The 55,253-nt window shown below is 47.8% G+C and overlaps 1 protein-coding gene and 1 pseudogene across 2 annotated transcripts; one reads left to right on the top strand and one right to left on the bottom strand.

The window, feature by feature from the left end:
* Positions 1–971: 971 nt before the first annotated feature.
* On the bottom strand, positions 972–1,114 carry LOC114809782 (annotated as a pseudogene).
* Positions 1,115–10,766: 9,652 nt separating this feature from the next.
* Positions 10,767–41,619, top strand: RRM1 (ribonucleotide reductase catalytic subunit M1). 2 transcript variants are annotated; one of them, XM_001505321.4, is made up of 19 exons: positions 10,767–10,935; positions 16,067–16,155; positions 18,094–18,271; positions 19,754–19,854; positions 20,522–20,581; positions 23,097–23,136; positions 23,969–24,131; positions 27,287–27,428; positions 28,922–29,005; positions 29,605–29,766; positions 31,488–31,567; positions 32,530–32,731; positions 33,789–33,938; positions 34,751–34,972; positions 35,341–35,417; positions 36,993–37,128; positions 37,950–38,045; positions 38,812–39,000; positions 40,908–41,619. In XM_001505321.4, the coding sequence occupies exons 1-19, from the start codon at positions 10,917–10,919 to the stop codon at positions 41,094–41,096; spliced, it is 2,379 nt and encodes a 792-aa protein (XP_001505371.1). In that variant the 5' UTR covers positions 10,767–10,916; the 3' UTR covers positions 41,097–41,619. The 2 variants fall into 2 exon arrangements, with proteins under 2 accessions (XP_001505371.1, XP_028913748.1); XM_029057915.2 differs by lacking the exon at positions 10,767–10,935 and adding an exon at positions 15,251–15,375.
* Positions 41,620–55,253: the final 13,634 nt, after the last annotated feature.

Genomic DNA, 55,253 nt, shown 5'->3' with positions numbered 1-55,253 from the left:
AATCAGATTGGACAGAGGTCCTGTCCCACATGGGGCTTACGGTCTAAATAGGAGGGCAAACAGGTACTGAATCCCCATTTTACACTTGAGGAAACTGAGGCACAGTGAATAATAATAATGATTGTAGTATTTGTTAACTACTTACTATACGTCAAGCACTCTACTAATTGCTGGGGTGGATACAAGCAAATTGGGTTGGACATAGCCCCGCTCTCACATAGGGCTCACAGTCTCAATCCCCATTTTACAAAGGAGGTAACGGAGCCACAGAGAAGTGAAGGGACTTACCCAAGGTCACACAGCAGATGAGTGGCAGAGCAGGGATTAGAACCCATTATCATCTGACTCCCAGGCCTGAGCTCTATCCACTATGCCAAGCTGCTTCTCAAATTCGCACAACAGGCAAGTGGCAGAAGTGGGATTAGAACCCAGGTCCTCTAACTTCCAGACCCATGCTCTTTCACTGTGTCAGGCTGCTCCTCAGCACTTAGGTACAAATTCATAATTTAATATCTGTCTCTCCCTTTAGATTGTAAGCTCCTTGGGGGCAGGGAATGTGACTACCAACTCTGGTAATATTGTACTCTCCCAAGTATTTATTCAGAACAAAGGAAGCAGCATGGCCTAGTGGAAAGAGCACAAGCCTGGTAATCAGAGGAGCTGGTTTCAAATCCTTACTCTATCACTTATTGCTCTGTGACCTTGAGCTAGTCAAAAGACTTCTCTGTTCCTCAGTTCCCCAATCTGCAAAATGGAGATTCAATCAATAACCGATCAACGATATTTATTGAGTGCTTATTATGTGCAGAGCACTGTACTGAGTGCTTAGGAGAGTGCAACACAACAGAATAAATAGACACAGTCCCTGCTCATAATGAGCTTACGGTCTAGAAAGGGGAGACTGACATTATTAGGCTCCTAATCAATAGGATGTTTTATAGAACGATCCACTCTCCTTCGACGACGATATCAATGGAGAGAGTGAATCCAGTTCCCCTCTACCACAAGCATTTGGGGAGAGGGCTGGCGTTAGCACACCTGGAGTGCAAGGGATGAGCCTCACCCTGGGAAAACCACCTATGTGATCACGTTGTCTCCCCTTCCAGGTAAGTAATAAATCCCTGTATTTCCTTCTACTTAGAATGTGAGCCCCATGTGAGACCTGATTATCTTGCATCTACCCCAGTGCTTAGTTCAGGGCTTGGCTTATACTAAGGGCTGAACAAATATCAGAATTATTATTATTATTTCTCTACACTCAGCAGACCCTCTCAGGATTGCAACTGGAGAGTTTCTAGAACTCTTAACAGCCTCAGCTATGGGAGGAAGAGTCAAGCAGAAGCATATCCATTCCGTTCCTAGCTTGGGCAGTACCTAGCGAGTCAAAACTCACCCATGCTGGGCACCAGCGGCACGGGAGACAGTCGAGGGCGGAGACTCAAGTTTACCACGTGGAAGATGACAATGGTAAACCACTTCTGTATTTTTGCCAAGAAAATTCTATGGATATCCCACTGGAACGATTGCAGTTGAGGTGGGGTGTTCAGGGAGAGACTTGTCCGTGGAGTCGCTTTGGGTCACAGACGATTCGACAGCATAAGACAAGATCACAGACGATTCGACAGCATAAGACAAGACGCACAGCAAGTGCTCAATAAATCCGACTGATTGATTGCAGAAATCCGCTTGAAACTAGAGTATTTCTCTGGCCCTGACCCCTTTGATCCAGAGCCTTAGAGTTTTCTTCCCAGGTCACGGCGAGAACAGACGTTGCTTCTGAGCCTTGGGACTCAGGGAGAGGTTGAGATGGACGGACGCTCGGCTCTTAAAATGAAAACACCAGCGTCTTCCCGGTGCCCACCGTCTCCCCATCACGGCTCTCAGTGCTCTGCTATTGGCAAGGCCCCGTGCACCTTGGGCCACCCCCGAAGACTTAGGCCACTGCTGTTCACGCCCTGGATGGCTTTCTGACTCCCTCGGGTATCCGCCACCCCCCACTGCAGCTCCCCGGGGCCCCCAGCGTCTTCGGCCGGGCCGCCACACTGCGACCCCAGGATCTTCCTCTGTTCTGACCTGCCTTTCACACCCCGGCGGGACAGAGCGAAGCAGCTGCAGCCTGGAACCACCCCCACAAAACCTCAGGAAGACTGCGGTGGCTACTGCTGTAGCGATCATTCATCATTCATTCATTCAGTTGTCTTTATTGAGCGCTTACCGTGTGCAGAGCACTGTACTAAGCGCTTGAAAAGTACAATTCGGCAACAGAGACAATCCCTACTCAACAACAGGCTCACAGTCTAGAAGGGGGAAGTCCATAAAGTGGGGGAGGGAGTCAGTGTGGCTGCAGTTGTAACTGGGGACTCTGAGCTTTAAGGTGGCCAAAATTCTGCTCCTCTAACCACAGTGCCCTACCGATCTTCATTTTTGTTTTTACGTTGTCTTGATGTTTTGCTCCATCTTCGAAGAACCAGTGTGGCCTACTGGAAAGAAGTCCGTGGACCCCGTTCTAATTCTGCACATGCCTGCGGTGCGATCTTGGGCAAGTCACTTTTCTCTGCCTCAGTTCACTCATCTGCAAAATGGGGATTCAGGACCCATTCCCCCTCCTACTGTGAGCCCCCTGTGGAACCTGGTTATCTTTATCTTCTCCAGTGTTCTATACAGTGGTGACGCATAGGAAGTACTTAACAAATGTCACAACTAGATTATTATCTCTCCTTATGTATGTCACCAGTCCCCTCTCCCTGATTTTATTCTTAGATTATGAGCCTCTTGAGGGATGGGTTTAATTCCCACCTGGGTATTCTTTTCCAGCTGTGCACATCGTGGTTCAGTGGAAAGAGCCTGGGCTTCGGAGTCAGAGGTCATGGGTTTGACTCCCGGCTCTGCCACTTGTCAGCTGTGTGACTGTGGGCAAGTCATTTAACTTCTCTGTGCCTCAGTTCCCTCATCTGTAAAATGGGGATTAACTGTGAGCCTCACGTGGGACAACCTGATTACCCTGTACCTACGCCAGCGCTTAGAACAGTGCTCTGCACATAGTAAGCACTTAACAAATACCAACATTATTATGAGAAGCAACGTGGCTCAGTGGAAAGAGCACGGGCTTTGGAGTCAGAGGTCATGGGTTCGAATCCCGGCTCTGTCACTTGTCAGCTGTGTGACTTTGGGCAAGCCACTTAACTTCTCTGTGCTCAGTTCCCTCATCTGAAAATGGGGTTTAAGACTGTGAGCTCCATATGGGACAACCTGATTACCTTGTAACCCCCCACCAGCGCTTAGAAGAGTGCTTGGCACATAGTAAGCACTTAACAAATACCATCATTATTATTAGAGAAGCAGCATGGCTCAGTGGAAAGAGCATGGGTTCAAATCCCAGATCCGCTGCTTGTCAGCTGTGTGACTTTGGGCAAGTCACTTCACTTCTCTGTGCCTCAGTTACCTCATCTGTAAAATGGGCATGAAAACTGTGAGTTCCACATGGGATGACCTGATCATCTTGTATCCTCCCCAGCACTTAGAACAGTGCTTTGCACAGAGTAAGCGCTTAACAAATGCCATCATTATTAAGTAAAGCACATAGGGTTCATAATTCGTTCATTCATTCAATCGCATTTATTGAGCGCTTACTGTGCACAAAGCACTCTACTAAGCTCTTGGAAGTACAATTCAGCAATAGAGACAATCCCTGCCCACAAAGGGTTCACAGTCTAGAAGCGGGGAGACAGACGGCAAAACAAGTAAACAGGCATCAATAGCACCGATATAAATAAATAGAATTATAGCTATATGCCCATCATTAATATAAATAAATAGAATTATAAATATGTATATAAATCTACACAAGTGCTGAATGGGGGTAGAGCAAAGGGAGCAAGTCAGGGCGACGGGGAGGGGAGAGGGAGAAGAGGAAAAGGGGGGCTTAGGGAGGGCCTTCCAGGCCAGAGGTAGGATGTGGGCCAGGGGTCGACAATGAGACAGGCGAGAACAAGGTCCAGTGAGAAGAATAGCACCAGAGAAGGAGAGTGTGAGGGCTGGGATGAAGGAGAGAAGGGAAGTGAGGGAAGAAGGGGCAAGGTGATGGAGAGCTTTGAAGCCAATAGTGAAGAGTTTTAGCTTGATATGGAAGTTGATAGGCATCCACTGGAGATTTTTGAGGAGGGGGTGACATGTCCAGAATGTTTCTGCAGAAAGATAATCTGGGCAGCAAAGTGAAATATAAACTGAAGTAGGGAGAGACAGGAGGTTGGGACATCAGAAGGGATGTTGATGCAGTAATCCAGTTAGGATAGGATGAGGGATTGCACTAACGTGACAGTGGTTTGGATGGAGAGGAAAGGGCCGATCCTGGTGATGTTGTGAAGGTGAGACTGGCAGGTTTTGGTGGCGGATTGGTTATGTGGGGTGAATGAGAGAACAGAGTCGAGGATGACATCAAGGTTGAGGGACTGTGAGACAGAAAGGATGGTAAAGCCGTCCACAGTGACGGGAAAGTCAGGGAGAGGACAGGGTTTGGCAGGGAAGATAAGGAGCTTAGTCTTGGACATGTTAAATTTTAGGTGGTGGGAGGACATCCAGGTGGAGATGTTCTGAAGGTAGGAGGAGATATGAGCCTGGAGGGCGGGAGAAAGAACAGGAGAGGAGATATAGATTTGGGTATCATCTGCGTAGAAATGATAGTTGAAGCCGTGGATGTGAATGGGTTCACCAAGGGAGTGAGTACAGATGGAAAATGGAAAGGGACCAAGAACTGACCCTTGAGGAATGCCTACAGTTAGGGGATGGGAGGGAGAGGAGGAGCCCACAAAGGAGACGGAGAATGAACGGCCAGAGACATAAGAAGAGAACCAGGAGAGGACGGAGTGAGCGAAGCCAAAGTTGGTTAACGTGTTGAGGAGAAGGGGATGGTTGACAGTGTCAAATGCAGCTGAGAGGTCAAGAAGGATTAGGATAGAGTGGGAGCCATTGGATTTGGCAAGAGGGAAGTCACTGGTGACCTTTGAGCGAGCAGTTTCGGTGGAGTGGAGGGGTCGGAAGCCAGGCTGGAGGGGGTCCAGGTTAGAGTTGGAGAAGAGGAATTCGAGGCAGAGAGTATAGATGACTCACTCTAGGTGTTTGGAAAGGAATCGTAGGAGGGAGATGGGGAGATAACTGGAAAGGGCTGTGGGGTCCAGGGAGGGTTTTTTTAGGATGGAGGAGAGTTGGGCATGTTTGAAGGCAGAGGGGAAGAAGCCGTTGGAGAATGAGCGGTTGAAGATGGAAGACAAGGAGGGGAAGAGGGAAGGGGCAAGTGTTTTTATCAGGTAGGATGGAATGGGGTCTGAAGCACATGTGGTGGGGGGTGGCACTTGAAAGGAGGGAGGAAATCTCCTTTGAAGATACTCCCGGGAAGGATGGGAAGGTAGAAGAGGGATTCGAGGGGGGGAGGGAAGATGGACAAGGGGAAGGGATGACTTTGGGGAGCTCAGACCTGATGGTGTTAATTTTCCTAATGAAGTAGGTGGCCAGACTGCTGGGGGTGAGAGATGGGCGGGGGGTGGGAAGAAGAGGGGGCCTGAGGAGGGAGTTTAATGTCTGGAACAGCTGACAAGGGTGATGGGCATGGGTGTCAATAAGGGAAGAGAAATAGTTTTGCCGGGCAGAGGAGAGGGCAGAGTTAAGACAAGAAAAGGTAAGCTTAAAGTGGACAAGATTAGCTTGGTGTTTAGATTTCCGCCAGCAGCGTTCAGAGGCTCGAGCATAAGAGCGAAGGAGGCGGACAGTGGAGGTGACGCAGGGCTGTGGGTCAGTGGTGCGAGAGTGGTGAAGGGATAGGGGAGCGAGTGAGTTGAATTTGGTAGAGAGGGTAGAGTTGGGAGCATCTATTTGGTCATCAAGAGTGGGGAGGGAGGCTAAATTGGGTGTGATGCGCTGAGAGAGATGGATGGGGTAGAAAGAGTGGGGGTCTCTGTGGGGGAGTAACACAGATTTAAGGGGAGGAGGCGTGTGAGAGAGTAGGCAAATGAGAAGGTTGATACAGATGAGGAAACTGAGGCCCAGATAAGTTAAGTGACTTGCCCAAGGTCACAGTGCGGACAAATGGCAGAGCTGGGATTAGAACTCAGGTCCTTCAATCAATTGTATTTACTGAGTGATTCTTGTGTGCAGAGCAATCCAGGTCCTTCAATCAATCGTTATTTATTGAGCAGTTACTATGTTCAGAGCACTGTACTAAGCACTTGGACGAGTAGAATACAACAGAATTAGCAGACAATTTCTCTGCTCATAAGTGTCCTAAGCACTTGGGAGAGTATAACTATATAAAAAAGTTGGTATGCACATACCTTGCCTGCAACGATTTTACAGTCTAGAAGATGAGTTTATATTCTAGTGAACCTCCTGACTCCCAGACCAGTGCTCAATCTGCTATTAATAATAATAATAATAATGGTATTTGTTAAGCGCTTATTATGTGCCAAGCACTGTTCTAAGCACTGGGGTAGATACAAGGTAATCAGGTTGACCCACGTGAGGCTCACAGTCTCAATTCCCATTTTACAGATGAGGTAACTGAGGCATAGAGAAGTGAAATGCTTTGCCCAAGATCACACGGCAGACAAGTGGCAGAGCCGGGATTAGAACCCACGTCCTCTAACATCCGAGCCCGGGCTCTTTCCACCAAGCCATGCTGCTTCTCACTAGGCCATGCTGCTTCCCAATTTAATATTATGTGGCTCAGTGGTGTATTAAAATGGGGATGAAGACTGTGAGCCCCACGTGGGACAGCCTGATCACCTTGTATCTCCCCAGTGCTTAGAACAGTGCTTTGCACATAGTAAGCACTTAACAAATACCAACATTATTATTATTATTTTACTAAGATTAATACACAGATGGGAACAAGACATGGTCCCTGATAGGGGTTCATAACCTAGGAGGACAGCACTCTGTACTGTGCCAAGTAATGTGCAGGCCAATGTGTGGAAACAGAGCCTTAACTGAAGTAACACCATTTTGAAGAATGTGGAAGAGAACTTTTAAAATGTCATTTCAAAAAGTTAACTTTTAAATTGTCAAATTATCAAATTTAACAATTGTTAAATTGTGAAAAATTTCCATGTGGTTTAGGGAATACTTTGTAGTTGCTGAATTTTACTGCTGACCACAGACAGTGTGTCAACAAACCCTGGCACCTAAGATAACCATATTTGAGAATCAAGATGCCTGTGTCAGTGATTGAAATGTGCATATGGGGTGGTGGGTGGGGGGAAATGGGGGCTATTGTTTGGGTATAAATGTAACCTAAAAAGTGTCTTGGGGGGGTCTTACACTAATTACCTCCAGAGATGTGGTGTTTGACCATTCTGCAGAACAAAATTTGGAAACTGTCTGAATCACGTAGGCACCTTTTAGACTGTGAGCCCGTTGTTGGGCAGGGATTGTCTCTATCTGTTGCCAAATTGTACATTCCAAGCGATTAGTACAGTGTTCTGCACATAGTAAGTGCTCAATAAATATGATTGAATGAATGAATGACCATGTGGAGCAACGAAGAGGCATAATTTTACATGCAACAGTTGATAGTAAGGGCTTAATAAATACCATTTACTAAGAGGTTAACATGGGGTGCTCCTCGATGGTGGGAGCAGAGGGAGGGACAGGAGGGACCTGGGGGCTTCTCCCAGGCCTGGTTTGCCATAGTTTCGCCAGTTTCCGGTCAGGTTTTTGGGCTTTCAGACTGGATTAGACTTTATTATTATTATTGTATTTGTTAAGCGCTTACAATGTGCAAAGCACTGTTCTACGTGCAGGGGGAGATACAAGGTCATCAGGTTGTCCCACGTGGGGCTCACCGTCTTCATCCCCATTTTCCAGATGAGGTCACTGAGGCACCGAGAAGTGAAGTGACTTGCCCACAGTCACATAGCTGACAAGGGGCGGAGTCAGGATTAGAACCCACGACCTCTGACTCCTAAACCCGGGCTCTTTCCACTGAGCCACCCTGTTTCTCTTGTTTTGTTGTCTGTCTCCCCCTTTTAGACTGTGAGCCCGTCATTGGGCAGGGATTGTCTCTATCTGCTGCTGAATTATCCATTCCGAGCGCTCAGTACAGTGCTCTGCCCACAGTAAATGCTCAATAAATAGGATTGAACGATTGAATGAATATTTCGCTGCTGGGGGGAAGCAGTGGGGACAGCCCTCCTCTCTCACAGTCCTCCGCCAGCATGCCTGAGGCAACGGGCCCCATTTTGGCATCTGAGCCTCGGGCCTGGACAGGATTGCAATAGGGGGGAAGGGCTGGGGCAGCAATTGCCCACGGTCACCACTGTTGCTGAATTGTACTTCCCAAGCGCTTAGTACAGTGCCCCGTACACAGTGAGCCCGTTGTTGGGCAGGGATTGTCTCTGCGGAGCCGAATTCTGCTGCTGAGCATTGACAGTCTGTCAACTAATAGTAATAATAATAATGTTGGTATCTGTTAAGTACTTATAAGGTGCAGAGCACTGTTCTAAGTGCTGGGGGAGATACAGGCCAATCAGCTTGTCCCACGTGAGGCTCACAGTCTTCATCCCCATTTGACAGATGAGGTCACTGAGGCCTAGAGAAGTGAAGTGACTTGCCCACAGTCACACAGCTATGAGGCAGAGCAGGGATTTGAACCCATGACTTCTGATTCCCAAGCCCGGGCTCTTTCCACTGAGCCACGCTGCTTCTATTAGCCCTGGCGCCCAAGATAATCAAGATGCCTCTGTCAGTCATTGAAATGTGCATGTGTGTGCGTTGGAGGCGGGGAGAGAGGGGCTCTTGTTTGGGTATAAATGTATCCTAAAAAGTGTCTTGGGGTCTTACACTAATCAAGTCTGTACTATTCAAATATATTCTTTATTACCCAAATTATTTTGTTAATGAGGTACACATTTCCTTGATTCTATTTACTTGTCAGCCGTGTGACTGTGGGCAAGTCACTTCACTTCTCTGTGCCTCAGTGACCTCATCTGGAAAATGGGGATAAAGACTGTGAGCCTCACGTGGGACAACCTGATGACACTGTATCTACCCCAGCACTTAGAACAGAGTTCTGCACATAGTAAGCGCTCAATAAATACTATTGAATGAATGCTCTGCACATAGTAAGCGCTTAATACCAACATTATTATTTATTTTGATGATGTTGTCTTGTTTTTGTTTTGTTCTGTTTTGCTTTGCGGAGTCTCCCCTGCTTAAATTGTGAGCTTGTCACTGGGCAGGACGCATCTCTATCTGTGGCTGAATTGTCCATTCCAAGCGCTCAGTACAGTGCTCTGTGCACAGTAAAGGCTCACTGAATACGACTGAATGAATGGATGAAGTCCCGAGGTGGGGTGTTTGACCATTCTGCAGAATAAAATTTGGAGACTGTGACCCCGTCAATGGGCACGGATTGTCTCTATCTGTTGCCGAATTGTCCATTCCAAGCGCTTAGTACAGAGCTCTGCCCATAGTAAACGCTCAATAAATACTACTGAATGAATGAATGAGAGGGTCTGAGTCAGAGAAGCAGCATAGCTCGGTGGAAAGAGCCGGGGCTTGGGAATCAGAGGTCATGGGTTCGAATCCCTGCTCTGCCACATAGCTGTGTGACTGTGGGCAAGTCACTTCACTTCTCTGGGCCTCATCTGTCAAATGGGGATGAAGACTGTTAGCCTCAAGTTGCACAACCTGATTATTACATTATTATTACCCTGTATCTCCCCCAGCGCTTAGCACAGTGCTCTGCACAGAGTAAGCGCTTCACAAGTACCAACATTATTATTATCATTATTATTATGTGCTCTGCCCATAGTAACAAACACCAACATTATTATTATTAGTAGTAGTAATAATAATGTTGGTATTTGTGAAGCGCTTACTCTGTGCAGAGCACTGTGCTAAGCGCTGGGGGAGATACAGGGTAATCAGGTTGTCCCACGTGAGGCTCATAGTCTTCATCCCCATTTTACAGATGAGGTAACTGAGGCATAGAGAAGTGAAGTGACTTGCCCACAGTCACACAGCTGACAAGTGGCAGAGCCGGTACTCGAATCCAAGATCTCTGACTCCCAAGCCCGGGCTCTTTCCACTGAACCACGCTGCTTCTCTAAGCAAGTAGGCGCTTAACAAATACCAACATTATGATTATTATGATGTGCTCCACCCATACTGAGTAAGCGCTTAACAAATACCAGCAGAGCGGGGTTTCCCTCGTCCAATCGGGTGGCAGAGAGGGGCGGGGGAAGGGGGGAGGTTCCCTTGTCCAATCGGGTGGCAGAGCGGGGTTTCCCTCGTCCAATCGGGTGGCAGAGCGGGGCGGGGGGGGTGGAAAGGTTCCCTCGTCCAATCGGGTGGCAGAGAGGGGCGGGGGGGGGGTGGAAAGGTTCCCTCGTCCAATCGGGTGGCAGAGAGGGGCGGAGGGGGTTCCCTCGTCCAATCGGATGGCAGAGCGGGGCGGAGGGAGGGGGAAGGTTCCCTCGTCCAATCGGGTGGCAGAGAGGGGCGGGGGGGGGGGTGGAAAGGTTCCCTCGTCCAATCGGGTGGCAGAGAGGGGCGGAGGGGGTTCCCTCGTCCAATCGGATGGCAGAGCGGGGCGGGGGGGGGAAAGGTTCCCTCGTCCAATCGGGTGGCAGGGCGGAGCGGAGGCGGGGGGTTCTCTCGCCCAATCGGGTTCCAGAGAGGGGCGGAAGGGGGGGGTTCCCTCGTCCAATCGGGCGGCCGAGCGGGGCGTGAGGGGAGAGAGAGTCTGGGCGCGGAAGCATCCCGGATGTGACGTCACGACGTCGGGCATTCTATTGTGCGTGTCCGTTGGCGGGAGCGGGAAGGCATTTTGGATCCTCTGGCTATCGCGGGCGGGGGACGGCGACGACGGAGAAAGGGAAAGGGAGAAAAGCAGAGACCGCCCGGCGCCCTCCGACCTTGCCGCCATGCATGTCATAAAGCGAGGTGAGGGGCCTTCTCTCCGCTGCCCGCTTGTCCAGTCCTAGCGCTTAGGGCGGTGCTTTGCACACGATAAGCGCTCAATAAATGCGACTGGGTTTAATTTAATTAATTTAATTAGTTATTCATTTAATTAAATTATTTTTATCCTGCTTATTCATCCCTTCTCCCCTGGGAGCCCGTTGTTGGGCGGGGCTGGTCCCTCTTTGTTGCCCAGTTGTCCATTCCCAGCGCTTAGGACAGTGTCCTGCACACAATAAGCGCTCAATAAATGCCACTGGATAATTAAATTATTTTTATCCTGTTTATTCATTCCTTCTCCACTGGGAGCCCGTTGTTGGGCGGGGCTGGTCCCTCTTTGTTGCTGAATTGTCCATTTCCAGCGCTTAGGACAATGTTCTGCACACAATAAGCGCTCAATAAATGCCACTGGATAACTAAATTATTTTTATCCTGTTTATTCATTCCTTCTCCACTGGGAGCCCGTTGTTGGGCGGGGCTGGTTCCTCTTTGTTGCTGAATTGTCCATTTCCAGCGCTTAGGACAATGTTCTGCACACAATAAGCGCTCAATAAATGCCACTGGATAACTAAATTATTTTTATCCTGTTTATTCATCTCTTCTCCACTGGGAGCCCGTTGTTGGGCGGGGCTGGTCCCTCTTTGTTGCCCAGTTGTCCATTCCTAGCGCTTAGGACAGTGCTCTGCACACAATAATCTCTCAATCAATACGACTGGATCAATACATTCCTACAATCCTATTTATTCATCCCTTCTCCTCCGGGAGCCCGTTGTTAGGCCGGGATGGTCCCTCTTTGTGGCCGAATTGTCCATTCCTAGCGCCTAGGACAGTGCTCTGCACACAGTAATCGCTCAATTCATTCATTCGGTCGTATTTATTGAGCGCTTACTATGTGCAGGGCACTGTCCTAAGCGCTTGCAATCAGTAGGACTGAACGAATGAATTCCTTCAATCCTATTTATTCATCCCTTCTCGACTGGGAGCCCGATGTTGGGCCGGGGTGGTCTCTCTCTGTTGCCCAATTGTACTTTCCAAGCGCTTAGTACAGTGCTCTGCACACAGTAGGCGCTCAATACGATTGAAAGCAGCGGGAGGCGCTTACTCCAGTGCCCTGCACTTAATAAGCTCGCTTTGATGTCTCTCCCTCCCCACCCCTTGGAGCCCTCTGCTGCCGAATTGTACTTTCCAAGCGCTTAGGACAGTGCTCCGCGCTCAGAAAGCGCTCAGTAAATATGGTGGAGGGAAGTAGACGGAAGCAGGAGATGAAGTACAATCAGTCGTCCAGCCTCTGCTATGTACTGAGCGCCCTCTGCTTTTGGCGCGCAGCGCGTAGCTCGGGCGGTTCCGGTGGCTGGATTGATCGATGGGGAGAAGGCGGAGGCGCGGGGGTCAATCGAGGGTATTTATTGAACGCTGACACTGTGCAGGGCACTGTGCTGAGCGCTTGGGAGGGAAAAGGACCAGGTCCACGACAGGCTTAGAGTCAAGAGGGTCGCTTTCCCAGCGGGGGAGGGACTCTGCCCCTGGCACCTTAAATTATAAATAATCGTGGCATTTGTTCGCGCTTAATGTGTGCCAAGCACTGTTTGAAACGCTGGGGTAGATAGAAGATCGTGAAGTTGGACCAGCCCCTGTTCCCACAGGAGGTTCTCAGGCTTAATCCCCGTTTTACAGATGAGGGCACTGAGTCACAGAGAAGTGAAGTGACCTGCCCAAGGTAACAGGGTCACAGTCAAATGGTGGAGCAGGGATTAGAACCCACAGCCTCCCGACTCCCCAGCTCCTGCTTTTGCCTCAAGGTCTTGCTGCTTCACACTTTAGCACTTAGTAGTGTGCCTGGCCCATAATAAGCGGTTAACAAATAATAATAACGTTGGTATTTGTTAGGCGCTTACTATGTGCAAGGCACTGTTCTAAGCGCTGGGGGAGATACAGGGTAATGAGGTGGTCCCACGTGGGGCTCACAGTCTTAATCCCCATTTTACAGATGAGGTCACTGAGGCCCAGAGAAGTGAAGTGACTTGCCTACAGTCACACAGCTGACAAGTGGCAGAGCCGGACTATTATTATTATTATAATTCTCTCCCCACTTGTCATCTCCCCCTCCGGGCCGGGAGCTGCGGGAAAATCATCCCAGGGGCCTGGAGATGGACCCCCTCCCCCCCCCCCCCCAGAAATTGCCCCGGGGAGAGGGGGGCCTCCCCTCTTTCTGACCTCATTAGGTCAGGATTCCAGTTGTAGGAAAACCGGGACAGTCTTTTAGGAAAGTTCCTGCCAGTTTTCACGGCCAAATCAGATCCCCTCCCCCAGCACCCAGTGTCCTCATATCTTTCTGTGCCCAAGAGGCTTCGATCCTCCCGCCTTCGCGGAGGGATCGATTAAAGGCATTTTCTGCCACGGTCGGATCGGTCAGTCACTAGGTGGTATCTGAGTGCTTACAGTGTGAAGAGCACTATTCTAAACGCGGGGGAGAGGGAGATTCAAACCCTGCCCACAGCAGACCCCAATTTGGAGCTCCTTCACTTGGCTTCCCTTCAGCCCAGCTGTTGTGTAACCAGCTCTCCTCACCCACTGCAGCTTGGTCTGTTGCCGAATTGTATATTCCGAGTGCTTAGTACAGTGCTGTGCACATAGTAAGCGCTCAATAAATACTGTTGAAAGAAAGAATGGGCTCTTTGGTCCTTCCAAGCTCACCTTTGTACTGTATCTCCTGCCTCCGTCTACTTGCCCAGCCCTTCCCCTGGAATTACCTCTCATATTTTGCCAGACATCAGCTGTCCCCCATCTTTAAAATAATAATGCTGGTATTTGTTAGGCGTTTACTATGTGCAAAGCACTGTTCTAAGCACTGAGGTAGGTACAGGGTAATCAGGTTGTCCCATGTGAGGCTCACAGTTACTCCCCATTTTACAGAGAGGTAACTGAGGCTCAGAGAAGTGAAGTGACTTGCCCACAGTCACACAGCTGACACGTGGCAGAGCTGGGATTCGAACCCATTAAAAACCCTTCCGCAAACCCACCTCCTGCAGGAGACATTTTGTCTCTTATGGGATTTGTTAAATACTGCACAAAGAGCTGGAGTAGATGCAAGATCATCAGGCTGGACGCAGTCCGGGTCCCACTTGGGGCTCAGGGTCTTAATCCCCATTTTACAGATGAGGTAACTGAGGCCCAGAGGAGGAAAGTGACTTGCCCAAGGTCACAGCAGACAAGCGACATAGTCCAGGTCTTTGTGACTCCCAGACCTGTGCTCTATCCACTTAGGCCATACTGCTTCCCAACAGCCACCCTCAGCCCTAATTTATTAAGCGCATTTAACAATCCTTCCATTCTCCTGTCAGCAATTGTTCTTTCACTTGCTTCCATTATGTGTTAATCTGGGTCTGCCTGTTCACCCTTTATCTCTTAATTATGTGTACTCTTCAAGTGCTTAGTATGGTGTACAAAAGTGGTTGGAGCATGGGCCAGGGAGTCAGGAGGTCATGGGTTCTAATCCTGGCTCTGCCTCTTGTGTGTTGTGTGACCTTGGGTAAGTCACTTCACTCTTTCCATTATCTTATCTGTATATTGGGGATTGAGACCACGAGGCTCATTTGGGACAGGGACTCTGTCCAACTTGATTTGCTTGTATCCATCCCAGTGCTTAGAACGGTGCCTGCCACAAAGTAAGTACTTAACAAATACTATAATTATGGTCATTATTATAGGAAAGTACTCAGTAATCGTTCCGATGTTAGTAAGGAACCTTCACAAGGACTCACAAACTTGCTTAGATCTTCTTCAAAGGTCTCTTTGGTCATCTGTGGTATTTAAAGTTGTGCAACACGTTGTTCTAAATTATACCTGTAAGTTGCAAATTAATTTCCATACCCTTGGAAAATGATTTTAACATGCTCTCTCTTGGACTTGGACATCTGGGAATATATGAAGGATTTCACAGGAAAAGAAAAAGTAAAGCTGGTTAGTACTTCACTCACCGGAGCATTCTCAAATCCTGAGGTTTGAATGTTCAAACTGGGTGTTTTTTTACACCTCCTTTAGGTGGTTGGGAATCATATAGGAGCATGAGGTTTGAACAGATAATTCTGAGTTTTTCAAGAGGTTATAATGTGTGTGTGTGTGTAACCTTATGCCAAAAAATTAATGCATAGGTTGCTATATTCATTCTCTTTTCTACTGCATTTGAAGAACTTTGGAGCCTTGGATGGTGTAAGATTCAGTGGCCCATTTCTTGCTCTAAAGAAGATACTGGCACATATGGTGTAGTGGGAAGAACCTGGGCCTGGGAGTTGAGAGCCCTGGGTTTTTGTCTTGGCTCCGTCCCTGGCCTCCTCCACAACTTCAGCCAAATCACTTAACCTCTAGAAGCCTCAGTTTCCTCATCAGAAAATGGGGGTAATATCTTCCTACTTGCCTAGTTCACAGGTATGTTGTGAGGATAAAATAAGATTATTGATGTGATTGCATTTTAGGATAATTGAAAATGCTGAAAAATTCAGGATGGTGTTCAACCGACTCTGTAATATAAGCCTTTGTTGTCTGAAAAAAAGGAGTTTACATCCCAAGAGCAATTAAGAGTAACAGAAGTGTTAGCAAACATGTTAACAATTTACAAGATGATAGTTTTACAAGTCATCAGAAGCTTCATTCTCAGTTATTCTCAGATTGTGAAGTTTCCACTCTGTCAGCCTTCAAGTCAAGATACAGAGCTCATTTTTAAATCAGTATTTAGAAGGCAGTCTAGCTGTTTTTCTCCTGGCTTCTAAAATTTGGTGGTATGTGGCTCTTGAAACATATGCATTGGCATGCTGCACGCTATTTCTCCACAACTGATCACTGTTAATGTTTAGCACAGTCCTAATGTCCTGGCAACATAATCTGAATTACAGAGTTAATGAAAATGAGTAAAATCAATTTTTACTATAGCCTTGAGCAAGTAGTCATTTAAAAGTCTTTATGCATCAGTATACCTTTGGAGAACTGAGTGAAGGCCAGCAGAAATTTAGCAGAACGATCTCAAGTGTCACTTAAACATTGAGCTAAGGGGATGGATGTGCTTCATTGAAACAGTTTCCGTATCGAGTGTTAATACAAAGCGTGTGATTGATTTTCACAGATGGCCGCCAGGAGCGGGTTATGTTTGACAAAATCACTTCTCGGATCCAGAAGCTCTGCTATGGTCTTAACATGGACTTCGTTGATCCAGTAAGCAACTCTTTGTTTCTCTTACTTTCTCTGAATAGGATCAGAGACCTCACAGAGCAGTTATTTTTATTCAAATTCACTTTTTTTTCCCCCTGAACCATATGTTTTGGGAATTTTCTGGAATAAAACCCATGGGTTTATTGCTTAAAATTTTTTCCTCAGTCAAGGTTCCCCTTGACTGTAGAGATATGCCTCTGCTTAGGGTGGTCCACTATTCTCATCTAGAGGGTGGAGTTCAGAATAACTCGGTGTTAATAGCTTCAGTTTGACTTAGGTACCGATTCTCCACAGTGTGTTTGAACAGTTGAGGGCCCAGATGGATAATTTTTATCAGGACTAGAGAGCAGCTACTGAATCAGTCTTTCAGTGATATCAATGAGTAGGGCGTCTAGTGTGTGCAGAACACTGGACGAGCACTGGGGAGAGCAGCGGACACTAAAATAAAGGTAGGAATAAAACAGGTCAGAATATAAAGAAAGGTGATAATTAATAATTGTGGTATTGGTCAAGCGCTTACTGTGCCGAACACTTCACTCAGCTCTGGGGTAAATACAAGATAGGTCACGTGGGGCTTACAGGGGGGGAACAGGTACACAAATGTGTACTTAAATGATTGTTTAGATAATGTGGAAAGGTGGAAGTGGTAGTTGGGGGAGGGGGTACATGGGGGGAGAAGAATGAACAGAGAAGCAGTGTGGCCTAATGGATAGTGTGTGGGAGTCAGAAGGATCTGGATTCTAATTCCGGCTGCACCACTTCTCTGCTGTGTGACCCTGAACAAGTCACTTCACTTCTCTGGGCCTCTGTTCCCTCATCTGTAAAATGGGCATTAAGACTGAGCCCCATGTGGGACAGGGACTGCGTCCAACCCGATTTGTTTATATCTGTCCCGGCGCTTAGTACAGTGCCTGGCACATCGTAAGCGCTTGACAAATACTACAAACAACTAACCAACCAGGGAAGGTGTTTTGGATGAGATGTGATTTCAGAAGGGTAATGAAGATGGGGAGAGCAGTGGTCTACGTATTATGAAGGGGAGAAGGAGTTCTAGGGAGAAGGGAGGATGTGAGGGAGAGGTCATCAGCAGGATTGATGAGAACAAATAGGTCAGCTGGAGAGGAGCAAAGCGTATGAACCAGGGAGGATGCAGTGGGAGGAGAGCTGGGACAAGTAGGGGGAAGAGAGCTAAGTGCCTTAAAGCCACTGGTCAGAAATTTCTGCTTGATCTGGAGCAGGTCCACAGCAGGTTTTTGAGGCATGGGGAGATGTGTGCAGAAGGATGTTTTAGAAAAATGATATTGTCCGCAGAGTGAAGTATGGCCTGGAGAGGGAAGAGATTGCAAGCAAGCTAAAAGCGTATAGAAAAAGAGTATTGTGAGATGCAGTGTGGCTAGAACATGGGCCTAAGATTTAGGAGGACCTGGGTTCGAATTCTGGCTCCACCATTTGTCTGCTGTGTGACCTTGGGCAAGTCACTTCACTTTTCTGTGTCTCCGTTCCCTCATCTGTAAAATGGGGATTAAGACTGTGATATCCATATGGGACAAGGACTGGTTGTCCAACCAGATTATTTTATATCTACCCCAGCACTCAGAACAGTGCCTGTCACAGTAAGCGCTTAACAAGTACCATAATTATTATTATTATTGTTATATGGCACATCCCTAATCATTAACCTCCGGAAAACTGATCTGAATGGACTATTGGTCTGACTGAGGAATTACATGTCTTTTCTTATTGGTGCCTAATCACATGATTGTGAGCCATCATGGTCAGCTTCCTTCATGCTCCTTAAAAAATCCCCTTCTCTAAAAATGTAAAGCTCTGGCAATGCATTTTTTTCAGAGTAGGTCATCTTTGACGGATCTTATATAGGCCCCGGATTCTTCATCACTTGTGAGAAAGAGAGAAAATAACCTGTGACTTTTTTCCCTCCAGGCTCAGATCACCATGAAAGTAATCCAGGGTTTATACAGCGGGGTCACCACGGTGGAACTAGATACACTGGCTGCTGAAACAGCTGCGACCCTGACTACTAAATATCCAGACTATGCCATCCTAGCAGCGAGGATTGCTGTCTCTAATTTGCACAAAGAAACGAAGAAAGTGTTCAGTGGTGAGTTGGAGTTGAGTGCAAAAAGTCCAGTATGGACTTTCTCTGCTCAAGAATCAATCATCAGTCAACAATAGAGGGGTACTGAGAGAACCCGAGGGTAGTCAGGATGGAGTTTTCTTGTGTTTTGAAGTATCTTATCTGCCTCTCATCCTGATTTTCTCTGTGTGTGTCTGTCTGGATGCCTACCGTGTGTATCAGTTCAATACCCATTTTCCTTCCCTAGACTGAGCTCTCTGGGGCAAGACTGTCAGCCCTATCTTGCATCTACCCCAGGGCTTAATATGGTGCTTGGCATACAGCGCTTAACATGTACTTTATTATTGTCATCATCATCATCATCTTGTCCACTTCCCAACCCCAGAGAATTGAGTGGTCTGGGTGGGATTTGTGTTTTAATCCATTGATTTTAGCTAGAACTACGTTCTGTTTACCCATATACACATTCAGTGTTAACTCTCACCTAATATTAATGTTATCTAGTCTGCTTAGAAGTTTCAATTTCCTCTTCCCCCTTAGATAAGATGAGGGGAAAGGGGCATGGGAACATTAAGTAGTCACACAGTAGTCACACGGCAGGTTAGTGGTGTCACCAAAAGTAGAAATCACAAGTCCCTGAGTTTACGGTCTGTTCCAGTTATCGCTTTTAAAATAACCAGTCTGAAATTACGAGTCTTCCCTTTTTTCCTTTTTTAAAATGACCCTGATGCCCTTTTTTAGCCCTCTGGGAGTTTTCAACATAATGTGTCGTAGTTTGATAATAACATCCACCAATTTCTTAAGTGCCCTAGAACACAAGTCACCAGGGGCCTCCAGTTTTTTAAAAATATATCCTTCTACCGTTCCTCTGGCTTTCCATCCTTCTGAGAGAAATTTGCCCCAATCAGCTGATTTTTGTGAAGAAAGAAGCGATAAAAATGTAAAAGGATAGGAAAGGAAACATTAAAATACAAATCCACAAATGGTTTTATTGAGCACCTACTGAGTGCTTGGGGGAATAGGTCATGAGCTCCCTGTGGGACAGGGACTGTGTGGGACCTGATTAATGTGTGTCGGGACCTGATTAACGTGTGTCTACCCCTGTGCTTAGAACAGTGCTTGACACATAGAGCTTAACAAATATAGTTATAATAATAATACAGCAGAAGCAAGACACACTCCCTGCCTGGCCTCAAAGAATTTGCAATCTAACAGATACTGACGAAAATTATTTACAAATGGGAGCGGAAAGGGGAATAAAGATAAATAGCAAGAAGCAGTACAAAAATGAAATGACTGAATTACCAGGATGAAATAGTTGAATAAATAATTGACTAGAAATAAATAAAAACATACACGTGAACATGAGCGTTGAAGGGTGGGTGTTGGCTTGTTCTAAACTTGGGTGTTCTGAATTAATGAGGGCATGGCACCTTTCTTTCAGACTGCTATTTGCAGATTTGAACTACAGGGCTTTATTCTACTTCTCTGAAATTTGTTTTTCAGATGTGATGGAAGACCTCTACAACTACGTAAATCCTCATAATGGCAAACACTCGCCTATGGTCGCAAAGACAACTCTGGACATTGTGTTGGCAAATAAAGATGTAGGTAAAACTCCTGGACCCACGTTTTAAGCAGGCCTTTGTGGAAAATCCCCTTCGGGCCCCAAGTTTTATTCTCTTGTGCTTAGTGGTATTTCACGTGCAAATTGTTAAAAAAACAAACCCCAACCTTCCATTTTATCTCTGAGTTATTAAGTGCCAACACCATTTATTCATTGAAAATCTTTCTTCAATGGTATTTGTTAAGTGCTTACTGTATGCCAGCCACTGTATGAAGTACTGGAGTCGAAACAAGCTAATCAGATTGGACACAGTCCTTGTCTCCCATGGGGCTCATAGTCTTAACCCCCATTTTACAGATGAGGTAAACGAGGCCCGGAGAAGTGAAGTGACTTGTCCAAGGTCACATAGCAGACAAGTGACGGAGCCAGAATTAGAACTCAGGTACTTCTGACTTGCAAACCGGTCGGGGCTCTGTCCACTAGGCTACTCTGCTTTGCGATCCTTATGTGCAGAGTCTTGTACTAGGTACCTTACAGGTCATCTAGAAGACACAATCCCTGCCGTCTTGACGCTTAACACTTAAAAGTCAAGAAACGATAGATTTTTAATAATGTGAACATTTAGTTTTTTAAGACGTGAAGTCATCTGGTTAATTGTGGGCCAAATAATGTAATGGTTTCATCTAACTATGCTCTTTTTCCTCCAGCGCCTCAACTCTGCCATTATCTACGACCGAGACTTCTCTTATAACTACTTTGGCTTTAAGGTAAAAAGTGGGGTGTGAGAATGCCAAGACGTTGATAGAACTGCTGCATTTTTTTCTTTTTTAATGGTATTTGTTAAATTCTTACTATGTGCCCGAAATTATACTAAACTCTAGATGGGTGGATTGATTGAGTAGATATAAACTAATCAGTTTGGACACAGCCCACGTCAGGCTCACGGTCTTAGTCCCCATAGTCACCATATGGAGTAACTGAGACATAGAGAAGTTAAATGACTTGCCTAAGGTCACATGGCAGACAAATGACAGAGCCTGGATTAGAACCCAAGTCTTCCAATTGCCAAGCCTGTGCTCTTTCCTCTAGGCCACACCCTTCCTTCTTCCAGTGCTGTAGTAGATATTAGGAATGTTTAGAAAATGGCCCAGTACACTTTCTTGGCTTAGATGTGGGTTGCCTATTTTTTCTTAGTGTTGCTTTGGGTGACTTCTGAATGGGGTGTGTTATTACAGAATTTCTCATCGATGCCCCGCGTTGCCTATGGAGTGTTTTTTTAGTAGTTTTTAGGGTTTTTTTTTTTTTAGTTTTTCTCCTGTGACTTCAAACCTATTTGTTCCCCAAAATAGAACCCAACAGCTAACAGTGAAATTGCAGTGAGTGTTTTAAAATACATTTGGGGAATAGTTTGTAATAGTAGTAATAGCATTTATGAAGTGCTTGCAATCTGAGAACCATTATGCTGGGGAGAGATTGATTCAGAAACATTCCCGTGACCCACCGGGCCCAGCACTCTGAAGGGAAATGGAAGGAAGGTCACAGGTGCACAAGGAAAGAATGGAGAGGGTGGATTTAGTTTAAAAACCCCCCACCTCACTAACAACAACGGTAAAAACAACAAAATATTACTTCTGGGAGGACAGAAGACCTTGAGCTCCACCCCACACCAGGTAGAACATTGGGAGCTGCAACAGTTTGGTGACAGAGTGGTTGTAACAGGTGGGCAGATGGGGTTTTGTGAACCCTCTCTCTTCAGTCGTGCATTTTTTGAGTACTCACTGTGTGTAGAGCATTGTACTAAGCGCTTGGGAAATTACAATATAGCAATAAAGAGATACCATCCCTGCCCACAACGAGCTCACAGTCTAGAGGCTGGGGAGACGCACATCAATGCAAATAAACAGACATCAGTACAAATAAATGACAGCTATATATTTAAGTGCTGTGGGGCAGAGAGACTGGGAAGAACAAAGAGAGCAAGTCAGGGCCACACAGAAAGGAGTGGGAGACAGGAAAAGTGGGGTTTAGTTGGGGGAGGCCTCTTGGAGAATATGTGCCTCCAATAATGCTTTGAAAATGGGGAGAGTAATTCTTGGGCAATTCCAAGCTTCCCAGTGCAGACCGCCAAACAGGCTTCTCGACTTAGATCAGTGACTAGGTTGCCAGTTTCAATCAATCCCAGCTTTGGGGATAACAGGAAGGATAACAAATTCCTTAAATTGCACATGAAGTTGTCACAGGTGTGGAAGTGTTACCAAGTAAAAACCTGGAAGATAAAGAGTGCCATAAAAAACGTCCAGCGTTTATCACAGCACTCTAATGTATGGCCTTTCCTCCAATCCGCAAGAGCACAAATCCACCTTTGATTATTCTTAGCCAGGAAGGGGAGTCTTTGCCATGCCCCCTCCTCCATGATGGCAGGTGGGGAAGAAAAGGAGTGGGCCACTTTCCCACCTCTGAAACCCAATTTCATGGGGACTTCTGACTACCTGACTGCAGTTTTCTTTAATAAAAACAGGGTCTACCTCATTTCAAAAGGTTTGTTAAAACTCCTCACTCTAGGCTTCAAGGCTCTCCATCACCTTGCCCCTTCCTACCTCTCCTCCCTTCTCTCTTTCTACTGCCCACCCCGCACGCTCCGCTCCTCCGCCGCCCACCTCCTCGCCGTCCCTCGGTCTCGCCTATCCCGCCGTCGACCCCTGGGTCACGTCCTCCCGCGGTCCTGGAACGCCCTCCCTCCTCACCTCCGCCAAACTGATTCTCTTTCCCTCTTCAAAACCTTACTTAAAAATCACCTCCTCCAAGAGGCCTTCCCAGACTGAGATCCTCTTCCCCCTCTACTCCCTCTGCCATCCCCCCTTTACCTCTCCGCAGCTAAAGCCTCATTTTCCCCTTTTCCCTCTGCTCCTCCACCTCTCCCTTCCCATCCCCACAGCACTGTACCCGTCCGCTCAACTGTATATATTTTCGTTACCCTATTTATTTTGTTAATGAATTGTACATCGCCTCGATTCTATTTAGTTGCCATTGTTTTTACGAGATGTTCTTCCCCTTGACGCTGTTTAGTGCCATTGTTCTCGTCTGTCCGTCTTCCCCGATTAGACTGTAAGCCCGTCAAACGGCAGGGACTGTCTCTATCTGTTGCCGACTTGTTCATCCCAAGCGCTTAGTACAGTGCTCTGCACATAGTAAGCGCTCAATAAATACTATTGAATGAATGTGTGGCTTGTTAAGGGAAAATTGCGCGACTTATGAGAGCTGCTTTGGTTTTCTCTCTTTCAGACCCTGGAGCGCTCCTATTTGCTGAAGATCAATGGAAAAGGTAAGTGAAGGCAGCCCTGTGCTTGTGATGAGTTTATATTTGTGGTGTATTACTGTCATTACCTAGACCTTGCTCAAGGGTGGGAAATATTCCATCCTTGCTCTCTGACTTAGCATTTTATGATTAACTGGAGTCTAGTGGGATTTCTTTGGGATTCAAAAGGTTTTGGCCACGCCTGTTATTATAAAGAAACCAGTTCACTTATCAATGCGGGAAGAATCAATTACCCACCCATATTATCTCTCTGCTTTGCTGGGCTAGCTCAAACTTGACCAGGGACTTGAGAGGAGATGGGATATGTGTAGGAGCTATGACAGGTAGACTCTCTAGTAGTGCTTTGGTTGTTATTAATAGTAATAATAATAATAATAATTATAATAGTGGTAGTTGGAAGGTTACTATACACGAAACATTGTTGTAAGCACTAGGATGGAGGATAATCAGGTCAGACACAATCCCTGTCCCATATGGGGCTCAGTCTAAATAGAAGGGTCCCCATTGAGTCTCCATTTTACAGATAAGGAAACTGAGGCCCAGAGATGTTAAGTGACTTGCCCAAGGTCACCTAGGTCCTCTGATTTCTGTGCCCACCCTCTTTTCACTAGACAATGCTGTTCTTTCCGTGTAGGACCAAAATGGCAGAAAGCAACTGGAAATGTGGCTGCATTTGCTCTTTACTCCAGACAGATGTTGGCGCCATTCTCTGTCCTCTGAATTTTTTGTGTCCTTGTATGCTGTTTCTTTCCTTGTAAACAAAGCAAGGTGCCCCAAATGTGCTTCATTTATATGCTACGCCTTGCTAGAATCACCGTCTCCTTGTTCTTGCCTTCAGTTGCTGAGCGACCTCAGCATATGCTAATGAGAGTGGCTGTGGGGATTCACGAAGAGGATATCGATGCTGCGATTGAGACTTACAACCTTCTGTCTGAGAGGTGGTTCACCCATGCCTCCCCTACACTCTTCAATGCTGGCACCAACCGTCCACAGCTCTCCAGGTATCTCACATTGACCCCATGTCTCCTACGACCCCCAGGGGTTCCTGGCTAGGAGACTTAACCCATGACCGGAGGAAACCGTTCCATCGTATTTATTGAGCGCTTACTGTGTGCAATGTACTGTACTAAGCACTTGGGAGAGTACAGTATAACAACAAACAGACACATCTGTGGATTTCTCCAGGAAAGATCTCAACATAATGGAAACAGTTTGGCCATTAGTGCAAGGATCACCTGGGGTCCTGGAACTGTCGTCAGAAGGCTGAGGTAGTGGCAAGCATTTCCCCCCTTTTAGACTGTGAGCCCGTTGTTGGGCAGGGATTGTCTCTGTTGACGAATTGTACATTCCAAGCGCTTAGTACAGTCCTCTGCACACAGTAAGCGCTCAATAAATACGAGTGAATGAATTCAGAACATATCCATCAGGCTGTAGGGGAGTGCTAGGTCCCAAACTCCTGGGAAGATGGGAGGTCAGAGTGGCCTAGTGGATAGAGCACGGTTCTGGGAGGCAGAAGGATATGGGTTTTAATCTTGACTTTGCCACTTATTTGCTGTGTGACCTTGGACAAGTCACTTCACTTTTTGGCCTCAGTTAGTTCAGCTGCTGGATGGGGATTAAGACTGTGAGCTCCATGTGGGACAGGGACTATGTCCAACCTTTCATTCATTCCAGTTGTATTTATTGAGCGCTTACTTTGCGCAGAGCACTGTACTAAGCGCTTGGAAAGTGCAGTTCGGCAGTAGAGACAATCCTTACCCAACAATGGGCTCACAGTCCAGAAGAGGGGAGACAGACAACAAAAGTAGACAGGCATCAATATAGATGTATGCACATCATTAATAAAATAAATAGAATAATAAATATGTACATATATACACAAGTGCTGTAGGGCGGGACGGGGGTAGAGCAGAGGGAGGGACAGTGTTTGGCACATAGTAAGCACTTAAATACCACAGTAAGCATGTTGTGGGCAGGGATTGACTCCATTGCTGTGTTGTACTTTCCAAGCACTTAGTACAGTGCTCTGCACACTAAGCGCTCAATAAATACGATTGAATGAATGAATGAATGTTAGAATGCCAAGAAATGTCCAGTGGAATAAGCTACAGGACATAGGGGATTTCTGGTCCAGGTATTTCTTAGACTGGGGTCGACAACCTCTTTGCGCAGTAGAGCCGAGCAAAATGAAACCCGTGAGTCGTTGGTGCCCAAAAGCCAACTGTACAGTTGAAGCACACACAGTGTAGTGTACTTTGTGGTGAATCTAATGGTTTTAAATGACTCACCCCTCTGCTGCCCAGTGCCCACTTGGTGGTGGCTGGAGCAGATAAACATCCCCGGTGCTTGGCCCAGGCCTGTTTGGTTCTGTGGGGCTCCCACATGGCGACGTTGTCATGCTGTAAATGGAGCATTGTGATGATATTGCACTGCAGGGCCTCTTCAGTTGCCATTGCCATGAGGGGGAGAATGGAAGGAAAAGGAGCAGGGCTGAAGGAAGGGAAAATAATAATAATTGTGGTATTTGTTTAGCACGTACTCTGTGCCAGTCACTGTACTAAGCTCTGAGGTAGATACAAAATAATCAGGTTAGACACAATCCATGTCCCACATAAGGCTCAGTCTTAATCCCCATTTTCAAGATGAGGTAACTGAGGCTCAGAGTGAAGTGGCTTGCCCAAGGTCACAGAGTGGCAGAGCTGGGATTAGGACTCAGGTCCTCTGACTCCCAGGCCTATGGTCTATGTGCTAGGCCGGGAAGAGAGAGGATGGAAAAGGAGGGGTGATGCAGCAGGCCAGTAGTGGTGGAGGTTAGTCTGTTCCTTTGCCCTCCCCTCTTCTCTGCTCCCCGGGATGAAATGGCCACGTCCACCAGCTGGGCATGGGCAGCAGTGATGCGGTCTCTCGCCATCTGGACCCATTGGCAGCAGGCAGCAGCACCTCCTCGGGGTCTGCAGAGGCATCTCTGGGGTGGGTGGGTCCGACTCTTTCCGACTTGGAGCGGGTTTCGGATGCACTGCCCAAGTGGGCAGCCGGAAGTAGTTTCCTGGGGCTTTCTGCCCCTGCCCACAGCCCTCTTCCCACTGCCTCCTTTCTGTCCTGACCCCCAAGAGCTGCTAACCTGCAGGAGCCTCCACAGCGGGTAAGAATCCCTCTCTGCAAAGGAGTGGGAAGACCCTCCACCCCTGGGTGGGACAGGGCTAGGCTTCCCTCGTCCAAACAGCCCAGGCTGTTTCCGTCTTGAGTGGCCCCGAGGGTCGGCCCCCATCTGCCCCTCTTGGTGGAGACCGTGGGCAGGTCGGACGTTGCTGACATCCCCATCTTCCCCCCCCAATCCATAGGCCGGATGGAGCCCACTTGATCGGCACCCTCTGCTCCTGCTTTTAGATAAGTTGTGGCAGGGCTCCTGGTCGCGACCCTATACCTTGTGAGGTATTCAGCGGGGGCCCTCCTATCCCGAGGACCTGGGCGAGGCCCCACTCCCCCCCCCCGCCACCGGTCCTCCACTTTGGTTCCAAGAAGAGCCAGCTTTGGCTCCTGACCCATAGATTGCTGATCCCTGCCCTAGAGCCCCCCGGGCGGGAAGTTAAACAATGTGGAACTTTATGGCATGTCCAAGGATGAGTACTTGCCCTGGAATGTGTTTTGACTCGCCGCTTGCCTCAGTGTAGCATAGCATTGAAGAAAAGCCAAGGCAGTGGTATTAAGCGGGCCCATTACACAGCCCCTCACTTTTACAGGCCTGAAGGAACTCAGGCAAAGCTGTGCAAGGAATTAAAAGAAATACTCTTCATAGCGTGTTTTCATCTTTATACTCTCATCTCCTGCCCGCAATTTATTTTTCTGTCTCCTCTGGATCGTAAGCTCCTTGAGGACAGCAGAGATTGTGCCTCCATACTCTATTGTACTCTCCCATGTGCTTGGTACAGTCGTCTGCACACAGTAAGCACTCAATAAATACTGTTGTTTGATTGATTGAGGACTGCTGTTGACAAATGTAACCTAATGAATTTGTGTGACGAACGCTTATAAAGGAGCTAAACTAGTTAAAGATGGATCATTTCCGTCTTTCTAAATTTTCTGTTGTCAGTGATTTTGTTTTTTCTGCTTTGCCTGGTTTCAGAGTTAATCCTGCTATGTGTTTACTTTAATTCAGTTGTTTCCTGCTGAGTATGAAGGACGACAGCATCGAAGGCATTTACGACACCCTCAAACAGTGCGCGCTCATTTCCAAGTCTGCCGGTGGGATCGGGGTGGCAGTGAGTTGCATCCGAGCTACTGGCAGTTATATTGCTGGGGTAAGTTTGGCCGCTTCAACTCAGACTCTCCTTGAGTGGGCTGCAACTTTGCATCACTCAGCTCTCCAAGGTCCCTCAGTCAGACAAATGCCTCTCCTTAAACTTTAACGGGCGCCGTGACAGGGTTGGGATCACGTACTTCGGAGTTGTCTTGGGACAGACAGGCCAATCAGGCGCATAGCAGCAGTGCCTCCCAGAAGGAAGGCTAGGAGGAACTGGTAGTTGGGGTGGTAACTCTGTCCCTGAATAATAATAGCAATAATAATAATAATGATGGTATTTAAGTGCTTACTATGTGCCAACCTCTGTTCTTAACACAGAGGTAGATCCAAGGTAGGTTGTCCCACGTGGGGCTCACAGTTTTAATCCCCATTTTACAGATGAGGTAACTCTTGTTCAGTGACTTGCCCAAATTCACACAGCTGAAAAGTGGTGGGCCCGGGATTAGAACCCACGACCTCCGACTCCCAAGATCGTGTTCTTGCCACTGTCCTCCACTGTATTCTTGGCCCTTTCCCTGAGTGCCACTACTCTTGAGGGAGTCCCCCAGTGGTGTTTTTCATGGGGTACATGGGGACTGGGGAAGAAGAGAATCAACTTTCATCAAGACATGTAAATTAAGGTTCCCATAGCCCCACTTGCTTTTCCTATTCTGTTCATAGTGTGAATTTTGAGACCATTTTAATAGCTATACATTTATATTTGTAGAGTGTACATTGTGGGATTGGCATTATTATGTGATACCGTACTTATTCAGGTTTTTTTTATGTGATATTTGGTAAGCACTTAGGTTCTGGTGTAGATGCATGCTAATCAGGTTGGATTCAATCATTGTCCTATGTGGGTTTAGCAGTCTTAATCCCCATTTTAGAGGTGATGTATAGATGAGGTAACTGAGGCATAGAGAAATTAAGTGATTTGCCCAAGGTCACACAACAAACAAGTGGCAGAAGCGCGATTAGAACCCAGGTCCTTCTGTCTCTCAGAGAAGCAGCATGGCCCAGTGGAAAGAGCCCGGGCTTGGGATTCAGAAGCCATGGGTTCTAATCCCGACTCTGTCACTTGTCGGCTGTGTGACTTTGGGCAAGTCACTTCACTTCCCTGTGCCTCAGTTCCCTTATCTGTGAAATGGGGATTAAGACTGAGCCCCACGTGGGACAACCTGATCACCTTGTATCCCCCCAGCGCTTAGAACAGTGCTTTGCACATAGTAAGCGCTTAACAAATGCCACCATCATTATTATTATTAATTTACATCCAAAGCCATATTTTTCCCTGAGGAAAAGGAGGTAATGAACTGCCTTTTCTTTCTATTTGTAAATTGGGAAATCTGTTCTCTTGCTCTTGCTAATGATAGGGAAGAGCTGAAACTTCTTTGGGCCCCATCTGGAATTCTGGAATCTTCTTTACTCTTATCCAGGTGGGAGGGTCGTTAACTGATTTTGATCATCTCCCCTGACTGGCTGCTGCATTTATTCTGACCCCTCTTTTAGACAAATGGCAATTCCAATGGGCTTGTCCCAATGCTGAGAGTGTACAACAACACAGCCCGCTATGTGGACCAAGGTGGGAATAAGGTATGCTGTATTCCTCAGAATCCAAGTTCTTCACGGTAACGTCTTTCACATCCACTGGGAGAGACTTGCTGGTTGCTTTATTTTTCTCAACTTGTATTTTCAATATGTAATAGGTTCTTGGTGGCTGTTTTTTCCTCCCCCTTCCAATTTTTCAAATAAGGAAAGTACAGTTTAGAGAGACCAAGTTACTTACCCAAGTCCCAGCAAGTGTAAAGCAGGGCTAAGACTTAGATCTGTTCATTCATTCCTTTGGTGTAGTCTGCAAAACCACCCTGTCTCTTTCAAATGCTTCAACACACTAGTATTCTTCTGTGAAGATTGCTTATAAGGTAGCTAAACTGGCTAAAGACAAATTATTCCTGAGTACAATGCCCCATTTTTCTAAATTTTCCATTTTCAGTGGGTTTTTTTTTTGTTTATCTGTATAATTTTATTCCTTTCTAGCTTGTTCTTCCTCTGAGAATTGGGCAGTGTAGATGGAGTTTTGAAAGTTCTCTCCTTTTATAAAGAGCATATTCAGTTTTGATTGTGTCTGGGCCCAAAAGCATAGGACCATATGTACCTAATGGTTCTACTGGCACCTGTGGCTTCCTTTCCAGCGGCCTGGAGCATTTGCCATTTACCTCGAACCGTGGCATCTGGACATCTTTGAATTTCTGGATTTGAAGAAGAACACTGGCAAGGAAGAACAGCGAGCCAGGGACCTTTTTTTCGCCCTCTGGATTCCAGATCTCTTCATGAAACGTGTGGAGACTAATCGGGTAAGTCCTAGTTAACAACTCTATGGAGTGTTCTGCTCTGCCAAGATCTCCTAGCTCAGAGCAGGAGTCTCTCAGAGAATTGATCAGTGGTATTTATTAGTCACTTAATTTGTGCAGAGCTCTGTATGAAGCACTTGGGAAAGTACAATACAACAGAGTTAGCAGACAAAATTCCCTGCCCTCAGAGAGTTGACAGTCTGTTGTTGTGGCCAAGGAATGTATCTGTTATATTGTCCTCTCTCAACTGCGTAGTGCAATGCGTCCTACACAGTAAACACTCAATAAATATGATCGATTGATATCCGGCCAAGTATTTGCTCTTCGTCAGGTACCAGAGAACTTTTGGTGAAGCATCCGCAAGAAGGAGTAGGAAGGCAGGAGGTTGTGGTGAAAGTATTTATTGACTGTCTATTGTGGACTAAGGGCTGGGGAAAAAATATCCTGGCGAGAATTACACAGTGGGGCCTGACCCTCAAGGGGCTCTTAGACTGTGAACCCGTCATTGGGTAGAGGGATTGTCTCTACCTGTTGCTGAATTGTACATTCCAAGCACTTAGTACAGTGCTCTGCACATAGAAAGTGCCCAATAAATACTATTGAATGAATGAATAAAGGGGAAGATAGGACTGGCAACAGGCACATAAGGAGAAATGGAACACTAGAAGTAGTAAAACCGCAGAAAAGACAAGGAGTTCCCTGTGGGCAGGGCTCACATCTACCAACTCTGTTGTGTTGTACTTCCCCAGACACTTAGTACAGTGCTCTGCACTCAATAAGCATTCAACAAATACACTGATTAGGGTCACATCTTCTCCAAGAGGCCTTCCCTAGTTAAGCCTTCTTTCCCAGACTCCCTCTCCCTTCTGTGTCATCTAGGCACTTGGATCTGTGACCTTTGGGCATTTGGTATTCACCCCACCCATAGCCCCCAGAGCACCTGCACATATCTTTAAATTGTGTATTATAAATGATTTATGTTAATTTCTGTCCCCCCGCAGGCTGTAAGCTTATGCGCAGGGTGCACATCTGCTAACTTTGTTGTATCATACTCTCCCAAGCATTTAGTACAGTGCTCTGCACATAAGTGCTCAGTAAATATGGTTGAGATCTATAAATTACAAATTATAAAGTATTTATATTAACATATGCCCCTCTAGACTTGTAAGCTCCTTGTGGGCACGGAACGTGTCTGCCAACTCTGTTGTAGTTTATTTTCCGAAGTGTTTAGTACAGTGCTCTATAAACAGAAAATGCTCAATTATCATTGATTGATTAAATAAAAATGCCCACATGACAATTGGGACTGTGATGGGTGCTGTTCAAAGCAAATTGAGGGACAGGGTCCCTGCCCTCTAGAATTTACAGCCTAAATTAGACCAGTATTAATGTAGACTTTATAAAGGAGTTATGAATCCCTTCCAAAATGCTGAACAAAAGGTTTAATGAGAACTGAGTCCCAGGCCCAAGAATGTCTACTGTACCACCCATTAAGGAGCTCATGGCAAAAGAAGATAAGAACCTAGCCTTCAGGGAGTTCACAGTCTAAAGAAGATAGATGGATAGGCACAGATTGTGTTTATAGAATGAATATGAACAATTAGTGAAATTAATAGTAAGAAACAAGCTAAAAATATGTTAGGGGAAAAAAAGAAATCGATGTACACTGAAGAGGTAAAGATGACTGGTGGAATGAGATGTATTTTCTTCTGCCTCCTTTATAGGACTGGTCCCTTATGTGTCCAAATGAGTGTCCCGGGCTGGATGAAGTTTGGGGAGAGGAGTTTGAGAAGCTCTATGAGAGGTAAGAAAATTGAAAGCAATTCTGATGAATATCCTTTAAGTCTCTGCCCTGTCCCCAGTCCTGAAGACTGTGTAATGGGCGTCCTTTGCACTTTCATAGCCACATTTCAGGAGCCACATTTAATTTGGCTGTACTCTTCTGAGCTAGCTCTCGTTCCCAGGTGATTTTGGGGTAGAAAAAAGTGTGTGCGCACATGTGTGTTTGTGTGGAGCGGGGGAGCTTTTGTCCCGCAGGAGGTTGGCATCAGGCAGGTGAAGTCATCAACTTTGCCTCCATAACCTTTTAGGCAGGGCCGGTGATCTTGTCCAACCCACTTCACACGTTGGAGCGAGAAAGGGCCAGAGGCTGAGCCAAGGTGTTGGCTTCTCTTCCTTTCCCCTGCCTGCAGAGTGTGGCAGCAATTACTGACTATTAGGGAAGGTGAGAATCATTACCTTCCTCTCCCTTCTCCCCTTCTGCCTCTCTCTCACCCCCCTTTTCCTCTCCCTTTTTCCCCTCTTCCCTTTTTTCCTTAATGTTCTGTTCCCAGCACCCAACCCTGAGCTTGCCCTCACATTCAACCAAAGGTTAAAGCTCCTAAGCTTAACAGGGAACATGTTTATCAACTCTGTTGTACTCTCCAAGCACTTAATACAGTGCTCTGCACACAGTAAGCCCTCAAAAAAATACGATTGATTACAGTGGCCATTATGTCAAATCAGAAATGACGTGCCCAACTGGTAATTGAGATGGGATGGAAAGATGCCAGGAAGCCTCACCTCTGGATTTAGGGACACCATAATGGCCATCGTGGCCTCCAGCACCAGGGAAATGGCCATCAAATTGAGGAGACACCTGGAGGACTGCTGCTCGCTGTACAGTTTAATAATGTCTTGCTCCCAAGCCGTCCCAGCCACCGCTCCGTCTTGGAGAGTAGAGCACTGAAGTGGGACACTCTTGGATACCTCGGCCTTGCCTTTCAGTTACGAGAAGCAGGGTCGCGTTCGCAAAGTGGTGAAGGCCCAGCAGCTGTGGTACGCCATCATAGAATCCCAGACGGAGACCGGAACGCCGTACATGCTCTACAAGGACACTTGTAATCGGAAGAGCAACCAGCAGAACCTGGGGACCATCAAATGTAGCAACCTGTGCACGGAAATCGTCGAGTACACCAGCAGAGATGAAGTGGGTGGAGAAACGGTCTTCGGTTTACTGAGTCTGCACCTGCGGTGACCGTTTGCTAGAGAAGCAGCATGGTGTAGTAGATAGAGCATGGGCCTGGGAGTCAGCAAGTCATGAGTTCTAATTGCGGCTCCTCCCCTTGTCTGCTTTGTGACCCTGGTTAAGTCACTTCACTTGGCTTAGTGGAAAGAACCTGGGCTTGGGCGTCAGAGGTCGTGGGTTCTAAACCCTGGCTCTGCCACTTGTCAACTCTGACTTTGGGCAAGTCACTTAACTTCTCGATGCCTCAGTTACCTCATCTGTAAAATGGGGATTAAGACTGTGAGCCCCTCATGGGACAACCTGATAAGCATGTATCTACCAGTGCTTAGAACAGTGCTTGGCACATAGTAAGTGCTTAACAAATGCCGTCATTATTATTATATTATTCTCTGTACCTAGGTTACCTCGTCTGTAAAATGGGGATTCAGACTATGAGCCCCATGTGAGGCAGGGACTGTGTCCAACCCAATTTGCTTGTGCCGACACTTAGTACAGTGCCTGGCACATAGTAAACCCTTACCAAATAGTATTATAATACTAATACTAATTCTAATAATAATCCCCATTTGCCAGTTCCTGCATGGGAGTTTACTGCATTTTTTCCATAAGAGAAAAAAGCTTTTCTTAAAGTAGTAGGGCTCTACTTGTGGAGCTCGTCTGCTGTAGTAGGAGAATCCTTGATTTTATCAGCGGGGTGGGCGATTGAAATCTGGCATAGGGAAGGGCTCTGAGGGGAATCGTTTGGCTTTGGAAGAGCAAAAGCTAATGGTAGTAAAGCTGCCTTGCAATTAGAAACCTAAACAGCATGAGGCAAGCGGACTAACAGAAAGAGCACGGACCTGGATTTTAATCTCGGTTCTGCCACTTGTCTGCCAGGTGATCTTGGGCAAGTTGCTTCACTAGATTGTATCCTGGCTGACTTTTTTGCTTCCCTGTATTCTGGGTGAAGGATGAATATGGTGATTCTGGAAGTTGGAAGCTTAATATCTTGCTTGTCCTGCTTTTTTTTGGATTTCAGGTTGCCGTGTGTAACTTGGCTTCCCTCGCCTTAAACATGTTCGTCACGTTGGAACACACTTATGACTTCAAGAAGCTTGCCGAAGTCACCAAAGTCATCGTCCGTAACTTAAATAAAATTATTGACATCAACTATTACCCTATCCCAGAGGTAGGTGGGATTTTTGTGTCAGGTTGATGTTTCCATTTTTATGTGCGCTAAAACACCTTTCTACAGTCCGTTAGGTGGGAGTTTGTACATCCAGGCTACCCAAGAAATGGACCCAGCTACTTTTTCTTAACACTCTTTTATGCTCATATGTTATGTTGAAACCATTACTGGTGGGTTTTTTTATGCAAGTAAACAGTATAAACATGTCCATAGAACTGGAGTCCTAAAGTCCTCACTGTAAAGTGACGGAGGCAATTTGCTGAATGTAAGCCAGAACTCGTGCTCATTGTGTGACCCGCGGTAGCCACTCCGTCATTCCCGTGGTTCTGCTTCCTCTTCTCAAGCCAGGGTAACAGAGCAGAAGCCATTTCCCAGTGGTCTAGTGACTAGTGACTCATGCATTAGAAATTCTTGTTTGGTATATTTATTTCACTGCCCTGGGAAGGACTGAAAAGAAGGATTACATGGGTTACGAGCCCCGGGGGAATATTCTTGGATTCCCACTAAAACTGCACCCATTTCAAAGTACTTCCCTTTGACAAGTATGGATGCTCAGGTGACAGAAAAGTAGGAGATTAATGTTCTTTCCGAGTGCCAGCCTGGCTCATCTGGGACAATGATTTGCTGTTTGAGAAATGAATCAGACAAATACTAAGGGAGCATATTAAACCAATCACTGTGTACAAGAGAAGGATGGGAGGTGAGGAGGTGGTGTTTGGTGCAGAATGTGTCATTTTTCAAGCTAATGTTAATCATCCTTTGACCTCTCTTCTCCCCCACTTCCTGGTCTTTACAAACCAATTACCATGAAGGCCTCCACCTCCAACAAGCGCCATCGCCCCATTGGAATCGGCGTGCAAGGCCTGGCGGATGCTTTTATCCTGATGAGGTATCCCTTTGAGAGCCCCGAGGCCCAGTTACTGAATCAGCAAATCTTCGAAACGATTTATTATGGAGCCCTGGATGCCAGCTGTGACCTTGCCAAGGACCATGGCCCATATGAAACCTATCAAGGCTCGCCAGTCAGCAAGGGAGTAAGTTAAAGGAAGGAGAATTTATCTGCTTGCTTAAAAGCAGAGCTCCTGGCGGCCCCAGTTTGTGACACTTGGGGCCGGGGGGAATCCCCATTTTGATTAACTTTTGTTGCCCTTTTACTGAGTGCCTATTATTTGCCAAGCACAAAGGTAGATAATGAAGTTCTCAGAATAGACCCAGCGCCTGTCCCGCACTGGGCTCATGATTGATCTATCTAATTATCTTATCTCTCTCATCCTCACGAGGAGCGGCCCTTTCCGGTCCGGGAGTTCCGTTTTTTTCCCATCTGAAGTTGACCAGAACTTAGCTTTTTTAGGCTTGCTCAGGGTTCTTGTCAGAGCGGTCATTTGGACTGTGTCTTCCATAGATCCTTCAATATGACATGTGGAACGTCACTCCAACAGATCTGTGGGACTGGAAAGCTCTAAAGGAGAAGATTGCCAAGTGAGTAGCTTCTGGGACGGAAGCCCCACAGTGATGGAGGCCGCACTGGCGGAAGCAGATGAGCTTGCTTTGGGACTTGCCATACCAAAAGTGGCCCAGCCCAAACCAGCCTGGCAACCGTACCCAGAAGCCAAGCCACCCCGTTTGTGGTGCCCCTGTTGCACATTTTCGATTTGTCCGGGAAATGAATTTAGGACGTGTTGGGAGCGATTTTTGATAGTGTGCGAGCTATTAAGTCTTGTCAAGGAGAAGTAAAAATGCAAGCAATAAGTGGTATTTATTGAGTGCTTACTATGTGCAGAGCGCTTTTTACGAAGCACTTGGGAAAGTACAGCAGGATTAGCAGACAAGTTCCTTGCGCATAACGAACAAGTCAGATCTTTGTGAGCGAACATTCATTCATTCAGTTGTATTTATTGAGTCCTTACTGTATGCAGAACACTTTACTAAGCGCTTGGGAGTGTACAGTATAATAAAAAGTAGTAACGTTCCTGCCCATAACGAGCTCAGCTTAGAGGGGTAGACTAATATAAATAAATTACAGATATATACATATGTGCCGTAAGGATGGGCGGGAGAATGAATGAAGGAGCAAGTAAGTAATAGCGGTACAGAAGGGAGTGGGAGGAGAGGAGGGCTTGGTCAGGGAAGGCCTCTTGGAAGAGATGTGTCTTCAATAAGGCTTGGAAGTGGGGGAGAGCAATTATCTGTCTGGTGTGAGGAGGGAGGGCGTTTCAGGCCAAAGATAGTATATGGGTGAGAGGTCAACAGTGAGATAGCGGAGATCGAGGTACAGTGAGAAAGATTTCAGACTCTTTAGGGCAGACCAAGTTGCTGAATAGGGAAGGAAGCCAGATGCTTAGTTGCTTAGGGAAGCGTTCTCTCTCCTTGTTAAAAAATAGGTGACCCCGACTTTCAGAGAAGTGTACAAGTTTGTTTTTAGTATGTGCATGGGATGCTACAGCCTGAGGTGGCTGAAAGTTTTTTTCGGTTTGATTATATATTTTTTCCTTTAAATCATCGTCCATTACTTGTTGCTCTCAGGATGCGGAACCCTTTCTCAGCCACAGTGGGATAGCGTGATCACATCATCCGCCACAGTTTGTCAAGCAAGAGTTATTTCTGCCTTTTGTGCTCTTTCATGTCATCTAGTCGAATGCCATTTTAAGGTTTCTCGATGTCCCAAGTAAGATTATCAGGTCCGATCCTTAAGGATGGGTAGGGATCACTCAGTGTAAGTTCAGGGTGTAAGTAGCTCATTTGAGCTGTACTGCTTGATTTATGAAAAGCGTGTGTGTTTAATGAATGCTGCCTTTGAAGGTTTTTTTTGGTAACAGGAAGTGGAAAACATCCCCCCAGGGGGTGTCTTGTTAGGGAATGTTAATTCGAAATTGAAAACTGGCAAATGAAGCCATATCTTACTTCACAGCCTGTGTGGCTGCCTGTTGTTCCAGACTCTTGGCCTTCTGAAGGCTGCCTTCTTTCTGGTGAAACATAGGCTCTGCTTGTCTCTTGCTAGAAGATTTTCTTGTGGTGGGCAGCACCTCACACCAACTGGCCTCATCTTTGGTGCAGGTATGGTGTCAGGAACAGCCTGCTCCTGGCCCCCATGCCAACTGCCTCCACTGCCCAGATCTTGGGGAATAACGAGTCCATCGAACCATACACCAGCAACATCTACACTCGCAGAGTCCTGTCTGGAGAATTTCAGGTGAAAATGTGACGATTAGGCAGCTCTTTCTAAGGGCTGGGGAATTGGACAGGAGGGTGGTGGTGGAGCTGGAGAAGAGGAGAGGTATTGGGAGAACCATGCAGACCGGATGTGTTCAATGAGGGTCCCTCTCCTTGGGTGTTTTGTGGGGCATTGGTGCTAGGTGAATTGAGTGTGGAAGGGTTCCTTCCCTTTTTCCCTGTCATTCCTTCTGGTTCAGGATGGGGAATTGGTGTTATGGTCAAGTAATTGTTCTATATTCCTTTTTGTTATTATTACTAGTAATAATAATGATGATAGTATTTGTTAAGCGCTTACTGTGTGCTAGGCACTGTACACAGCACTAATCACCCCAGTGCCACAAATCAATCAGTGGTATTTACTGAGTGCTTACTGTGTGCCAAACACTGTTCTAATTAAGTGCTAGGGAAAATACAACACGAGAGATTTAGCAGACATGATCCCTGGCCACAAGAAGCTTACATTCTACACTCCTTGTCTCCTGATTTGGAGACAAGCCGCACAGAGCCATTAAAACTGCAGCATTTTTGCCATTTCTGACACTCTAAGTGCCCCTTAGGTTCTCCAGGCGTTCCAAGCTTGGAGAAGTACAGCATCATTGTTGCGGGCCGAAGTTTCAATTTTGTAATTCTTATCCTTGGTCCATAGTCTGATCTCTGCTTTTTTCCCTCTAAAACAAGTAGAAGCCTAGTCCAGTTTCTTTCAGGTCCTTGGTCTGAGGGGCTAAGGTAATTCACTCTCTGCGTGGAGTTTGTGGTGGTGTTCTCTCCCTCTCACAACTGGCATGTCGGTCTCCTTAGATTGTGAACCCACACTTGCTGAAAGACCTGACAGAGAGAGGCCTGTGGAACGAAGAGATGAAAAACCAGATCATCGCCTGTAATGGCTCCATCCAGGTATACAGCGGGGGGATTGATTGAATTTGGCTTCCAACGGGCCCTCGTTGCTGTCTTCTCCCAGGGTGCACTGTAGAAACCGGTATATGGTATGTTTCAGGGCCTGAGGTTTGGGATCTAGTAGTTTTGGCAAATGATAACTAGTTGGAGAAAGGCGTGTGCTTTGCAGTGTGCCTGGGAACTGGCGATAGATGTGACCGTAGGATGGGGAGCCAGAGATAAGTGGGCAGTGAGACGGAGACTTGCCCCGCCTGTTTGTTAGCTTAGGGCTGGCTGGCCTCTTGGGTGCCACCCTTACCCTCGTGGCCGCTGCTACCGGGCCACCACCCATGTCCTGTTCCCGCAGGAGGCTCCCCACTCTGGGGTTCAGTGCGCTGTCCCTCTCCTGTAGGAGGTGGAGCTGCAGCATGGCCGGGGAAGGGCTAAGAAGGAGGACTGTTGCTGTAGTAGATGGTGTTCTATAGGAGGCAGAGCTTCCGTGGGCAAGAGGGGGCTGGTTCCATTGGGGCAAGGTGGGTGGGGGCCATGTGCTTCAGGACGCTCAGCCCCCACACAGGGGCTACCTGCCATCTCTGAACCTCTGAGAGCTCTTGGAGTTGGGCATCTAGATGGCAGAGTCTTTTACCCCTCAACATGGAGAGCCCCAGTGCCCTCGGGCACGTGCTAACTAAACCTGGGAGACTATTCCTCTGCCCTTTGGGCCCCTTCTCTAGGGCCAGGCTCATCATGTGTGCTCAATGGCAGTTTCCTTTTCCAACCCCCTCAGAGCATCCCTGAAATTCCGGAAGATCTGAAACAACTCTATAAAACTGTTTGGGAAATCTCCCAGAAGACCGTTCTCAAGATGGCTGCCGAGAGAGGGGCTTTCATTGATCAGAGCCAGTCCCTGAACATCCACATCGCTGAGCCCAATTATGGCAAACTCACCAGCATGCACTTCTATGGCTGGAAGCAGGTGGGTCCAGGGAGGAGTGGACCAATGGAAGGAGGGCTTCAGTGGGGAGGGGGTGGTATCTCCTTTTCTTTAAGCCACTTTTTAGGGAATGCAGAATATTGGAGACATAGAAAAAGAATGCATTTTATATACATATGTTCACATAGAGAACACGTGCACACGCACACTTTGGATGCAAAGCTTTTAGTGTTGAAGTAGGGAGCTGATGTGATATGTCCTGTCACTTTGAAGAGAGATTTTACCCCAGTTTGAGTTGGGGCCTCTATTTAGGCAGTTCCTTGCAGCCACTGCTGGGCACAGACTGCTCCAGACCTCTGACTGCAAGGAACTGCTCAGGGCACAGGGAGGCGGAACCCCAAGACTGGGTCCTTCCCCTGTATCAGTCTGCAGATGTGTGCAGAGGTGACTGGGCCTAAATAGTTCTGGCCAACCAACACTGATAATTGTCCAAGGGAATTTGCCACCACCATCCTCTGACTGGAGATCTTGAGCCTCCAAGAGGCTCAGGAGGCTTTTTGGGAGCTTTCTGCCAACTGCTCCCCCCACCCCTCCGTGGGTGCCAGAGCTGGCTGGGAAAGAAAATCGATAACCTCAACTCCTTCCCCAGAGCAATAGCGTTTTCTCCCTGGAGTTAGTCTTACAGAAACACTCTTGATCTAAAGAGATATCAAAATATTTAGTATCTGTACAGAGGCATCTAAGACAGAGTCTTCCTAGGTTTCCTGTGGCCAGGAGTGAGTAAACCAGCAACACTGATTAGGCAGGAGTGACTTTCAAAGCAATATTGTGGTCTAACTGCAGGCTGGCCCTAATTGGATACTAGTCCTTAATTTAGCCAGGGGTGCTCCATAGTTAGCGGCATCCACTTACCCTTTCTCTTCTGTTGAAGGCCTTTTGTGTGGCTTCCAGGCCTCCATAGCTGCTTCAGTTTTGGAGCGGGAAGGCAAAAGAGAACTCCCGTTTCCTGCGTCGGCTCATTTTAACCCCTATAGAATCCCCAGTCCTCTGCTGGCTGTGACTGGGCTCCACCTGATGTCCACAGATGAGTAGGCCCCTCTCCAAGCGGGATTGATGGGGCATGGAAATTGACATGGCCTAGTGGCTAGAGCATGGGTCTGGGAGTCGGAAGGACCTGGGTTCTAATCTTGGCTCTGCGACTTGTCTGCTGTGTGACCTTGGGCGAGTCACTTTACTTCTCTGGGCCTCAGTTCCCTCATCTGTAAAACGGGGATTAAGACTGTGAAATCCCATATGGGATGTGGACTTTGGCAACTGGCTTGTACCCCACTGCCTAGTACAGTGCACGGCACATAGTAGGCATTTAGCAAGCAGTATGAGAAGCAGCGTGGCGTAGTGGAAAGAGCACGAGCCTAAGAACCGGAAGGTCAGGGGATCTAATCCCGGCTGCGCCACGTGTCTGCTGTGTGACCCTGGGCAAGTCACTTCTCTGTGCCTCAGTTCCCTCATCTGTCAATGGGAATTAATACTGTGAGCCCCATGTGGGACCGGGATTGTGTCCAACCCGATTTGCTTGTTCCTACCTCTGTGCTTAGTACAGTGCTTGGCACGTAGTAAACACTTAAATATTTTTTATTATTTTATTTTATTTATTTTATTATTTTTTATTATTAAATACCATTTTTACAAAAAAGCTGCTGTTTCTCTACCTGGTATCCTGGGAGGTCTGGAAGACCAGGAAGGCGAGGAGGACAAGGGCGAGTGTCACTTATTTATATGGTTAAGTAGTGATATTTGTGTAGTCCTCTCCAGCTAGTGGCCCCTTTCAAAAACAATGTCCAGATCAGCCTCAGGAACACTTTTGCAGCTGAGTTGGATTTTGAGTGCCCCCCTCATGGGCCTGCAGTGTTTCCATTTAACGCTTGCCCCATTCCCTCCCGCTACCGCAGGGTTTGAAGACGGGGATGTACTACCTGCGAACCAGACCGGCCGCCAACCCCATCCAGTTCACTCTGAACAAGGAGAAGCTCAAAGAGAAGGAGAAGGCAACGAAGGAGGAAGAGGAAAAGGAGCGGAACACAGCGGCCATGGTCTGCTCCTTGGAGAACAGAGAAGAATGCCTCATGTGTGGATCCTGAGCAGACGAGAATGGAGGGAGCGGCCAGCACTTTGCCAGCAAAACGGCTTCTTTGGGCCTAGGTAGGTGTAGTGAAACCGTCTGAAGATTGAAGGGCTTTGCTGGACTCCACTGCTGGAAGAGGCTCAATCAAAATGAAGTGCAGTCTGTGTCAAACTAATTTTACTGATGTGCCGGTCGCGAAAGAAGTATGGCCTCAGGCTTATTGGAGGAAGCCAGCCGGGGAAAGGGACCTAAGGGGGTTCCATCGCCCCTCAGGGGTGAGTTTCCTCGGCTCAGCAGGGTGGGGGATGTCGTCCACCTTTCGGTGGCTGATCTCTGGCCCACAGAAGGGCCCACCTGGCCAGCTCCCAGGCCTTTTAGGCCGGGAGGCCAGGCTTCTCCGCTTTGTCTGTGTGTAGCTCATAGACGCCTCCCCGCCCCTCATCCTTCTTGTTTCCTCTCAGCTTGTACGGCAGCTCTGGCTGGAGGGTGGGGCTGGCCATTCTGAAATAAAGATGCGCACTCTGCTTTTGTGAGTCAGATCCTCCATCCCTCAACTGATGTTCTTGTCCAGCACTTTTCATCTACGGGGAACCCCTCGATTCCCTCGGCCTCCTTGTGGCTAGTGTGTCCGGAAGGCTGTGAGGTGCAGAACGCTATGCTGGGCATGTTGGGTTGGACAGGGGCACAGGAGCAGGAACACAGGAGGTAGGAAATGACCATGCCTCAAATCAGATGTAGAAATGATTTATCAATGTCCCACTGGCCACCTGAACACCTCCCTCAGGCTCAGGCTGGCGCTTAGCAACAGTGAATGGTGAGGGCTCGTAGAAGACGGCCGGCCGGTCGGTCGGAGGCATACTCATGCATATCTCTGGACCTCCACTGTAAAGGGGGTTCTGTGAGGGAATCACTGCATCTTTTCGAAAACAGACCCTCCACCTGTCGTGACCCTGCTGAGGGTCTGGCTGACCACACTCAGAACTGAGCTTAGGCTTTCCCTGTCCCTTGTCCCTCCCCCTTTTTAGTTTGGCCCAGCTGAATTCCAGCTTGTGTTTGACCAGAATTCCTGGCCTCTGGGTACGGGCGGATGGAGAAAGAGACTGGAAGTTTGGGGAAGCTGGATGAAATGGTAAGGTATATGGGGACTCCCAACCTGCAGGAGGAAGTGTCTGTCCCCTGTAATTCCAGAAAACTCGTGCTTCAAGGAGTCAGAGTTGGTCTCCAGGAGCACCCATCTGTCCTGGATGATTTGAGCGGTCCCATGTTTGGGGAAAGAAGGAGCCCGCCAGAGTCAGTCCCCTTTGAGTGAGGGAGCATTTGCTTTGAAGAGACGGGTGCTTTGGTCTCAGGAGGGCACCCCTCCGCAGCAGGGGTGGCTGAGATGGGCAGGGTGAGAGCTGCCAAGTCACAAGCAGTAGCCTTCAGGCCCTTTGCGGGAAGTGGAGCAGGCCACCCTCCAGGAGGAGAGATTGGAGCTGGAGTCAGCCAGTCCCCCCAGGCAGTGCCGGGGGCCCCTCAGTGAGTATGTCATAATGGTCCCGGGGATTGGAAGGAGCCCCGGACCGATGACTGTCCCCGGACCGGGACTTGACTGCCCTCATACTTGGCTCAGAAGGGCCGCGGGCCTGTGCCGATAATGCTGCTGGAGAGTCCCATGAGGGGGAGTGGGGCCAGGCTCTAGGAGTCACCACGAGGCCATGCGCTTGCCCAGGGTCATGAGGATCAGAAAGGTTTAGGCTGCCAGGAGGAGAAACAGCTGGACATTTGAAGCAGGCGGCTGAGTAGGTTGACATGGTTCAGCTGGGAGAGAGGAGGCCGAGATCTTTCGGACGTTGGCCGGGGGACAGAGGGATGTGCAAAAATTTGGGCCGCTGGGGGAGGGAGAGACCTTTCCCTCTGCTGCCCTCCCTCACTGTGCAGTTGTCACTATTGAGGATCAGGGTGAGCTCGGAGTAACTTGATGGTTCGGAGGGGCAAGACCCCTATTGAGCACCCACACTGAGGAGAAGGGAGGGGCAGAGGTGCTGTCGAGTCGGAATGAGGAGTCCAACCAGTTGTTTTTCTAGACCGGGTCATCTGACTGACCCCAGGGGAGAGAAGTAGGGAGCTGGGTTTTTGGGAGCAGAAGGAAGCCGTGGCTGAGGTGGTGGTTTAAGGTTAGGTGTTGAGGAAAAGCAGTGTGGCCTAGTGAATAGAACACAGGCCTGGGAGTCAGAAGGACCTAAGTTCTAATACCGACTCTGCTGCTTCTCTGCTCTGTGACCTTGGGTGAGTCGCTTCGCCTGCTTCGGTTACCTCACCTGGAAAATAGGGATTATGACTGTGAGCCCCAAGTGGGACAGGGACTGTGTCCAGCCTGATTACTTTGTATCTACCCTAGCGCTTAGAACAGTGCCCGGCACAGAATAAGCACTTAGCAAATACTGTAAAAAATATACAAAAGATGGGCTGGGGTGGCATGGAAGAGTGTGACCTAGGGAAGGGACCCTCACCCCTTTCTCTGCCTTTAATGTCAGTGAGAGAGGAGGGGAGGATTTTGGGTGTACTGTTCTCCAGCCTTAGGGGATGTCTCAAAGTCCTGGGTTGCTGTGGCACCTAAACTGAGCATGTCGTAGTGTGGATGGGACCGTGAACAGTGCTTGGCACATAGTAAGCGCTTAATAATAATAATAATAATAATAATAATGATGTTGGTATTTTTTAAGCACTTACTATGTGCAGAGCACATACCCTACAAGCGGTAGGGTATATACAGGGTAATCAGGTTGTCCCACGTGAGGCTCACAGTTAATCCCCATTTTACAGATGAGGTAACTGAGGCACAGAGAAGTGAAGTGACTTGCCTACAGTCATCCAGCTGCCAAGTGGCAGAGCTGAGATTCGAACCCATGACCTCTGACTCCCAAGCCCGGGTTCTTTCTACTGAGCCACGCTGCTGCCTAACAAATACCATCATTATCTAAGTAAACATTTACAGGGAGAGAGCAGTGGGATGGGAGAGGGGTGGGGTCCCAGTAGGCTAGGCAGTTGCAATTCGAAGACATCAGTCCACTTTTCTAAAACTGCCAAGGGCAACTCACCAAAACTCAATTTTCCTGGCTGAAACAAGACGTATGCTCAACGAAACTTTACCAAGTCTGGCAGCAGGCCAAATAAATGAGATTAACAATAATATAATAATAATTATGGTATTTAAGTGCTTACTATATGCCAAGCACTGTTCCAAGCACTGGGGTAGATACCAGGTAATCAGGTTGTCCCACATGAGGCTCACAGTCTTCATCTCCGTTTTATAGATGAGGTAACAGGCACAGAGAAGTGAAGTGCCTTGCCCAAGGTCACACAGCAGACAAGTATTGGTGTTAAGTGTTTACTATGTGCCAGGCACTGTACTAAGCGCTGGGGTGGATACAAGCAAATTGGGCCAGACACAGTGGAGCTCCCAGTCTCAATCCCCATTTTACCAGATGAGGTAAATGAGGCCCAGAAAGGTGAGTTGACTTGGTCACACAGCAGACAAGTGGTTGAGGCAGAATTAAAACCCACTACCTTCTGACTCCCAGGCCCGTGCTCTCTCCACTGCGCCATTGGCTGGAAGTCCGGCAGCAGTTTCCCCTGCCGTGGCCGTGGGCCAAGAGGGGTGCGGTGGTCCCAACATCTGATCCCCTTCCCTGGTCTCTGTAGACTGATTCCCCTCCAGCCCGGGTCCTTAGAGGACAATCCCTGGCTCCGAAATGATTTCCCCTTATCCTCGGGCGACCAGACACATCCTAGGAGATGGATTTCTGAACTGCTAGTGCATGTCCCAAGCCAGCCACTGGGTGGCACCCGAGCTCTATTCTAATAATTAATAATAATAATAATAATTGTATTAAGCGCTTACTCTGTGGCCAAGCACTGTTCTAAGCCCCGGGGAGGATACAAGGTTATCAGGTTGTCCCACATGGGGCTCACAGTCTTAATCCCCATTTTACAGGTAACAGGCGCAGAGAAGTTGTGACTTGCCCGAAGTCACACAGCTGACAAGTGGCAGAGCAGAGGGGAATAATAATAATGTTGGTATTTGTTAAGCGCTTACTATGTGCCAAGCACTGTTCTAAGCACTGGGGTAGATACAGGGTAATCAGGTTGTCCCACGTGAGGCTCACAGTTAATCCCCATTTAACAGATGAGGTAACTGAAGCACAGAGAAGTGAAGTGACTTGCCCATAGTCACACAGCTGACAAGTGGCAGAACTGAGATTAGAACCCATGACCTCTGACTCCCAAGCCCAGGCTGTGGTGGGTCACATGAGGCTGGGCCAGAAGTGTCCCCCTTTTTTCAGGCAGTGCTTTCATTCAATAGTATTTATTGAGCGCTAACTATGTGCAGAGCACGGTACTAAGTACTTGGAATGAACAAGTCGGCAACAGTGCTGCCACCAGTCCAGCTCAGGGGGCAGAGGGAGATGGAGTAGGGTGGGTTCTTCCTGACCTTACAGCTGTCCGTGGGAGGAAATACCCTCATATATCATTTCACCCATAACCGTTGGCATGGGGTAATACTGAATATCCTAAAGCCCTGTCATTCATCGATCAATGGTATTTATTGAATGTTTACTGTTTCCAGGGCACTCTATTAAGCGCTTGAGAGAACACAATACGACAGTTGGTAGTCACGTTCTTGTCCACAACAAGCTTACCTTAATGACTGTCGAACATGGGGCAGTGAGTTTAAACTGCAGCAGCAGGGATGCAGGTCAGTCCCAAGAAGAATTGCCTGAATGAAAAGGCTGTTGAGGGCTGAATGGCCTGGATCGGGGGCTGTGGATTGACCTCCATCCAGAGGTGTTCTGTGGAACTGGGTAGCAGAGAATACCGCTGTGGAGCCCTAATGTCTGGCCATCTCTGTCCAAGGTTTGGGGTTCTGGGCCTGCTAGCAGCCTCCCTGCTTAGGGTCCCTGTCATTGTGCCACTCCTCCTCCCCCCGCTCCCCTGTATAATACACCTGGTCTCACCTTGCAACCACAGGGCTTATAACACAGTTGTAATAATGGAATTTATGAAGAGTTTACTGCATGCAAAGCACTGTTTTAAGCACTGGGAATTAGGATCCCCGACCCACATGGTGCTCACACTCCAACAGTAAAAGGAGAAAGGGGACAAGGAATAGAAACATGAGAAAAAGAAATAAAGCCAAGTCAAACATAAAGGATGGAGGATGGAAATAAATGCAAAATAAAATGGCTTTGGGGTAGTGGGGCTAGAAGAGCAGTGGCAGGTTTCTTGGAAGTCAGAGACCATTCATTCATTCATTCATTCATTCATTCATTCATTCATTCATTCGTATTTATGGAGTGCTTACTTTGTGCAGAGCAATGTACTAAGCGCTTGAGAGGTCACAAGCCCACTGTCTGCCATGCCTGTGGCCTTCCCCATGTTCACAATCTGGAGGCGACGGCCTGCTCCTGCTGCTGTTTCTAGCCCTCCTGCTTAGATGGAGCAAGGCAGGTTGGGAAGGAAATTCCAGGAAGATGTCATAACGTACCAGCACCAACTTTTTTCAATAGAAACAATGCCTTAAATGGGAGAATGCACCATGGTAGTAATCCTTATTTATTTATTTATTTATTTATTTATTTATTTATTTATTTATTTATTTATTTATTTATTTATTTATTTATTTATTTATTTATTTATTCCAAAATCACCCAGAATTGGACACTCAGTTTTTTATAGATAAACCTACGCTAGCGTAATGTAGTTGTCAGTGAGATTGCACCAGAGGGTAGTCGACTTCATTGGAAGTTACCTTTCCATGGTAACTCCATAGGGGGATCAGGTACCACCCTTCCACCCCCTTCCCTCTTTAAACATTCTCCTTTCCACCCTCATCGTGGGTTTTAATATTTGTCCCATCACCCCGCTGGTGCCATAAAGAAGACTAGTGTTGTGTCATTGGAAAGTTGAAACAATATAGAGAAGTGGTGTGGCCCAGTAGATAGAGCCTGGACCTGGGTGGGAGTCAGATGGACCCAGATTCTAAGCCTGAACCCATCACTTGTCTTCTATGGGACCTTGGACTAGTCGCTTCATTTCTCAGTGAATCAGAAGGCTTAGTACGGCTTGGAAACCACCCAAGCCGTTCCCTCTTTGTGGAGGGATGTGGGGTCTAGGAAAGCTTAGCTCCCACCCCCGGCCTGGACTCCGGAGCAGCTGGACACAGGAACCCCCGTCCCCCTCAACCTAACAAGGCAGGGGCGGACAGTATGTTGTCATGGGGGCCTCAGCCAGAAAGAGGCCGCTTCATCCCTCCGCAGGCAACCACCCTGCCAAAGTCCTCACTTAGAGCAGCTGCAGGAGAGACCTGGTTGGGTGGGGGTCTCTGCAAAGCCCCCTCTCCGCTGGGTAGAGTTAGACCTGAAGCAAGAGGATAGAGATGATCCAGGGTCATTTCGGTGACATTCCTTTGGGCGGGAGGGAGGATGATGCTGCCCGAGGGTACGGCAGCTCCAGAGAGATGGATGGGTGGATAGCTTTGTCCCCTGAGAGAGTCCCACTCTGGCCTTCTGATACCTACTGGGCCCCAGTGATGCCCTTATCCCAACTCCAGCTGTTCTCATATCCACCATTGTCCTCCCTTCCTCTGCTGTACATCCCAAGGCCTTCTCCCAGAAGCCGCTATGGATTTGCCACCCACACCCCAATTTCTAGCCAAATCCGGCCATGCCTTCCCATCATCCCGGACACAATCAATCAATTGTATTTATTGAGTGCTTATTGTGTGTAGCGCATTGTACTAAGCGCTTGATGTTTCCCTGAAGACAAACAGCATGGTGGTAAGAACATGGCCCTGCGAGTCAGAGGATGTGAGTTCTAATCCCACTCTGCCTCTTGCCTGCTGTGTGACCTTGGGCAAGTCACTTTACTTCTCTGTGCCTCAGTTACTCCATACATAAAATGGGGATTAAGACTGTGAGCCCCTCGTGGAGCAGCCTGATTACCTTATATCTGCCCCAGTCTTTAGAACTGTGCTTGACACATAGTAAGCGCTTAACAAATACCATCATTATTAATTATGATGATGGTATTTGTTAAGCACTTACTATGTGTCAAACACTGCTCTGAGCGCTGGGGTGGATACAAAGTAATCAGGTTGGACACAGTCCCTGTCCCATAATGGGCTTAACCCCCATTTTATTAGATGAAGTGACTGAGGCACAGAGAAGTTGTGATGCCAAAAGTTTTTATTTTATTTTAATGGTATTTGTTAAGTGCTTCCTATGAGCCAGACACTGAATTAAGCACTGGGATAAATATCAGGTTTGTCAGGTTGGACATAGACCCTCTCCCACTTGGGGTTCACAGTCTTAATCCACATTTTACAGATGAATGATTGAGGTAACTGAGGCACAGATAAGTGACTTGCCCAAGGTCACACAGCAGACAAGCAGCAGAGCTGGGATTAGAACCTAGGTCCTTCTGACTCCCAGACCCATGTTATCCACTGAAAGTACAATACAGCAGAGTTGATAGACACATTTCCTGCCCACCATGAGCTTACAGTCTAGAGGGGGAGACAGCCACAAATAAAAATAAATTATTTATTGATATCTTCATAAGTGCTGTGGGGCTGAGAGTGGGGAAAACATCAAATGCCCAAAGCACACAGATTGAAGTGGGTCTGTGGATCTTCCAAAAGGATGTGAAATGTGTGTGATCAGTCATTTCTCCCAATGTGCCCTGGGAACTCTTGAAGGTGAGGATCGTAGCATGGGCTAGCAGGTAGAACATGGGTTTGAGGGTCAGAGGCCCTGGATTCTAATGCTGACTCTGCCACTTATCTGCTGTGTCACCTTGGGCAAGTCACTTAACATCTCTGTGCCTCAGTTCCCTCATCTGGGAAATAGAGATTAAGCCAGAACCCCATGTGGCACATGGACTGTGGCCAACCTGATTAGCTTTTATCTACCCTAGCCCTTAGTAGTGCCTGGCACATAGTAAATGCTTAATCAATGCCATAAAACACATAGTAAGCACTTAACAAATGCCATCATTATTATAAAAAAGAGAAAGGGACTCTCCAGCCCCACACACTTCCCCCATAAGGTTGCTTGCACTGACCAACCAGCAACCCAGATGTAGGGGTGATATGGGGGAGTGAGGGCAGAAGCCTGGTGCATCCAAATAACCATTTTAGTGAACTTTCATCTCCTCTTCCCTTCCCCATCCTCTTAAACCCCTCTTCGCCATTGCCACCGCCCCCCAATCTGGTTTCTTTCAGACCAGGCCCAGGCTGGGTAGTTCACAAGATTGCTTTGGAAGGGATCCCCTAGTCCTTAGCTCCATTAACCTTCTGCCTGGGTCAGGCAGGAGGCCTGTGCTTCAGTGATCAGTCACTCCTGCTGCTGTTTTCCCCTCTGCCCCCAAGCTTGTGGTGGGCAGGGAGTGTGTCTGCTATATTATACTCTCCCAAGCACTTAGTAATAATAATAATAATGATGGTATTTGTTAAGCGCTTACTATGTGCCAAGCACCGTTCTAAGCATGCTCTGGACACAGTAAGCGCTCAATAAATATGATTGACAAGGAAATTGATGTTGGTTCAGGGAGACAGCTTTCTGTCCCTGTGGCCCCTGCAAGGGGCAGGATTCATAATAGTAATAATAATAATAGTAATTATAGTATTTGTTAAGTGCTTACTATGTGCCAAGCACTGTTCTAGGCACTGGGGTAGACACAAGATAATCAGATTGTCCCCCAAGGAGCTCACAGTCTTAATCCTTGTTTTACAGATGAGGTAACTGAGGCACAGGGAAGTTAAGTAGCTTCCCCAAGATCACACAGCAGACAAGTGGTGGATCTGGGATTAGAACCCATGTCCTCAGACTCCCAACCCTATGATCTTTCCACTAAGCCACGCTGCTTCTCTGAGGAGTCTCCCCACCTCTAGTGGGCTACCCCGTTTCAGCTCCTCCCCTCCTCTCTCTCCAGGGAAGAACTTTCCAACTGAAGACGAGGACAGCGGAATGGGGGTCATGGATGTTGGGGAGTTTCCTCAGAAGATTTTTACAGAGAAACGGGGGGCAACAATCTTCTTGGGCAGGGGGATGGACTAGGTGAACTCTGGGAAGCTTTTCTGTACCTGGACAGAAATGGGGAGGTTTTAGAGGGGGCTCCCCAAGTCTGGGGAACCTACGATGAGCCCCTGCCCAAGCCCTGCTCCAGTTGGGCCCGGTTTGGGCCTGGGCCAGCCAGAGCCAGTCGCCAGTCAAGGACTGGAGGCAAGCGGGAGGCTGGTCCCTGATGGGCCTTGAGCCAGCCACATGTGGAAAGGGATGTGGGGATGGAGAGCAGAGAGCAGGCTGGGCTTCTGGGCCGGAGGCAACAATTACCACCAAAACTTTTCCTTCCACCCTCTCCCTCCTTGCTTTTGCTTTTCCCGGGAGTCACCCTGGCATTGAGGCCAATTAGCCTCTAATGAACCCGGTGGGGGACTGGTCCGCTTAGCTGGCTCTGGCCACCTCCCCTGGGCCCCTCAGCTCCGACCAGCCTCCCTGGGACCAATTATCACACGGCGGTGCCGGACGGGGTCTCCCCATTGCTGGCCACGGGTCTGGGGATCTGGGGAGCCGGGCTGTCCCCCGACACCTGCCCCTCCAACTTTTAATGGGAGAGAGCAGTTATTTTGTTTCTAAGCTGGAAGTCCCCTTGGGGCCTCCTACCTCCTGATTTCCATCTCCCCGCTGCCCCTCTGCCCCAACTCCCAAAGTCCACAAGTTTATGTTAAAGGGCCAGGCTGACTTCCCAGAGCAAAATCTTGCTCCTCTGCCTGCATCACATCCTATCCTGGCTCTGTGATGCTCTCCCAGCTCCATGCTTTCTGAGGTTCCCTCCCAAACCCGATCCCTTTCCTCCTCATCAGCAGCTGTGTCTGCTCTGGAGCAAAAAGTTCTGGGAGGTAAGGATTTCAGCCCAGGAGTTTCTGTTGGCCTGAGATGAGGCGGACAGGAGTGGGTCAGGACTGGTTGCTGGTAAAATAGTGTGAAATCTCCCTCCCACTCAAGAGCTCGCTCTCTCCCAACCACGAGCATCCAAGGTTTCAGGGGAGGACCTGGGCTTTAATCCCGTCTCTACTTGTCTCCTGGTTGACCTTGGGCAAGTCACTTAAATTCTCTACACTTCAGTTACCTCATCTGTAAAACAGGGATTAAGAATGTGAGCCCCATGTGGGACATGGACTGTGGCCAGCTGGATTAGTTTGTATCTACCCCAGTGCTTAGTACACTGCCTGGCACATAGTAAATGCTTAACAAATATTATTAAAAGAAAAAAAAGAAGAAAAAGCATTGGAGTATCCCCCCTTTTTTCTTTGGGGTTGAGCTTCCTCTGTCCCAACTGCCCCAGAGAGGCCTGGGAGTGATTATTTCATTCAATAGTATTTACTGAGCACTTACTATGTGCAGAGCACTGTACTAAGCGCTTGGAATGTACAAATCGGCAACAGGTAGAGACAGTCCCTGCCCACTGACAGGCTTACAGTCTAATCATTATTAGACTAATTAATTATTTGACATCCATCCCTTCCCTGGCCCCAATTCCTCACAAAACCCAGTCCCCCTTGAACTCTCTGAAACACAGACCCCTCCCATTCTCAAACTTGAAGGGCCTAGGTCGGAGAGAGAGGTGGGTTGGAGCAGCATGGGAATGAGTCAGGGGTCGGGAGGGGAGGAAAGATGGGTTTGGGCCTCCAGAAATGAGCTGGAAATGACCATGAAACAGCCTCTGAAGAGTCCCCATCCCTGTCAATCAATGAAATTTTCTGAGTGCTTACTATGTGCAGAGCACTATACTAAATGTTTGAAGAGTACAATACAACAGAATTAGTGGTCACATTCCCTGCCCATAATGAGCTTACAGCCTAGAGGAGGTAGCTGAGGTGTGGAGAAATGGCTTGTCCAAGGTCACCCAACAGGCACGTGATGGAGCTGGGAATAGAATTTAGGTCCTTCTGACTCCCAGCCCTGTGCTCTATCCACCTGATCACACTGCTTCTCACTCTGTCACTCCAGAACACGGAGTCTGGGAGTCAGAGGATGTGGGTTCCAATTCTGACTCTGCCTCTTGTCTGCTATGTGACCTTGGGCAAACCACTTCACTTCTCTGTGCCTCACTTACCTCATCTGTAAAATAGGGATGAAGGCTGTGAGCCCCATGTGGGACAACCTGATTACCTTGTAACTACCCCAGCGCTTAGAACAGTGCTTGGCATATAGTAAACACTTAAATACCATAATTATTATTTAGGGCCTACTTCTTTTGTTCCTGGCCAAAACAACCAGAGCTGCTCACTGCCATATCAATCAATTCACTCATTCATTTGTATTTATTGAGCACTTACTGTGCCTGGAGGACCGTAATAAGCACTTTGGAGAGAACAATACAATGGGCAGATAGACACGATTCCTGTCCTCAAGAAGCTTCAATGTAGTGACATGACCAGGCTCATTGAGACGAGAGTAAATGGACTGGATAATTCACATCACACCTCCTCCTCCCCTACTTCAAATGTCTTGGGGAATTGTTCCAATTCCCCTCCCGATGAAGACCTGGACCATACACATCATCACTGTCAAGGCTATCCAGTGCTGTCTTTAGGCAGGGCTATAAATGATACCATCTGGAACTTATTTCATGCCTTAAAGCAAAATTCAGAAATGTTTCCATTAATGGACTCGTCTGCTCAAAGACCCTGAGAGGCCTGGAGTGGGCTGGGGATGTGGGGGAAAGGAGAGGGATTTTTGCCGATGAGAAGGCCAAGGTCCAGTGAGGGTGAGTGACTGATTCAATACTATACAGTAGCAGGGGCAGAGCCAGGATTAAGACTCAGGTGTCCTGAGACTTTCCACAGGCCTAATTATTCTGAGCATTTAACATGACTTGGTTTACTGAGGAAACATCCTGTAGCATTTCTCAGGCGGGGCCCATGTTGGCCCAGCTGAAGGGAGCCAGCCTTGGTGAAGGGCTCCAGGCCAAGCCCATGGCGGTGCCTTTGGGATCTCACCCCTGGTTGCCAGGGTCACAGACAATCTGCAAAATGCTGGGGATGAGTCTCCAACTCCTGGGTCTGGGTCTCCAATGCCACCCACTAGGAGACAGACCTCCCCACAAGCATCCAGTAGCCATATCCTGGCCCACTGGAAAGCTGATTTTTCCTTTGTGAAGCAGCCTGGCCTAGTGGAAAGAGAGCAGACTGGGAAACAGAGGACTTGTCTACTAATCCTGGTGCTGCCTGTTGCCTGTGGTGTGACTTTGGGCAAGCCACTTCCCTTTGCTTCAGTTTGCTCATTTATAACATGGGGATGAAAAACCCGTTCTACTTCCCCCTTAGACTGGAAGCTCTATGTGGGATAGGGGACTGAGACTGATCCGTTGATCTTTTATCTCCCGTAAGGCTCAAAAGAGTGCTTGGCATATAGTAAGTGCTTCAAAAATACTAAAATTATCTTTTCCTTTGACCTCACTGACCAGGGTCAGTGAGGAAGTAGCCTCAGGAATTGAGTGGGGGTCAGGTGAGACAATGGGACTGAGTTGGGATTGGGATTCCTCAGTCACTGAGGGGGGCTGGGAGGGAGGGGGTGAGGAGGGTTGAGGCAGGAACGAAAAGCGGAGGAGAGGGACAGGTACGGAGAGACATCCAATTGTCTGCTAATCTATACCCCCCCGGCCCTTTCCTCTTCTCCCTCATGCAGGCTGTAATAATAATAATGATGATATTTGTTAAGTGCTTGCTATGTGTCAAACACTGTTCTAGGTACTGGGGTGGATACTAGATCATCAGGTTGGACACAGACCCTGTTCCACATGGGGCTCAAAGTCTTAATCCCCATTTTACAGATGTGGTAACCAAGCCCCAGAGAAGTGAAGTGACTTGTCCAAAGTCACACAACAGACAAGTAGTGGAGCCAGGGTTGGAACCCAGGTCCTTCTGACTCCCAGGCACATGTTCTGTCCACTAGGCCATGCAGCTTCTCTAGGCTGTAGTCTTTCCCAGTAAGAGTTAACCCAGTTGATGTTCCAGCTCCGGCTCCGGACTCCCGGCGGGACCGACAGTGGAATTAAAAGTTCCGGAAGAGAGTGACGCCGCTGGGCCATAGGCCGTCCCCCGCTGGGGCTGGTCTGCAATGAACACTAATGAAGGGCCGGTCTGCCGCCCGCACTCAGGGGAGCGAGCTGTTTATCTGTGCTTTAATGACCTGTGCACTGGCCCGGCCTCTGAGACTCCCGGGCCCTCCGGCCCCTCTGGCCCCTCCGGTCTCCATCTGCTACAGGTTGCAAATACCCACGAGCCCATTTTAGAATTGCAACTGTAAATCACACTTAAAGGGAGGCGGCCCAATCCCAGGGACCTAGGGGAGAGCTGGGTGGTGCAAGGATTTCCATCCCCACTGGGGAGGATGTCCGATGCCTCCGAGTTTGCAGGGCGCAGGTGTTCGGGGCTCCCTGGGGCCAGAGAGGAGGTCTGGGGGGGGCGAGGGTAATCTCTCCAGCTTGCACTGTGGGCCCGGGGCCGCTTGATGGAACCTGGATACCAAGCCAGGCCAAATCAGAAGTCAAACATTTTCCTTTCAATCAATCGATCAATGTTATTCATTGAGCTCTTATCGTGTACAGAGCACTCTACTAAGCACTTGGGAGAGTAGAAAAACCAGCAAGCTCACAGTCTAAACAGGGACCCAAATGTTAACATGAATGTTATAGATATGGACATAAGTGCTATTGGGTGAATATTGAATAATAATAATTACGGTATTTGTTAAGTGCTTACCAAGTGCTAGACACTGTATTAAGCGCTAGGGTGGACACAGACAAATCAGGTTGGATACAATCTCTGACCTGCATGGGCTCACATTCTTAACCCCCATTTTACAGATAAGGGAACTGAGGCACAGAGAAGTGAAGTGACTTGCCAAAGGTCTCACAGCAGACAAGTGATGGAGCCAGAATTAGAACCCAGGTCCTTTTGACTCCCAGGTCCTTAATCTATCCATTAGGCCATGCTGCTTCTCAACTGCCGAAAGCAGAGCCAAGCACATTCACGATGCAGAAGGGAAAGGGAGGCGGGGAAAAGAGGGCTTATTTGGGGAAGGCCCCTTGGAGATGTGACTTCAATAAGATTTAGAAGGTGGGGAGA

Source organism: Ornithorhynchus anatinus, chromosome 2, assembly GCF_004115215.2.
Source record: "Ornithorhynchus anatinus isolate Pmale09 chromosome 2, mOrnAna1.pri.v4, whole genome shotgun sequence".
Lineage (NCBI taxonomy): Eukaryota > Metazoa > Chordata > Mammalia > Monotremata > Ornithorhynchidae > Ornithorhynchus > Ornithorhynchus anatinus.
Note: the sequence above shows the minus strand (reverse complement) of the source record. Positions and strands in the feature narration are given on the sequence as shown.

What these genes read in the sequence shown, in the direction of transcription:
- RRM1 (XM_001505321.4), top strand. An exon ending in GCTCGCCAGTCAGCAAGGGA is followed by an intron (nt 34,973 to 35,340) that starts GTAAGTTAAAGG and finishes TGTCTTCCATAG; the next exon opens with ATCCTTCAATATGACATGTG. An exon ending in ACTTCTATGGCTGGAAGCAG is followed by an intron (nt 39,001 to 40,907) that starts GTGGGTCCAGGG and finishes CCGCTACCGCAG; the next exon opens with GGTTTGAAGACGGGGATGTA.